Genomic DNA, 72089 nt, shown 5'->3' with positions numbered 1-72089 from the left:
TGTTTATTTTAACATTCTGTGTGTGAAGCAGCTGAAACGGCTTCGAATGCAGTCTTTTGTGTTGGTTATAATATTTGTTAAAATATTGTATTATACATAATTAGTTAACAATTAAAATTAAATGAGAAATTATAGACAGATTTAAAGAAGAACTCAGTTGTATGAATATATTTGTTTGTTGTAGTAAATCTACACACACTGACGCACCATGATCAACTTTTCCTACATCTGCACCGTGTGGATCAGCGTCTGTGTGTGTAAGTCACATTTTTATTTTTCATAAAACAGATGAAACATAATGTTATTAAAGTAACTGCTCTGTCCAGATTAATCTATATTATAATTTCCCGTCTCAGACCTCCTCTCTGCAGAACCTGAGATCAGTGTATCTGGCCCAGTGGGTTCTACAGCTGTCCTGCCGTGTCAACTGACGAGTGTAGACACTGACAGACCGTATATTATATGGAACACTGAATCTGAGATTGTGTTTGAGCGAGTGGGTGTGGACTCGTATCACGGTGATGGATATGAGGGTCGTGTGGACGTTCCTGTGGAGGAGCTGCGTAAGGGGAACTGTTCACTGGTGTTACACAATCTGACATTTACTGATACAGGAGTCTACACCAGCTACCAGACAGTGAGACACACCAAGAGATCTGTCCGTGTTAGGAGAGGAACAGTCCTGATCAACAGTGTTAATCTCTCAGTCTATGGTGAGTGAGTTAGTGTCAGTAGAACACACACTGAGCGTTACACACACCAGAGAACAAAGTTGGAAATAACTAATAATTATAAAAGTGTAAATCTTACTGTGTTATGATGCAGTAATGTGTGTTTTCTTTCCCTTTAGTTCCCCCTCTTAAAGAAACAGACGTTGGTATTTCAGCAGCTCCCACAGGTGAGTCAGTATCTACCTTCCCCTTATTTTCATCACTAATCAATAATTAACAGTCTGTTCCAGAACGTTAGAGGTGGAAGTAGGACTGATTTATAAAATCCCACTTTAGGAATTACAGCCATTTTTACCCAGTTCCTCATTTTCACAGGCTCAAAAGTAATGGGACACCTGAGTGATGCGCAGTGTAAAGGCCAGTTGTGGCTGTTCCTCAGTTATCTCATGACAGATTAAGGAGATAAAAGGTGTGGAGTTGATTGAGAGTGTTGAATGTGTATTTGGTAGATGTTGATGAGACTCTCAGTACACAGTGTAAAGAGGTGCTGATGCAGGTGAAGGAGCTCATCATTAAAATGCATGCTCCAGACTCTTGGAGTTTACTTCTATTAAAGATGTGTGTTGTTCAGTCATTCAGCCCCAGAAAAAGATCAGTTCAAAGAAATCACTAAAAGACCAGAATTGTCCTGATGTTCATGTTCATGTGTGTGTAAACCTCCAACCACAACTGTAACTAAAACTCATTTCTGTCTCTCTGCAGTAATGAAGAGTCCTCACCCACTGGTCCTGGTCCTGTCCCTCGTCTCATGTTTACTCGTCCAGCTCTTCTGTGGAGAAACATGAGTGTGACCTACAGCTGTGTACAGGACTGTGTGTTTCAATCACACACAGTAAACTATTATCATTACTGATCACATTATACGAGACGATCTCAAGGACATTTGATCAGAATTTTATGAGACCGTATGAGAATCACTGATCTACTAAAGTGATGGGGAGCCATCTAGTGGTGGGAAAGAGAACTAAAGTGAAGTGAAGATTATCATTAGATAGAATTAACATTTTATGGACTTGTTTAAAAAAAAGGCGTTGAGTTTAAAATGATTTTTCTTTTTTGAATATTTTTATATACTTGAGATTTTCTCATTACAGTAAAATTATTGTATTCTTTTACTTTATTTCTAACAAAAAAACTGGACTTACAATTTTTTATTTAAGTATCAAATGACATAAATTACCATAAAGGGTTATTATTTAATAAAGAATAATTTACTGATGATGATATTTATATTGATTGGCACTCAGGCTGAAAATCAGAATAAATACTAACTATCAGATCTCAGAGCTGGACTTTACTGTAATGGACTTTATTAAAGCAGATTGTACTGTAGTGCAGGGGGGCTTTACTGTAAAATATCACCATCTCATACTGTAACGTCTAAAAAAAAGTAGGACCCTGCATGTGTGATTCATTTTAAAGGGTTTATTTCTATTTGTCCAACTGCTGTGTGTGTGAGAGAGAGGTTTTGAGGTTTTAAACACACTTTATTGTGAATCAATAAAGAAAAACCTGTTGTACATTTTTTCATATACATTTACACATATATATATATATATATATATACACACACATATATATATATATATATATACATACATACACATACACACATATATACACACATACATCCACGTACATATACCTCCACACATGAACACCTGTACCCATGCACTGTACACACTACACACACAGACAAAGTCAACATGCATACATTACATGGTGTGTGAGAGAGAGAGATTGTGTGTGTACTGTACATGCAGGACTGAAAAGCCCTGAGTGAATTAAGACGATTTTGGATTTTTAGCACCACTGAATGAAAATTTTCAATTGTTACGGCCTTAATGTAGGTCTAGGGTAGACAGCAACAGAAATAAAATGTTTGGTGGTGAGACGGTGTGTGGTGGCTAAAAACAACTCCAAAGTTCAACCCGAAACGTAACACAATTAAGAAAACGTTTAAGGCTTTTAGATTCTGTGTTAATTTTAGAAAAAAAAAAAAACCTGAATTAAATTTAATCTTGTGCACCAACCTATTGCGGTTTTCTCCTGTTAAAGATGTGTGTTGTACAAATATTCTGCTCCAGATGAAGAGCAGTTATTAAAAACCTGATTTTAAACTTCTAAAACTCCTGGGAAAGAATACAAGTTCCTGGAGTATTACTGTACACTGTGTGTGTACAGTAATATGTGGCCAAAAGTTTTGAAAATTACATAAATATTGGAAAAGTTGCTGCTTAAGTTTTTATAATAGCAATTTGCATATACTCCAGAATGTTATGAAGAGTGATCAGATGAATTGCATAGTCCTTCTTTGCCATGAAAATTAACTTAATCCCAAAAAAACCTTTCCACTGCATTTCATTGCTGTCATTAAAGGACCTGCTGAGATCATTTCAGTAATCGTCTTGTTAACTCAGGTGAGAATGTTGATGAGCACAAGGCTGGAGATCATTATGTCATACTGATTGGGTTAGAATGGCAGACTTGACATGTTAAAAAGAGGGTGATGCTTAAAATCATTGTTCTTCCATTGTTAACCATGGTGACCTGCAAAGAAACGCGTGCAGCCATTATTGCAATTTACACAATTTATTATTATTATTATTATTATTATTATTATATATTTTATTAATTTCTTGCATTTTTGTGAAGCTGCTTTGAGACAATGACCATTGTTAAAAGCGCTATATAAATAAAATTGAATTGAATTGCGGTGAATAAAAATAGCTTCACAGGGAAGGATATTGTGGCTACTAAGATTGCACCTAAATCAACAATTTATATGATCATCTAGAACTTCAAGGAAAGAGGTTCAATTCTTGTTATGAAGGCTTCAGGGCGTCCAAGAAAGTCCATCAAGCGCCAGGATCGTCTCCTAAAGAGGATTCAGCTGCAGGATCGGAGTGCCACCAGTGCAGAGCTCGCTCAGGAATGGCAGCAGGCAGATGTGAGCGCGTCTACACCCACAGTGAGGCAAAGACTTTTGGAGGATGGCCTGGTGTCAAGAAGGGCAGCAAAGAAACCATTTCTCTCCAAAAAAAACATCAGGGACAGATCGATCTTCTGCAGAAAGTAGAAAAAAAAAGTGATCACTAAGTGGCTTGGGGACCAAAACGTTGAAATTTTGGGTCCATGGCCTGGAAACTCCCCAGATCCTAATCCCATTGAGCACTTGTGATCAATCCTTAAGAGCTGAGTGGACAAACAAAAACCCACTAATTCTGACAAACTCCAAGAAGTGATTATGAAAGAATGGGTTGCTATCAGTCAGGATTTGGCCCAGAAGTTGATTGAGAGCATGCCCAGTCGAATTGCAGAGGTCCTGAAAAAGAAGGGCCAACACTGCAAATACTGACTGTTTGCAAGAGTCACTTAAATGTCTGAATTAAATTTGTCTTTAGATTTTATATAATGACTATTTCTAAAACAAAAACAAAGCACCACCTGTACAAACACTGTAACAGTAACTAAACACATACAGATAGAAAACTCAGTGATTTGTAGTTAATGAGGTAATTAATTAATAAATACAGTAACTACAGGACAAGTCAGTGTTTTCTCCAGTTCAGTGCTGCTGTGGATCCAGAGACGATCCAAACAACACTGGGTGAAAGACAGGAGAGCTCAGTGCAGACGGGGCAGATGCAGATCTCTTGGTGTGTGTCACTGGTGGCTTGTGTAGATACCTGTGTCATTAAGGGTCAGATTGTGTATCACCAAGGAACAGTCTCCCCTATGCAGTGTGTCCTCAGGAACATCCACACGACCCTCATATCCCTCACCCTGATATTTGGCTCGATTTCTTATCTCAAACACAATCTCAGATTTAGTGTTCCATCTAATATACAGTATGTCAGTGTCTGAGCTTGATTGGCAGGTTTGGGAGGAGCCTGTTTACATTTACAGCATTTGGTCCTTATTCTGAGTGGCTGACATTTTTATCTCATTACACATCTGAGCAGGTGAGGTTAATGGTGGGTCTTAAATCTGGAACCTTCTGATCAGTAATCCAATCCCTGATCCCCTGAGATACCCCTGCCCTGTTTACTGCCTGCTGCTGGATCAAATACTTGGAAGCCCTGAACTGATATGACTCCTTCTCTCCAAAGTGATCCTTCTTGCTGTTCTGTGTGTTTTAGACTGCAGTGAACCAAAGCATGTGAAATTCATGCAATTAAAAAAATATATACAGTATATACTGAAAGAACCCTTTGTTGAGAGGAGCAGAGTCAGATAATGCTCATGTACAGTTTTTGCCCCTAAACAAAAAATACACAGCAGAGCTCGCGGAACATGAGGATCACTTTAACGTATCTGCTGATGCTATATGGTAGAGTGGCCAGAAGGAAGCCACTCCTTAGTAAAAGGCACATGAAAGCCCATCTGGAGTTTGCCAAAAGGCACCTGAAGGACTCTCAAACTATGAGAAACAAAATTCTCAGGTCTGATGAGACTCTCTGGCCACTCTACCATATAGGCCTGATTGGTGGATTGCTGCATAGAGGGTTTTCCTTCTGGAAGGTTATACTCTCTTCACAGAGGACCTCTGGAGCTGTGACAGAGTAACCATCAGGTTCTTGGTCACCTCCCTGACTAAGGCCCTTCTCCCCCGATCGCTCAGTTTAGATGGCCGGACAGCTCTAAGAAGAGTCCTGGTGGTTTAGAACTTCTCCCACTTACAGATGATGGAGGCCACTGTGCTTATTGGGACCTTCAAAGCAGCAGAAATCTTTCTGTAAACTTCCACAGATTTGTGCCTCGAGACAATTCTGTCTCGGAGGTCTACAGACAATTCCTTTGACTTCATGCTTGGTTTGTGCTCAGACATGAACTGTCACCTGTGGGGCCTTATATAGACAGGTGTGTGTCTTTTCAAATCATGTCCAATCAACTGAAATTACCACAGGTGGACTCCAAATTAAGCAGAATGATGCAGAAACATCTCAAGGATGATCAGGGGAAACAGGATGATCAGGGGAAACAGGATGGGCCTAAGCTCAATTTTGCAAAGGCTGTGAATACTTATGTACATGTGCTTTCTCAATTTTTTTATTTTTAATAAATTTGCAAAAATCTTAAGTAAACTTTTTTCATGTTGTCATTATGGGGTGTTGGAAAAAGTGATGCGTTGTGTGTACTTTCCGGATGCACTGTACTTTAAGTTTTAATTTGTGGTGTGTGTGTGTGTGTGTGTGTGTGTTTGGATGTGTTTTTGGGAACAAGTGTTTTAGGGAAGAAGTTACTGTTCCTTTTTTTTTTCTTGAATTGTGTAAATGCTCTTTTTTCTTTGGGTTACTGGGGGCAAGTAGTTACTGTTTCTTATTTTTTCCTTGTTCTTGTTTTTCCCACATATCAAACACACATAAGACACACACATAAGACTTATTTGTTGCTTGCACAACAAAAGCCTGTAACTTCCTTAGAATAGTTTTTCTCTCAATTGTCAGTGAACATCAGTGGTCCTTCAGTCATTGTTTATGAACAAGATCGCTTCATCTCGTCAGTGTTGTACAGTAATTTACTGACAGATTATGTCATTGTGATATGGTAAAGAGAGAGAGTTTTATACCACTGTACAGCACAAGGAAGACTATTAGAGAAATATTAACGTAGACAGAGCTGCTTTTTCTTTATCTCTTGGCTTTTTGTCCTGTCAGTCCACAAATTCACTTTTAATTACAAAATAGAACTTAATGTATCTACCTGGATGTTGTAAAAATCATCATCACATACCACAATCATGGGACACACTTAGATTTTAGAGACAAGCATTTTAGAGAAATTATTAAATGCTTTAAACATTCCTCTCTAATTGATTTACAATTACAACCTGGATTGTATATTTAGTGCTGTTTTCGTCTGACCACAGAACAGTTTTCCCACTTTGTCCCAGTCCATTTTAAATGAGCCTTGGCCCAGAGAAAACGCCTGCGCTTCTGAATCATGTTTAGATATAGCTTCTTTTAGCTACTTCTGTAGAGTTTTAGCCGGCAACAGCGAATGGTACGGTGGATTGTGTTCACCGACAATGTTTTCCATTACAGTAGCATTCCTGTATGTGATGCAGTGCGGCCTCCCGGACTTGACCCAGATTGTTCCAGATTCTCTGAATCTTTGGACGATATTATGCACTGTATATGATATTACCTTCAAACTCTTTGCAATTTTTCTCTGAGAAACTCCTTTCTGATATTGCGCCAATATTTTTCGCCGCAGCATTGGTGATCCTCTGCTCATCTTGACTTCTGACAGACACTGCCACTCTTATACCCAATCACGTTGCTAATTGACCTAATGTACATTTAACTTTTCTGGCCTATTATTATTCCAACTTTTTTGGGATGTGTAGTACTCATGAAATCCCAAATGAGCCAATATTTGGCATGACATTTCAAAATGTCTCACTTTCAACATTCGATATGTTATTTATATTCTATTCTGAATAAAATATTAATTAATTATTGAAACTTCCACTTCATCACATTCTGTTTTTATTCACAATTTGTACAGTGTTCTGACTTTTTTGGAATCGGGTTTGTGTAATACTACAGTTATTACTTTTTCTTTTGTATGTCTAACTGACAGTAATATTCTTTGCGAATGTGGCGCGTCGCTACAGCATGGAAATATTTACTAAGCGTTATTATACCGATTACGCCACCCTGGGACTCACCCCAGCGACAAAAAGATTTAGCCCACTCAATTTAGAGGTCAAGCACACAAGTTCGACTACTTCCCAGCAGGCAGGAGGCGTGGATAAGATATTTAGAAAAATAGAAATTTATTGACAATTATTTAAAACACACTAAAAACAGTAGACAAGAAACCCCAGGTCAAACAGGTAAACACAAAAAATATAAAGAAAGAAAACTAATTGGAAAGACCGGACTGAAATGTATATATTGTTAGACAAACTCAAATCAAAATATTTAGAGCTGAGGTTCACCAGAGTCAGACAGAGTAGCGTGGTCTTTTTACCAGAACACACTTCCACACACACCACGGTGCACAATGATCGCGCGCTCAAACACTCCAGGTGTAACACTGCACACAATCGGGAAAAACCACCACCACAGCGAAGGAAACCAATCGGTCACCGAACCTCAGCTCCTACAATAAACAAAAGAAAAGAAGACAAACAAAAAACTCCAACAATATTACAAACACTTCTTAAAACATCCGACAACAATAAGGGTCAGAAGCTAACAAGTACAAAAGAGAATCATAAAACATTAAATGTACTGAATTGTCCCTAGCAGGTCAGCCATCAAGAAATGCGTCCATTCCAATTAAAAAAGACACCAAAATAACAATAAACCAAATACACTTAAATAGGCCAAGAAAACTTAAGTACTTAGCCAAAAGGAAACAAAAAGAAAAAGAAAGAACGGATAACCCATACGTTCGACACAGGGCGACAAAGCAACACGACACCAGACGGATAAACAGTCCCCTCTCTACATTATTCACGGCAACACTGGCGCGAGATTAAAGGCAGCGTCTTCGCTATCAGCAATTAGCAACTTTAGCTTCTCACACGGTTAGCAGCTGTATCTTCACAGCCCTAAAAACGAACAGCGCTAGCAGCACCACTCAATGAGCAATAGCCAACACGACAATAGCAACGAGAGGGAGTTTCCTATGACAAACACAAGAGAGGAAACATTAACAACATATACGCTTCTAACTCTCAGTAAAAGGTAAGTTAAACCACTTACCATTCAGGTCTTTGTAGCGAAAACACACACAGGCACCGGTTTAGTCAGAGCTGTATCCCAGCATAACAATAGGGCACAAGGAAGCCTAATCAATATGCAAGAATTATTATTAATTCCTTCGGCAGTTAATAAACCACCCGGGTTGAACAAACATACCTCCAAGGCAAATGTTTGCCACTACGTCCACTGCAGCGCCGGAAAACACGCTATAAAAAGTAACAATGAACATTTTAAGTCACACACACATGAAACCAGTTTCTAACAGCCATGTTTAAACGACGCGCTTACCTGCCGCCTCTACAAACACGGAAACAAAGGGGAAACCGGGCGTGACGCAACCCAGGTAACATCCAATCCGGCTTTAAATAGGGAGGTGCCCTACTCTGATAGGCTGATACTGCTGTCACTTACCTGAACCCACTACACTAAGGAGAGGCTTGTGCAGGTTCATGGAACATCCCATCCTAAAGCCTATTACAGAAAAGAACACTTTTGTGAATAACACCTTCCTCTTTCAAATTTATCCATTGAGAGCCAGTGTAGGAGCTGCGATAGTTTCATTACAAACAGATATAAAACCTCTGACAGAATATGAATATAATTATATAAAGTTCCTAGGAATGGATCCAAGTTTTAATGATGCAACTATTGAATTATCAAAAGAGAAGAGGATCTAAAATGATTGAATTTTCAGGAAATATAGGAAAAGTCAACCTTGAGCACAGTAATGGGTCTCCATAATCGATTCTTTGTTTTTATTTTGTATTGCTTGCACACTTATCACTTAATGCCAACACTGTCTATTCCAGTATAGTAACTAGCAACAACACATGGTCTTTTTTCTGTAATGTACACAGGATCAAAGAAGAGCCTTAAATGACCACAAATACACATACTGTATAATGTACAAGTTGTACAAAAGACAATCTTTATTAATTAATCTACTAATCTACAGTACACTTTACAGTACACACCTGAGTTTTACATCATTTTCACTCCCTTTCAAAGTCATGACAGAGTAAAAATGAGAGAAGTGACAAGACGAGGACCAGCAGATGAAGAGAGCTCACTCCAGCGCCACCTAGAGGAAGACAAATTCATGGCTGTAGTTTAAAAACACAAAGTTCCAGATAATCATTTCACTCACTGTACAGTATATACACTCGGTCTCGAAAGTACACACTGATTATTTCTCTTTTTAATAAACTTAAAACTTTAAAGAACTGCCCAAGTTTTTTTTTTTTTTATGTTTGTACCTTACTGAGAAAAAGCCCCCCTCATTTTTTCATATTTCGCTTTGAAAGCTCCAGACTTTCTTGTATTTTTAAAGTAGTCTTGAGAAATAGTTCTCCAGGCTTTACAGGCTTATTGAGCTACACAGTGACTTATGAACCATTCAAGCATAAAAACATCTAATTTAAGACCCTGTGAGACAGATGATCAGGATAGTGATTAATATACTGCTGAATGCTGGGTGGTTGGAACAGATGAGAGGGGAAATGAGGTCGCTGCTGAGGTTTCCACATAAATAATAATAATAATAATAATAATAATAATTTGTGTCTGTTCTTGTTCTAGTTTCTTTCAATTAATCGAAATTATTCAATTTCATATAAGAAATTAAGTATATACAGTCCTGGTTTGACTTAAACGGCCTTAGAACATATAGTTCACATTACACTGAGACTAACGTAAATGTTACTTAAATCTGTTTTTGTAAAATACTAGTAACAGACAATTTCTAGGGGCAAGTACTTTCGAGAGGTACTTATACTGTATACTATACATCCAGTATGATGTTCTACCATTTCTACTACGAATATTATCTATTCAAATGGAGTCTATAATGAAATCAATGAACATAAAACCTCAATACAAATCAATACAATACATTAATTAATAAATAGCAAATAAATAAATAAATAAATAAAAACTTAAAATAAATAGAGAAATAAAAAGCTGCATTTGATTTAAAATTGAGCTCGAGTGATTAATACAAAGTTCTGCTGAGTTCATTAAAAGTTTCGGTTCTCAGTGTTTAAGTTTGAGGTAAAATATCTGCTCACCTGAGCCACTCTGGAGTTTAGTGGAGTTTAGTGGAGTTTCTTTATGCACAGAGATCAGGGAAGGAAAAAACAAACAGAAGTGAGGATTTATAGAGAAAGTGTTCAGGCCAAAGTAACACACTGAGTGATGTGTGAGGAGGTTATTAATCTAATATATAACTCCTTACGCCACAGCGCTGCTCACACAACAGCTGCAAAGTTTATTTTAATGAACGTCTTCTAACACAGCAATATATGGTTTCTATAGCAACAGGAATCTGTAGAGCGAACGCTACACAGGAACAGATTGAGGAATGTGTAACTAATGTTATGGTACAGTATTCCTGTAGAACTGTATAACAGGAGATTCTATTAAAGTAAATACTGATGGAAGGAGTCTCCAGTACAAGTAATTAGGAAAAGTCAGAGGGAAAGATGTAGCTTCTGGTTTAGTGTGAGAGAGAGATGGGGGGGGGGGGGGGGGGGGGGGGGGGACGGACACAAGATGGAGGTGAGGGATGAGTGTTTATTGCTGTAATGCTATGCAAGTGATGAAGTTGTTTTTTTATGTACAAATTGTTATATTATGCTGATTGTTGTGATATAAGAGGAACTGGGGAGTGATGCTATAGTAAATTAATAATATTATTATAATTTTCTTAATGTTGGCGTACTAATGGTTCAGTTGGTTAAAAACATGTTGGGGAAGTGATATTAGTGATTCAGCTTTTCAGTATAAAACAATACTAATGTAGTTTCTATTAAACGTCTTATAGAAAAAATCACACACAGCTCACATGGAATTTGTGAAGGAGTGTGTAAGGGCACATGTAAAAATAAGGTAAAAAAACACAATAAATTAAATAAATCACGGAAAATAAGTATGCATGAGAACAATATGAACCCTATCTTGCAGTTATCTTTCTAAACCTTCTTCCTCTCTATAAACATGTTGTGATGTGTGTTATCGAGACTTACCATCGATGGAGAGTTTAACACTCTGAAATATAAACCTCTTCACACGGCTGTGTCATGGCTTAAGCTGGCTATGGGCTTTGGGTAGGGCACAGTCGCGGAGGTGAGCATGTAAAAGTCTTTTTAATAAGAAAACAAAACATGAACTAAGGAAATTGGCTTCAATGTGTTCACCCTGTTGGGGAAGGGTGTTTGGGGTGGTGGCTTCGGCCAGGTTTGAGTGTTAGTGTGTGACATGTTGAATGTGCACTGGTTCATGCTTAGGCTGTGGTTCTCATGTAAATGTGCTGCTTATGCTATACAGTGCTGTGTAAAATAAAGTACTCCTAGCCATTGCCTTCCCAAGTCTTTGATTTTACTTTATGACTGGTATTTAAACACAGCCTTCATTAACGAAACACTAGATAAACTAAACTACACAAGATTCTCTCTGATCTTTAAAATAGTAATACTGTACATTTCAATAGACTATCGGGAGTGACTTCTGCTTAGCTGGTATGAAAGTCTGCTCCAATCCTGATACTTTTTCGGATAAGATACACCCTGGACAGGATGCCAATCCATCGCAGGGCACACACACACACTCACTCACACACTCTGTCACACACTACGGGCAGTTTTGGAATGTCTAATGCAGCGGTCATTCTTTGTCTATATTATAAAACCCTACATTATACAGTACAGGCCAAAAGTTTGGACACACCTTCTCATCTATCTGTCAATGTGTTTTCTTTATTTTCATGACCATTTACATTGGTAGATTCTCACTGAAGGCATCAGAACTATGAATGAACACATGTGGAGTTATGTACTTAACAAAAAAAGGTCTCCACAGTCACCGGACCTGAACCCAATCGAGATGGTTTGGGGTGAGCTGGACCGCAGAGTGAAGGCAAAGGGGCCAACAAGTGCTAAACACCTCTGGGAACTCCTTCAAGACTGTTGGAAAACCATTTTCTATCCCTTGAAGCTCATCGAGAGAATGCCAAGAGTGTGCAAAGCAGTAATCAGAGCAAAGGGTGGCTATTTTGAAGAAACTAGAATATAAAACATGTTTTCAGTTATTTCACCTTTTTTTGTTAAGTACATAACTCGTTAATTATCATTATAATGTTGCTTTTTCTTTGTGATTCGTCAGCCGCGGTTTTCAAACTGGCACAGAAGCACTTATTACTAGACTTTTATAAAAATGGAAAGGACTTATCCATCTGGCAGCCAAAAGCAGGAAAAAAAACAAGAAGAGGAGGAAAAGAGGAAACATGACAGCTGTAAGTTAAGTGATGGAGATAATGATCATTGATGACTTAATGATAATTATATGACAGACCAGTGTTTTTGTTGTTCCACTTTATTTTCGTTTAATAATTTTCTAGATTGTGTAATTTCTAATAGGGTAACTATCTGGGGTTACACGTACTGTAGCAGCAGCATGTATTTTATGCAGGTATTAATAGGCTGCAATAGGTGATAATGTTAATCAGGTGAACATCACCACTTGGAAAGTTTTGGTACTGTGTTTTTCTGCCAGTGGAGAGCTCACAAAACTATTTAAATAAATACTATTAAATTTACTTAGTTGACATTTTTATTTAGCTCTTTTACATTAAAATAGTTGAGTTAACATAATTAGTTGTCAACTAACAATGAACTAATAGTTAATAAACTGTAAATTAAATTAAAACGATTAAATTTAAATGCTAATCATATATTTCTGCATTTTAGAGCATTGCTTAAGTTCCTGTCACCACCACCACCACCTCAGGGAAATACCCCAGTCCATCCTTCTGACAGTGAAAATGGTATCAATACATACATCACTGTTGCCTCTGGTGAGAGAAGCTTTTCCGCTTTAAAGCTGATAAAAACATACCTCGGGTCAACAATAAACCAAGAGAGGTTGCCAGCACTGGCACTAATTACAATTAAACGGAACATATGAAGGTCTTTGAATGCATTTGCTGTAGCTAAGCCTCGTAAGCACCATTTTTAAATAAGAAGATTGTTCTGTATCTTTAAGATTTTAGATTAATATTTTGTCAAAGAATATGCACTTTGTTTAAAAAAAACTATTTATGTGTTTTGACTACTTTTTTATGTTGTATAAATGTATATTTAGGTAACAAAGATATATTAACGAAATAATCTTTTAGAAGGACCTCATCTTTTCATTTTGCCTGGAGCCCCCACTTCACCTCGGTTCGCCTCTGCTTGTTAGTAAGCAACGTCAGCCATCTTAACCCTGGTAACCCCTGGAGCAGCGGGGTCTCGACCTGCCGACCTTCTGATCCGTAACTCAAAGCCTTAACACACTGAGCCACCACCACTGCCCCAAGCACTGATAAGCACTGATAGATTAAAATGGCAGAAAATATACACTGTGTTCTAATCATTATTTTATGCACCAGACATTGATTTTTTTGAAGAGGTTACGTCACCTGGGATCATCTTTAAATAACTCATTAAGCCAAATCATTTCAGTAACCAGTGATATTTAGAGTTTCTTTACTCTGTACAGAATTCGGACAGGTTAAACACTGACATGCATTTTCCTTTCCATTTTCTATTTGAACCACTGAGGAGGTAATGTAATGTGATATTGTTATTAAATCAATTAGAGAATTTATTTTAATATAGATATCTTAGTTATTACTGCAGAAACTGCTTAAGGATCAGGAATAAAAGCATGTGTTTATGAAAATTATATAACTTCTGATAGCTTAAAGGGTCTTTTGGATTTGTTACTGGATATCGTACTGTGTATGACTGTGTAAGTGACAAATAAAATTTGAATTTGAATTTGAAAGCCTTTGCATTGTGTTATTGTTATTGGGAATTCCTCATATCTCACATGTAGTGTTGTGGATAAGCGAGAACACTCAAACTTCTCAATTATAATCTTTATTACAAATGAAAACCAAAATAAAGAAGAAGGTTGGTGTTGAGAATGAACACTGAAGATCTCACCTTTGTCCATAATCTTTAAAGGCCAGTTCTATTTGTTCTCCTTTCCACCACTAGATGGCACCACATCCCTTTAGATGAGCAGGTCTTAACCCTGGTCCTGGAGTCCACTGGCCTGTATATTTTAGTCTCACTGCTCTACCACACACACTTCAAGAGACTGGATTTACACTCTACAATTTCCAGCTCAGTTTTGTGTTACACTGTGTATAATGAAGAAGAATCATTGATCAGGAGAAGAGAGCAGTGCTGTAAGAATGTTTAATGTGACACGCTCACTGGGGATGTGATGATGTAAAAGGAAAGAAAAGTAATTCAAATTAAAAATTCAAATTTTATTTGTCACATACACAGTCATACACAGTACAATATACAGTGAAATGCTTATAAAAAAAAAAAAGAATATTAATTGGAAATGAATATGAAAAAGAAAATAGAAAGTAAATTTAACTAAGAAAGAATAAAATATCTGTACAATACAAAATATATGAAAAATATAAGAAAAATAAGAAAAAGCTAGCGGTACGATATAGAAAATATAGAATTTATGGAATTTCTGTATGGGAATGAAGTTATATATAAATAGAAATGTCCAGGTGGTGTGCCTGAAAGTGTCATATTTAAAGTGACTTATGTGCATCAGGGAAATAAAATAGAATAAGTAAGTAATGTCCATGAATGTGCAGGTCTGCCGTGACCACTAGTGTCAATGAATGTCCAGAAGTAAGACCAATAATGTGTTTGCTTTGTGTTTATTTACAACATGTTCTAAAAGTTCCTAAAAGTGATTATGAGCTTCAGGAAAATCAACATAATTCCCTCTGACAAATGAGTAACCTGATAGGGCAGGAGTAGCTCAGTGGTCATGGCATTGGACTACTGATCTACTAGGCTCAAACCCCACTACTGCCAAGTTGCTACTGTAGGGCCCTTGAAGAAGTCCCCTTAACAATGCTCAGATATATAAAGAGATAGTGTATGTGAGTCACTTTGGATAAGGGGGTCAGTCAAATGTCATAAATGTAAATGTAGCCAAAAGAAATGGAACAAAAATATACTCTCTTCCCTTAATGCCAATCTAACCGAAAACTGAGAGAAAAAGGAGATGAAACAAACAGCAGTGACGTCCTGATAACCTGTATTTACAGGTCATACACTATATACACTATCTGTACATTTAGGCATTTGACAGACACCCTTATCCACCAGAGTGACTTACATAATCTTTATCTCATTATACACTATCTGTAATTATTATTCATCATTATATGTCAAATTCAAATTCAAATTCAAATCAAATTCAAATTCAAATTTTATTTGTCACATACACAGTCATACACAGTACGAAATGTAGTGAAATGCTTACACGACCGCCAGTGACCTTAAAAAGAGAATTAAAACTTAAGTAATAAGTAATAAATATCAATAGATGTCTGAGCAGTTGAAGCTTAAAGGGGTCACACAGCACTACATGCACTATTTTAAGCTGTTTGGACTGAACTGTGTGTTAGGAGAGTGCGTACACAACCACTCTACGATGATAAAGAGCCGCCCAGTGATTTTCTTTTCATTTATTACAATAACATGCCCCTTCTAAAATCAGGCCAATCACAAATGCCTGTCGATGTGACGCCACACCACAAGAGGCCGCTCCTACACTAGTTGATTGACACTGGTGTTTTAGCAAAGACCCGCCCCGAGTGAGAAGAAGCTGTCGGCCATTGTTTTTTCGCCACTGGAGCAAAATGGCGCCTAAGCGAGTGTGATGTACAGTTGTTGGGTGTAATAGCGAACACAGCAGTCGTCATTCACTACCGACATCTGAGCCACTGAGGACGCAGTGGCTGAATTTTGTTTTTGAAGCTAACGTCCCCGCCGATTTACCTAAATGCGTTCATGTTTGCGATAATCATTTTTTAACAGACTGCTTTATAAACGCGGGTCAATATAAAGCAGGTTTTACTAGGAAGCTGCTCCTAAAAATGGATCTGTACTAACGCTTTGTGTTCCTGCTTTATCTTCACCAGGCTCAGTGAGTAATTTCTTTTTCTATGACTCTTTGCAGATCGCCTTTTCTAATAATCACGATGAATGCGGAGTGTAAGTTAACTTACACTCTCATACAACATGGTTATGGCTTCTTCTCTATGTACAGCCGTCTCTATATAATCCCTAATCGCACGTTTATAATAAACAATGCATTAAGGTGATTGTCTAGTTGCAAACTGTGTACGTAGTCGGAAAACTATATTATGCTTACCTTTGTTACGTTAGATGGTTTATAACGATGTCTGTCGAAGATTAAGAAGTCATGTAAACACATCAGTAAACACATCGCGTCCGTATCTCTCTCAGTAAGCTTCTCCGCTTTTGTTGTTGTTGCTCGCGGCAGCGTAACAGCCCGTTAATTCATGCCCATGCAGTGATGAGAAAGACAAATCGAGTCGATGCATGTCCATTCTTTTAATTTCTGCGTTGTCAGGCGATATTACAAACTTTCGCGTAGGTTCCGTACTTAAATCTAACCAAAAACGACTGAAGAAAACAGACTCAGGCTCTATATTACAGCGTTTTTTAGTTTGGACTGCATTACCCACAAAGCACTGCGTTGTGGGTAATGCAGTCCAAAGCATTGCCCGCACTGGACTACACTCCCGTGGCTATACCCCACGTGTGTTGTGAAGACACGCCCCACAGAACTGCAGGGGGGTGGGCTCAGCAGAGATCATAAGCATTTAAAGGAACATGCACTGAAACAGGTTGCTGAGAACAGAGCTAGTTTTTACGAGTTAAAAGTAGTGGTTTTTTTACACAACCATTGAGGATTTTTTATTAAATATATTACAAACTTTTCATTAGGACCCTAAAGATCATATTAACATTTAATGAAAATTGTTTCTGTATGATCCCTTTAAGGGCCCAACAGGGACAATTTGGTTGTCATGGGATTTGAACTTAGGACCTTCAGACCCATAGTCCAATGCCTTAATCACTTAGCTATACCTGACCCCTATATGCTACATACACTATCTATACACTATTTACCCTACCTAATTACAAGAACTTCTTTGTCTATCGGCTGTTCCCTTTCAGGGGTCGCCACAGCGAATCATCTGCCTCCATCTAACCCTATCCTCTGCATCCTCTTCTCTCACACCAACTAACTTCATGTCCTCTCTCACTGCATCCATAAATATCCTCTTTGGTCTTCCTCTAGACCTCCTGCCTGGCAGTTCCAACCTCAGCATCCTTCTACCAATATATTCACAATCTCTCCTCTGAACATGTCCAAACCACCTCAATCTGGCCTCTCTGACTTTATCTCCAAAACATCTAACATAGGTTGTCCCTCTGATAAACTCATTCTTGATCCTATCCATCCTTGTCACTCCCAAAGAGAACCTCAACATCTTCAGCTCTGCTACCTCCAACTCTGCCTCCTGTCTTTTCTTCAGTGGCACTGTCTCTAAGCCGAAGAAACAAGCAAAATGTCACATACAGAATAATAATGAGTTAATGATAATAAAGTTCTGCTGTAACTGTGCAGTGTAACACCAGCTTAACTCAGAGTAAAGTGCAGATGTTTGGATCATTTGATACACCACGCTGTGAGAAGAACAAACTGGTTCCTCCAGAACAAAATCCTGTTCAAGTTCAGTTCTGGAAGAAAGTCCAGTCTCACTAATGCTGAGTTCTGACAGGAAAGTGTGTAAAAGCTGCAGTGTGTAGTTTACTGTGTGTGATTGAAACACACAGTCCTGTACACAGCTGTAGGTCACACTCATGTTTCTCCACAGAAGAGCTGGACGAGTAAACATGAGACGAGGGACAGGACCAGGACCAGTGGGTGAGGACTCTTCATTACTGCAGAGAGACAGAAATGAGTTTTAGTGTGTTTAAATAGAACTGCGCAATTTTTCCGAAATTAACACAGAATTCAAAAGCCCTAAACCTTTTATTAATTTAAAATATTTATTCAGTGGTGCTAAAAGTCCTAAATTGTCTTAATTCGCACAGGGTTTTTCAGTCCTCATGTGAAGTGACAGGAACACAAACACACCCAAGGAGAAAATGGAACAAAAACACACCACACACACACCCAACAACACACCTGCTTAATCTGTCATGAGATAACTGAGGAATTTAAACTGTGCATCACTCAGTTCTACTTCCACCTCCAACGTTCTGGAACAGACTGTTAATTATTGATTAGTGATGAAAATAAGGGGAAGGTAGATACTGACTCACCTGTGGGAGCTGCTGAAATACCAACGTCTGTTTCTTTAAGAGGGGGAACTAAAGGGAAAGAAAACACACATTACTGCATCATAACACAGTAAGATTTACACTTTTATAATCATTAGTTATTTCCAGCTTTGTTCTCTGGTGTGTGTAACGCTCAGTGTGTGTTCTACTGACACTAACTCACTCACCATAGACTGAGAGATTAACACTGTTGATCAGGACTGTTCCTCTCCTAACACGGACAGATCTCTTGGTGTGTCTCACTGTCTGGTAGCTGGTGTAGACTCCTGTATCAGTAAATGTCAGATTGTGTAACACCAGTGAACAGTTCCCCTTACGCAGCTCCTCCACAGGAACGTCCACACGACCCTCATATCCCCCAGCTGGATACGAGTCCACACCCTCTCGCTCAAACACAGTCTGAGATTCGATTCTCCATCTAATATACGGTATGTCAGTGTCTACACTCAACAGTTCACAGGGCAGGACAGCTGTAGAACCCACTGGGCCAGATACACTGATCTGAAGTAGAGCAGAGACGATGTCTGAAATATGAAATATTAAATCTAGATAAATCATGTATTTTAAGGACTTTATGTTTCATTTATTATTTAGTTACCGACCCATACCGATGCTCATCCACACCATGCAGATAACAGAAAAGAAGGTCATGGCTCCAACTATGCTCTTCTGGTATGCAGATGTTCTACGAAATAAATAAATAAATAAATAAATAAATAAAAAGCATTATATAAACCGCTTCTTGATATCACTTCACCGTTTTTTGAAGTATTATTCAATCACATGGTATAATATAATATATAACATCATATTAAACAACACAGAGGTTTGTATTCAAGCCAAGCTAGCGAAAGTCATGTGAGTGTGAATTAGCAGCAGTTTGTGCTCATGTGTGTGTATTGTGTATTGTGTAGATGATAACTGGATTCTGATGCCTAGTACCGAACACGTGCAGTGACAATAAAGTTCTATCTAATCTAATCTAATCTAATGCCATAATTCAGAGTGTTTCTGTAGATGATTGACAGTTTGCTTGACTTTGATGTTCCTTTACAGCATTTCTGTAGTTAAACACAATATTGTGGAAGCAGCTAGAATGTGTTTACTGTTTCTATTTATGATTAATGTTGAATATACTGTATGTAACTGCTGAATGAATATCTAAACTCTATGAGTGTTGTGTAATTAGTGCACTAAGTGAAGTTCTGAGTTGTGTAAGAGCTGTGATATAGAGTTTATAGAGTTATATAAAGTTCACACTCACCCTCTCTTCATGTCTCAGACACTGTGTTTACACTTTAAATCACATCATCACATTAAAGTTACACAAATCCTTCAACAAAACATCAAGCAGATCCGAGTTTCCTCTCCTTCACAACTTCACACACACTTACAGCAGCAGCTCTCCGGGTGGAGGAAGAAAAAGAACTCTCCACACCCTGACTGTGGCCTTTTATACTGCACTAACTGTAAGCCGCACACCGGTGCTCCTACAATGAGGTTGCCAGATCTCGGTGTTCCGCTCTAAATCGAACAATTTGAAACCAGGTTTATTTTCAGAGATGTAAAGTATACACTAATATTTCTGTCCTGACATTTTATCATGTGTTTATTTTCTTGTCTTATTGAACTGTACAAATACATTAACTTCCCCTAAACATGACATTTATCACATGTTTTCTTGTTAAACACTACATATGTATTATAAATGTGTTTCTAAAGTATAACACACTCAGGTTGAAGTTCTTCTGACTCTGATTTCACTCCATAGGTAATGGCAGTGTGATGACCAAAGTCACACAATCACTCAGATTAAGATGAAAATCACATTTTACACCCACTGTAGTACTGGATCAGTTCTTTATTAATATAGGTTTAGAGATGTGGCAGGTTTACTGAAATTATCTGGCAACCCTAGGTTTTTTATCTGTTATTCCACAGAACCTCACTAAATACTTTACATTTCCGAGCGCAAATGCACCACCCATTCCACCACCACCACACCCTATGGCTTTTGTCTGGAAAGGATTATAAGAGTAGAATAAAAATCTACAGAAATATTAGTAATTAATTATTTTTTATTTAATAGTACTGTAGTTCTGTATCATTAAACACCAGTCTCTCTCTCTCTCTCTCTCTCTCTTACCACACACACACACACACACACACACACATACTGTAGGGAATATTTGATGTGTGTTTGATAAGATGTGTGAATGATAAATGTGTTTTATGATATTTTGTGTTTGTGAGAACAGAGTGTTTTTCTTTCTTTTACCACGACACAAGCTGCACTTTCAATAAACACATTTTATAGTAGTTTATGTTAAAGGTCGTAAAACTGTTAAACACTCGTAAATGCAAAGCTACTCCTAAGTTTATGTTCTTTTTTACCTTATCTTTTATAAACATTCCAGATGAGATGTAAACACTCCTGCAGCCGCCTTTTATTTGGTTTTGTGTGTGTGCGTATATATACTCCTGTCTCCCACAATAAACTTTGAACGTCTCACTGAGCACTGACTTGTGTGTTTCACTAAGGGGTTCCCTGGTACCAGGCGGGATAAGCAAAATACAGGCTGAGCACTGAGTAGACAAAAGGAGGTCTACCAAAATTCAGGAAATCCTTACAATTTGAGGGCTCGTCCGAGATACCTCTAATCAGGTTAATTGCTGCTTTTTTATTTTTCTCTATAAGGATAGAGCAAGCACGCTCCCTGGTTTTTGGTATCTGGACCGTATATGGGGGAGGATTGTCTTGGAGCTTTTACACCTGTTTAGCGCGCACTCGCTTCTGAACAGTTCCTTGAACTGAAGCATAGTGTGGAAGCTGTATTCTGTTGCCCGCTCTTTGTTATTGTCTTTGTTGAGCTCTTTGTTGTCTTTTTTTGTTGTATTGTGTGTTGTTTGTTGAAGATATTGGTTCTTTCTGTCACCGGTTAATTCACATTTATTAAATGGGTAATAAGAACACAACTACTTATCCAAAGCCGGACCCAGAAGAGGTTCCACGTGACTGGATGAATAGGTGTGGACTTACTTACTTTACCACACCTTGGCTTGATAATTTATCAGGGTCGACTGAACCACAATCTCAATTTTTAACCTATCCACGTGGAGGTGATTTTAAGCCTGAATATCTGGCCTTTGCTTCCTCTCAGATATATGAGGGTATGGGTGATCCAGGTTGGAATTATCCTTACATGGGTTCATGTTATCAAAAATGGGTAGAAATGAAAGCTCTTTGAGATAAATATTAAGACATAAAAGAAATTAAAATACAGAAGAAAAAGATTCCAAAGGTCACATTCGAAACTAAATTCAAGCCGCCCGTTCACTCAACCTTTCCGATCCCTCGTCCATATCATGCTGACATAGTAACATTAGCATCTAACCAACGAATTATTAAGAAAATCCATCCGAATTTGAACCTTTGCATTCTGTTGATATGCTGATAAAGGCTTCCAGGCACTGTCAGCTCGTGGGTGCGGATTATCGCTTTATTTTGCAATCGGTTTCAGGAGATGGGTACGATGAGGCTTATTTGAAAAAAAAAGGTAAAATGCTTAGAGTTTAAAACTGAAAAATTGGCTGTAGCGAAAAAAATTCTGACATAGATAAAGGAGGATGACGAAAAAGAAGGAATATGACATTTTTGGGGGTAATTCTCATGAGGCTATGAAACTTTTAAAAAATGAACTAACTGCCTATGTTCTCTCTCATCCTTTAATTTTGTATTCTCTATATCAGGTTAAAGAATTGCTACAGAACCTTTAAACACAACATATGATGGCTCAGATGTGTAGATGTGTCTGGGTATGAGATAATTCTTTGTTTTACAAGCAACTTAGAGATAAAATCCACCTCTTCTTTTGGCACCCTTGGCGAGCTCTGGCATGCTTGATCAATGCACAGGACGACAGGCTAGTAGATACAGATCATGTTCAGAGATTATTCACTTCACTAGTATACGTCCTGATCTGTCTTCTACCCCACTAACAATTGGTGACACTCTGTTTGTAGATGGTTTCTGTTCAAAACCGTATGATGGGAAATTTCTCTGTGCATATGCTGTGTGTGTGCTGCTAGATATAACCATTGAAGCTTACTCTCTCCCTTTCTCATCTGCTCAGGCAGCTGAACTTTTTGCTCTAACTCTTGCATGTGTTCTTTCTGAAGGTAAAGATGTCACTATATACACTGATTCTCGTTATGTTTTTGGTATAGCCCACTAAATTTTTTGGCAAGCTCAGGGTGCCTACGTTGCTTCCGATGGTTTATGGTATTGTGCTGTCATTGTCTTCTGTTCCTCGTGCACGAGTTCCACGGTGTTACACATCAGTGTTACACTACTGCTCCGTTTGCAGAGTGGAAATTGATTTTACACATATGTGTAAACCCAGGCAGAAGGAGGACAAACACGTAACACGTAGATTGGGCGTGCCCGCACCCTGAGCAATGTAGCATCAAGAAAGGCAATAGTTTACTACTAGTGGTTATGTGTTCGACACTGTGAACAAGATTTTTCACACAGACGAGTTTGCACTCAACCTGTTATATTTCTGTGTATTTCTTTTGGTCACACTCCATCCTGTAGAGTTTGTAGAACAGCACTAGGAGTAGAGTGGAAACCTCTCCTGCCTTAGAATGAAGTTTCTTTTTGTCCTCCTAATCTTGAATGAGGGATTGTTGTACATAGTGCAACCTCATCCACAGGATAATGTCTTTTAGGGATTCGCTAATTGACCCACTAAGCGATATACCAATGAGTCTTGTTATGTGTGCCAACATTTTCCTTCCGCTGTAGGACAGACGTCACTGAGACCCCTACCTGGTAATGAATCAGCTCTCTCTCTCTGTAGCTGCACGAGTTTGTCTTAGTTCCTTCTGTCGAAATTGTACTCAGTATATTAACTCTAACCTGACACATAGCTTATTTTGGAATCAAACAGGGTCTGACTGGCGGTGCAGACTGATGCACTACGATCATAATTTCTCAAACCCTTGTGACTATTCACTTACCGCTTTAGCTATTAGCCTCCTCTGCTTCAGCACGAGTAAAAGAGCTCTCATCATTGCTTTCCAGGTCTTCACCTTGCCCAATTTTAAATATTGTAGCGTTATACCGCCGAGAAGGATGTTGGAGAGACGAGTGAGCTTACTTGCTGCCCAATGCAATGGCTGGGAGTACTTTATTTCACGTACACAGTCAAACAAACACATGAGCAGCACATTCACACGAAGCCTACCTCCAATACAGCCTAAGCATGAAACTGACCACGGTACAGAATAGAGTGGCCCTCTATCTAATCCTCTCAGAGAAGGGGGGTGTTTGTGCTATGGTAGGTGATAGTTGTTGTACATACATCCCAGCTAATAATGATAAACATGGAAAAATTTATATTGCTTCGGAAAAAGGTTACTTCTCAGTTAAAGGACGATAAAAAGGGTCAAGTAGGCTGGGGAGTTTGGTATACTTTGTTTGGACAATGGGCCCCCCAATCTCTCCCTTGTCGTACCGGTTTTGTTTATTCTATTGTTGTTGTGTCTTTTAGGTCCATGCATTTTTTGCTTTGTGCAAAATCTTTTGTATAAGTATATTTCAGGTTATGTTCCTGCGCCGCTTCCGATGACCTATTACAGTGGCTTGCAAAAGTATTCGGTCCCCTTGACCTTTTTCACATTTTGTCACATTACAGCCACAAACATAAATTGTCCAAACAACAATTTTATTGGAATTCCACGTGAAAGACCAATACAAAGTGGTGTACACGTGAGAAGTGGAACGAAAATCATACATGATTCCAAACTTTTTTTTACAAATAAATAACTAAAAAATGGGGTGTGTGTAATTATTCAGCCCCCTGAGTCAATACTTTGTAGAATCACATTTTGCTGCAGTTACAGCTGCCAGTCTTTTAGGGTATGTCTCTACCAGCTTTGCACATCTAGAGACTGAAATCCTTGCCCATTCTTCTTTGCAAAACAGCTCCAGCTCAGTCAGATTAGATGGACAGCGTTTGTGAACAGCAGTTTTCAGATCTTGCCACAGATTCTCGATTGGATTTAGATCTGGACTTTGACTGGGCCATTCTAACACATGGATATGTTTTGTTTTAAACCATTCCATTGTTGCCCTGGCTTTATGTTTAGGGTCGTTGTCCTGCTGGAAGATAACCCTCCGCCCCAGTCTCGAGTCTTTTGCAGACTCCAAGAAGTTTTTTTCCAAGATTGCCTTGTATTTGGCTCCATCCATCTTCCCATCAACTCTGACCAGCTTCCCTGTCCCTGCTGAAGAGAAGCACCCCCAGAGCATGATGCTGCCACCACCATATTTGACAGTTATTTCCATTATTTCTTCTTGCCACTCTTCCATAGAGGCCAACTTTGTGCAGTGCACGACTAATAGTTGTCCTATGGACAGATTCCCCCACCTGAGCTGTAGATCTATCTTTTTGTAGCCTAAGCCTGCTTTAAATTTCTCAATAACTTAATCCCTGACCTGTCTGTTGTGTTCTTTGGACTTCATGGTGTTGTTGCTAACAATATTCTCTTAGACAACCTCTGAGGCCGTCACAGAGCAGCTGTATTTGTACTGACATTAGATTACACACAGATGCACTCTATTTAGTCATTAGCACTCATCAGGCAATGTCTATGGGCAACTGACTGCACTCAGACCAAAGGGGGCTGAATAATTACACACACGACCACTTTGCAGTTATTTATTTGTAAAAAAAAATGTTTGAAATCATGTATGATTTTCGTTCCACTACTCAAGTGTACACCACTTTGTATTGGTATTTTACGTGGAATTCCAATAAAATTGATTCATGTTTGTGGCTGTAATGTGACAAAATGTGGAAAAGTTCAAGAGGGCCGAATACTTTTGCAAGCCACTCTACATACATATAATATAATACTGAGTTACATGTTTGAATGGTAAACATGTATTGCATTGTGTAATGCCATACCTTTTCTCTAAGCAAAACAAAGATGTAATCGCAACCAAAAAACATCAAAAGAATGTAATGAATGACCACAATGTGAATTAGTAACTGTTAGGGTTAAAATGACATAAAAAGAATTGTGTCCAAGATAAGTTTTAAGCTAAACGAAGAAGAGTTATTTCTTGCTGTATCCGCCGCACACACACACATGCAGGAATGATGTCTGAAGATCTCTGTTTATTTTCAGCAAGTGAGCACATTTAATCTTCTTATTAGATAACAATGTCTTACAATACGTACACTACCGTTTAAAAGTTTTGGGTCACTTGCAAATTTCTTTGTTTTTGTTTAGTGATTTATTTTCTACATTCTACAACAATACTGGGGATTTCAAAATTATAAAATAACACATATGGAATTAGGTAATTACATAACAACAACAAAAACAACAGTTAGTAGTTATTTTAAGACACAGAGGTCAGCCTTTCTGTAATAGTTCTTGCAAGAACAGTATTGTCAAGTGCATTTGCAAAATTTTATTAACATTGCGCAAGCCACCACAATGGCAAACCTTTGTGGGGCTGTAAAATATTGTGCCACCAGACGTATCCAAGCACCTCCAGCATCCTTTTAGCAGACCAATAGTGCGTTCGACTACTGAACGCGTCCGGCAATGCTTCTCGTTATAAACACCTAGCTTTGGAGTGCCGCCCAGCTTTTAAGTGCCGCCTTGCTTAGCCTTAGAGTGCCGCCTCGCCTAGCTTGGGAGTGCTGCCTCGCCTAGCTTGGGAGTGCCGCCTCGCCTAGCCTTAGAGAGCCACCTTTCCTAGCTTTGGATTGCCGCCTAGCTTTTTAGTGCCGCCTCGCCTATCCTTAGAGTGCCGCCTCGCCTAGCCACTGGGTATCCTCCGTCTCTGTGTTTCTGTGCCTCCAATTCCCTAATGTGTGGTGAGCTATTAGGTAAGTGTAGCTTAGTGCATGTCGGGCTAAAGACATGCTTAGCTAGGTGAATGTGTAGCTGACTGCCATGGTTAAGAGTATTCTTAACCATGTTTAGCTAAAAGCCATGCCTAGCTGATTGCCATGTCTTTAGCCCTAGTCCCGTCTCTCTCCTGTCTCTAGTTTTTTTTTATGTCTCTCCTAGTCTCTCTCTACGTGTCTCCCCTAGTCTCTACGTGTCTCCCCTGGTCTCTAGTGTCTCTCTTTAGTGTCTCCCTTTAGTGTCCAGTTTCAGCTCCACGCATAGTTTGTGTGTTCCGTTACATTTACATTTAGGCATTTGGCAGACGCTCTTATCCAGAGCGACTTACAAAAAGTGCTTTAAAGTTTACATCATTGGATACATACTTACACTGGGTTAACTAGGTTAATAACTAAGTGCCATTAGTCCAACACAACTGGGAAGAGTTTTTTTTTTTTTTTTCTTTTTGGGGGGAGTGTTAATTCAAGTAGTGGAGAAACAGATGCGTCTTGAGTCGTCGTTTAAAGATAGTCAAAGTCTGAGCTGTATGGACATCTAGAGGAAGTTTATTCCACCACCTAGGTGCCAAAACAGAAAAGAGTCTGGATGAATGCCGCCCTTGATCCCTGAGAGATGGTGGAATGAGGCGAGCAGTGCTGGAGGATCGGAGGGAACGTGGTGCAGTGCGTGGTGTGATTAGAGCACGTGTTACGTGTTTGTCCTCCTTCTGCCTGTGTCTTGCCACAGGGTGTGTTATTCGTCCCTCTGCCTGTGTTACGTTACAGGATGTGTGTTCGTCCTTCTGCCTGTGTTACGCCACAGGATGTGTGTTCGTCCTTCTGCCTGTGTTACGCCACAGGATGTGTGTTGTTTGTCCTTCAGCCTGTGTCCTGCCAGAGAGTCCTTGTTAGCATGAAGTTAAGTATTGTTTAAGTTTGGTTGTTCCTTTGTTTTTGTGTCTTTATTTATACTTTTGTGTTCACCATCATTAAAAGACTCTTTTTTAGTTACACAACCCCTCTGCCTCTATGCCTGCTCCTTCCGCCCACGGGGATCAACACAAGCCATTACACCCAGTTCGTGACAGATCGTGACACCTAAAAGAAAAAACATTTTAAAAGGTATGCTTTAAACACATTTGCATCATTACTCAATTACAATTACATGCGCATTCCTGCCGACTTACCAAGAAGCCATCCATCACGCACAGCTCCTGTTTGCAGTCTGTTCCCTACACTGCTGTTGGACAAAATGTAGGAATCATGAGTTGACCCAGGCCATCTTGCAACTACATTTCTCAGAGACATATGCGCATCACATATGATCTGCACGTTCAAAGAATGAAAATCTTTTCGGTTAACAAAAGCAAATTCTTTCTCAGATGGTGCCTTTATTGCAACATGAGTGCAGTCAATAGCACCGATTACATTGGGAAAATCGGCGATTGCTGCAAATTGCATTTTAATGTTGTCCTGTTCAGCTTGCGTGTAAGGAAAACGGATGTATCGGGGTGCCATCCCCACTATGGCATCCCATACATATGGCATGACACGGCTCAGGGATGACTGCGACATACTCGATCGGTCTGCCAACTCTCGCTGGAAAGTACCAGTGGCCAAGTGGCCTAATGTGGTCAATACTTGTACTTGAACACACAGCGCGTGGTTTCCCCGCGAGGGTCTTTCCAATTGTTAGAATTATTTTATATATAAAGGAGTTATTTCTACTCTCTTGCTCTCTTCCTCATAGATCTGATATTAACATGTTAAATCTTTCCTGTTGCTATCTTCCTGTCTCCTCTTGCATCTGCTCCTTAAGGTGTGAATGCTCCCACGCTCACCTTCCCATTCTCTCTTCATGTCTCTCTCCCCCTCTCTCTCTCTACCCCTCTGTCTCCTTCCCCCTCTCCCCCTAACTCGAGCCATCATCTTGTGATCTGTCCCTGGATGGACACATTCTTCAGGATCTCACCAGGACATTTACAATGGTTCATGTTCTTTGTAGTAACATATGTCTATGGCACAGGCGTTTGGTCAAACATATATAAACCCCATCTTTTGCTGTTAATAAACAGAGACCTTTCTGACAGACAACGTGTGTGTGTGTGTTTGACTGAGTCTCTCCTGGCGCCAGAAAAGCTTACCGAAGCACAGTGGACAGACCGAGCAACTCGCCTCTCCTACTACGTAACTTTAGAAAAACTTTACAATCTGGGGGCTCGTCTAAACTTTTCTCTCCAGGAAGGTAAGTTAAGCATTATTTTTGCTATTGTACTTCCTTCCTTGGTCAGAAAAGTTTTTGAACCAATAGTTCATTTTACGTAGTAAATTGGAGTATATTTGGAGTATATTTTGGAAAAAAGATACTTTATGCGTGTTAATTTGTTTTTGTCTCGCATTGTTTTTGGCATTACTCGCGTTGATTTATTGATTTAAATTACAGCGGCTGTAGCGATTGTGGTTAATTGAAAGATATATATAAAACCAGGTGTTTAACTGAAACTGAACCGGTGTTGTTAGCAATAAGCTAAAAACATACACAGTGCTGTCGTCGTGAGTACCTACGTCATCAAACCGCGTCCCGTTAAAGAAGACGCGCCACTTCGGGTGTGTTTTAAAAAGTTCTACGTTCACTAACTAATTTATGCATTACAATATTAGTAATTTAGTGAGGCATTTGTAGCGTGCACTTTTGTGTATAAGCTGGCCCTGGCGTAGAGGCGCGTGGTTAGAAAATAAATAAATAAATTAATTGGTTATAGCCATATTCCTTAGAGTGTTCTTTGGAACAGGGAACGGCCTGCAGTTGCAGTTATACACGTGAGATGTGCATGAGTTTTATTGTCTCCCTGACGTAGAGGCGTGTGGACTCAGCCCGGCGCACCTGAGGTTCATTTTTCTGAGAGTGTTCTCAGAAAACAGGGTAGATTGGCCGAATGCCTTATTAATTCACTATATTGGTATTTGATAAATGTGTGAATAATCTCCAAAGGTGTAGAGGCACGTGAGATTTGAAATAGAATCCATATTCCTGGTAGTGTTATCAGGAACGCAGAGATATTGCACATTTTGATAATACACTTATAAATTACAGTATTCTTCAGTTTTAAATAGATTCTGATACACTCTGTTCGAACGTCACACCACCCGTAATTAAAAAAAAAAAAAAAAAAAGCTTAAAGTGTCCGCTTAACTTCGATAAGCTTGGTTTGTTTACTAACTGTAACTTACTAACAAAATGGGTAATGGTCGTTCCAAACAGTCTCTTAATCCTAATGATTGGATGTATAATCAAGGATTTGGAATTTTTGTTCAATCTTTTATTAACAATTTGGCTGGATGGACGGAGGGTTCTTCTCAGTGGAGAAATTATCCAGGAGAAGGTTCATTTCACAATGCTGACATTATCACATGCTAATCTTGTCTCTCATCTTTTACAGACTAGTTTGCTTCCCTCACAATTGGCTATAGTGAAGGTCAAAGGTCATGCATCTGGTGACTCTGAAGAGGTTTTAGGTAATTGTTTAGCTGATGAAGTTGCCAAATGGGCCGCTTAAGAAGCACCTTTGTCCCTACGGGTTTGTAGGGATACAGTATTCTCTCTGACGTCCCATGTCTCCGTCCCAGGTTTGTCATCTGACATTGACATAGCCTTCTTGCAAACCCATTCATCACCTGAAGATCTACATGTTTGGTCCTCCCGTAAGTGTTTACCTGGCAGCGATATGCTAATTCGGGATGAGACTGGCCGTATAGCTCTTCCAGCATCTGTCCTCCCGTTATTAGTGCGACATTTTCATGGTATTTCACATGTCGCAAAACGGGGGGTAATCCGTATGATCGAGGACAAATTCTGCATTCGCAATATCAAACAGGCTACACTTGTTCTATTAGATTCCTGTTTGATCTGTGCTCGCGCAAATACACAAGGACAACAGGTTAAACATGATGCCTTGCCGATGCCTATTGCACCATTTCAATGTTTACAAATTGACTTCACACACATGCCACCTGTCAGAAATCTTAAATACATGCTTGTAATTGTGGACAGATTTTCTAAATGGGTAGAAGCATTTCCATGCTCAAAAGAAAATGCAACAATAGTAGTTAAAATTCTGGCTAAAGAAATCATTCCTAGATATGGTATTCCAACATTACATTTACGCATTTGGCAGACGCTCTTATCCAGAGCGACTTACATTTTTATCTCATTACACATCTGAGCAGTTGAGGGTTAAGGGCCTTGCTCAAGGGCCCAACAGTGGCTACTTGGTGGTTGTGGGGTTTGAACCTGGGATCTTCCAAACCGTAGTCCAATGCCCTAACCTTTAAGCTACCCCCAACATCTATTGACAGTGATAATGGCACGCCCTTCGTCTCCAAAGTGACACAAAAAATGTGTAAATTTTTAAGCATTGATTGGAAATTTCACATCCCCTACCATCCCCAAAGTTCTGGTGTGGTAAAAAGGATGAACAGAACAATTAAAGATAGGTTGACCAAAGCCATGATGGATACAGGTAAGAACTGGGTTGACCTGTTACCTTCTTTGCTTTGTGAAATTAGAATGACACCCAATTCTACAACCAAACTTTCACCATTTGAGATTATAATGGGACGACCATTCCCCACCCCCTGGGTAAAAGGTAACCCTGGTGTTTCCCTTACAGGTAATCTGGACGTGATTGTCGGCGATTACACGCAAGCACTCATTGAAAAACTGCACAGCGTTCATGGTAATGTCTCTGCTTCTCTCCCTCTGCCTACAGACAAGCCTACTCATTCTTTCATCCCAGGTGATACAGTGCTGGTGAAAAGTTTGAATCCCAGGAAGGTGGGGGACGCTGCCTACAGTACACCTACAACTGTAATTGCAGTGACTCGCACAGCTGTTCTCACAAATTCACAGCCACAGTGGATTCACGCCAGCCGTGTGAAGAAGGCACCGCAGACGACTCTGACTGCTTGAGATAATCGACCACTACTTCACAAGATCTCCTAGCCCGCACCGAGGGGCTAGTGGAGCGACACACGTCCTGAAGACACCTCAAAAGGGGGCTCTCGTCGCTTCTCACCTTTTTCACATACACATATAGGTTCAACTTTGTATTAGCTCTTTTTCCACATTTTATTTTATTTTGTGCCAACGCCTGATGACCTATGTACTGTTAATTTCATTTCTAATTGTGATTCTAGAAGTGATTTAATCCTGATCTTCTCTATAACTGTTCTATCTATTCTATCTATTTTCTTTATCATCCTTCTTATCATCTTTGCTGACTTTACTAATTATGAATTTCTGCTTCTTCACGTTAATATCTCTTGCTATGTTAACTAATTGACATTCACAAATTCTTTTAGAATTTAAGGGGGCAATTGTTAGAATTATTTTATATATAAAGGAGTTATTTCTACTCTCTTGCTCTCTTCCTCATAGATCTGATATTAACATGTTAAATCTTTCCTGTTGCTATCTTCCTGTCTCCTCTTGCATCTGCTCCTTAAGGTGTGAACGCTCCCACGCTCACCTTCCCATTCTCTCTTCATGTCTCTCTCTCCCCCTCTGTCTCCTTCCCCCTCTCCCCCTAACTTGAGCCAACATCTTGTGATCTGTCCCTGGACGGACACCTCTCTATCTATACCGAAGCACAGCGGACAGACCGAGCAACTCGCCTCTCCTACTACGTAACCTTAGAAAAACTTTACACCAATACTGGCCGTAATTTAGAACACAATTCCAAGAGGATGGCTCTTGGGAATCGAAATCGGCTCATGAGCCAATCATCATCATGAGCAAGGAAATCTTCACGGTCTCTGAAAACACGCTCCCTCCGTAGAGCATCATTAGCAAGGTCTTCTAACAGCGCTAGAGCATCCATTATGATGATATGTTATATACGCCCATAACTTTTTATAGCCCATTCATAAAAAAAAATAGTAAATTCAAAGTATTTGCACCTGGTTAAGAATACTGATAATGATAATTCAGGTTGATGCAATTTGATTAATTGTGTGATGACTATTTTAAATAGTTATTGCTATTTTGGCCAGTTGGTTTCGCCAAAACACATACTCTTTAAAAAGACGCACAGTCAAGAGCATCCTTACGGTGCGCACTTATTTACGGCAAGTTTATTTTTTATAAATCCTGATATGTGCGTGGAAAAATGCGTACACATATTTCTGTGCCCATTTTGGGCGTACGCAACGTTTATACATCAGGCCCCTGGCCTTTAAAAACGCATGTTTTAAGAAAAGGGAGCCCTTCATTACCTGTAGGGGCAGTCGTGTTTCAGTCTAAAGTATTGTGTGTCTACTGAAGCCGAAAATGTGTTGTGTCTCTTAGGCACCCATTGACAGCAAGCGACAGGGCTCATAAACGTTTCAAGCTCAAACTGATATGTATTTATTCTTCATTCTCTTCTCTCCTTCAATGATGGTACTTCTTTGACTGCGTTTTCTCCAAATCAAATTCAAATTTTATTTGTCACGTACACAGTCATACACAGTACGATATGCAGTGAAATGCTTTTTCAACTACCAGTGACCTTAAAATAAGAACTTAAACATAAGAATAAATATAAATAAAAGGTAATACGGTAGAAAATAAAGTTAACTAGTAAAATATACTGTACAAGTAAAAATAAAGACATAATGCAGTAAAAGAAATATTGCAGAAAAATGAAATTAACTAGTAAAAGTAAAAATATACTGTGCTACCTAAAATAAAATAAGAATAAAAATATACTGTACAAATAAGAACAAAACATATATAATATAGAAATATGAAAGAAGAAAATAGAAATTTGTCCATAAGTAATGTAAAAAATGGCTGATGTGTGCAAATATGCATAAAGTGACTGTCTTCTTAAAGTGTCTTATTATTAAAGTGATTTGTGCAGTGGTCCATAATGAACGTACTGTATAAGTATATAGTGCAAAAATTGTGCATGAATGTGTCCATACTGTCCATGAATGCCCACTGTTGGATGTAAAAGAGATGATATTAGTCCTGTATTAAGTGGTTGAGAGACCTTATGGCCTGCGGGAAGAAGCTCCTCCTTAATCTCTCTGTATTGGTCTCTAGGGAGCGGAATCGCTTCCCAGACCGCAACAGAGAGAACAGTCCATTGTTGGGATGGCTGAGGTCCTTCACCATCTTCCTGGCCTTAGTCCAGCACCGTTTTCTGTAAATCGAGCTCGGTGCGGATGATTTGTTCAGCTGAAAGCACCACCCTCTGTAGAGCTCGTCTGTCCTGCATGGTGCTGTTCCCGAACCAGGTTGTGATGTTTCCCGTCAGGACGCTCTCTATGGTGCAGGAGTAGAAATTCCTTAGCACCTTGGAGGGCAGTCTAAAGTCTCTCAAGCGTCTGAGGTGGTAGAGACGCTGCCGGGCCTTTTTTACCATGGTGTTGATGTGACAGGACCATGATAGGACCATGACAGGTCCTGCGTGATGTGAACACAGAGGTATCGAAAGCTGTCCACTCTCTCCACTGGGCTGCTGTTGATGACTGGGGTCTGGTAGTTCCTCTCCTGCTTTGTACAAAAGTCCACAATCAGCTCCTTTGTCTTGCTGACGTTCAGGAGAAGATTGTTCCTCTGGCACCATTTCTCCAGATTTCCTATCTCCTCTAGGTAGGCCGACTCATCGTTGTTGGCGGTCAGGCCCACCACGACAGTGTCGTGAGCAAACTTGATGACGGCGGTGGAGTTGGTAGTCGCCACGCAGTCGTGGGTGTACAAAGAGTACAGCAGGGGGCTCAGAACACAGCCCTGGGGTGTTCCAGTGCGTGAGTGAGGGAGGCTGGGACATGACCGCCCATCCTTACTGCCTGTGGTCTGCCAGTTAGGAAGTTGGAGATCCACTGTCACATAGATGAGCTGAGTCCCAGGTGCTCCAGCTTGGTGATGAGTGTGGAGGGAATTATGGTATTAAATGCAGAGCTGTAGTCGATGAAGAGCATTTTCACATAATTCCCTTTCCTAGCGTCCAGGTGTGAATTATTATTATTATTATTAGTAGTAGTAGTAGTTCTCCGAATTTATTATTATTATTGTACCGCACCCACGCGTGTGTGCAAAAAGACTACAAAGATGTATGATATGTTAGCCTATAACATTATTGTTTTATTGTTTTTATGCACTCCGAAATACAAGGGCACAAGTAAGACCCGGGTTCGATTTCCAGCCAGTGCTCGAAGTTCCGGTGTTATGCGCTAAAATGCCCCCCCTGCCACGATATAGCCATTGCATTATCAAGTTATGCTTCAGTACTAAATGCATGTTTGCAATTGAGAATTTTTTTTTCTTAAACTATGAAACACATTAGCACTCACATCACAGTTGCTATAATTTATTAATAATCATAAGCAAAAAGTGTAAAACATAGGATTCACATTTATTAAATTTTCACCCAGAGCGGGATTCAAACCAGGGTCTGGATGATTTTATACTATTATTTAAGCAACGCCACACCACGTGGAAAGCCGCAAAAATGTCTTTCACTGTTTTGTCCCTGTTAAAACATTACAAAAAATATATAAGAAACTTATTAGGAATTTTAAAGCACGGATTTGGGCATCTAATTTTATCATTATGAAAATAATATGAAGCACATATACACACATTTATCATGAAAGATCTGTTGTAAAACAAAATAAAATTCATGTTTGCTTCAGCATTGGAAACAATATTGTTACAGTTCTTCGTTGTACAGTACTTGGTCCGGCTTTTAGATAAAGTCCTTCCATGCACCATCTGGCGGATATCAGTGAGGCACAACACATTTATTTAAATTCCCGAATGTTGCTTACGGCAAGTCGCAACACTTTGCGCGCTAAATTGCGGCATCTTGCGGGAAAACACATGCAGTCTTAATGGCCACATCTGTAATCTCCTGCTACACTAATTTACTTATCCCAGTGTTTCACTTGTGCTTGGACACCATCATACCATCGTCCAGTTTGACTTGAACACTCCTCATATTCACTTAATGTTCTTTAAATATTTTATCATTGTTTATTAACAAAAAAGAAAATTCAGAGTGTGTGGTGTGTACATGCTGTATATTCTAGTTAAATATGATAAATAAAACTTATTTCTGTCTCTCTGCAGTAATGAAGAGTCCTCACCCACTGGTCCTGGTCCTGTCCCTCGTCTCATGTTTACTCGTCCAGCTCTTCTGTGGAGAAACATGAGTGTGACCTACAGCTGTGTACAGGACTGTGTGTTTCAATCCCACACAGTAAACTACACACTGCAGCTGTGTGATGCTGAACAATCAGAACTCTAGAGACACGTCACTGCTGTCCAATCAGAACTGTCCCCCTGACTTAAAGACAACACTGAGTTTACGTTCCTAACACTGTAAGACAGTAAGTTGGACCTGATGAAGAATTCCGGAGAAGAAGTGAAGCATCTTCAAGAACTTTATACAAGTCGAGTCGTCACTGTATTATCATTACTGATCACATTATATGAGACGATCTCAAGGACATCTGATCAGAATTCTGTAAGAGAGTGTGTAAGTGTGTGTGTGTGTGTGAGAGAGAGAGAGTGAGAGAGTGTGTGTTTTACATTTTTAAGATGAGGAGAAGTAAAAGCACTGACAGATTAACAGACAGAACTCACACTACACATGCAGGACGTGTGTGAGACAAATGTCCATAAGGAGGTGTGATCTAAAGCAGCGGTTCTCGTCCCTGATCCTGGACGACGCCCTGTCCTGCACATCTTAGTCTTTTCTTTATTAAAGTGGGTGTGATAGAGCAGAGAAAACACTAGAATGTGCAGGACAGGGGTTCCTTCATCACCAGGGTGGAGAATCACTGATCTACTAAAGTGATGGGGAGCCACCTAGTGGTGGGAAAAAGAACTAAAGTGACTTAAAGAGAAATTAGAATTAACAGTTTAACCCGTTCGGTTCACACTGACTTTATGGACATTTTGTTTGTTTAAAAGAAAAAAAAGCATTGAGTTCAAAATTAATCTTTTTTTCTCTCTCTGAATATTTCATATTTTTATGTACTTGAAATTTTATCTCTATAGTAAAATTATTGTATTTTTCTACTTTTTTCTAACAATAAAATTCAATTCAATTTCAATTCAATTTTATTTGTATAGCGCTTTTAGCAATTTTCATTGCCGCAAAGCAGCTTTACACAGTCAAAAGAAGTATTTAAGTTTGTATGAAATGTGAATTTGTATGAATCAAAATGGTCAGTTTGTCTCTGGTGAGCAAGCCGAGGGCGACAGTGGCAAGGAAAAACTCCCTGAGATGGTAATAGGAAGAAACCTTGAGAGGAACCAGACTCAACAGGGAACCCATCCTCATTTGGGTGAAACAGAGAGCAGTAAATGATCTGCATTTATACAGTGTGTAGGGTGGGAGGCAGTTCAGCTATAATAGCTGATGTTAATTGATGTTAATATGGAGTCCAGGTAGTTATTGGAGACCCGTCAGCAAACTAAAAATTACTAAAAGAAGGCTTCATGTTATGAATGAATAGTACACAAAATCATTTCCAAAACTATAACAGGTTTTTATAAATAAAGCATTTATTAATTATTTTATTAAAAAATAATAATAGTAACATGCTGATTATCACAAATTATCACAAGATTTTAATGCAAATCATTCTTATTAGATCACAGTATTCCACCTCAAAGCTGCTACAATTGATATCTAGAGAATCAGTGTAAGCATTCTGTTAAGAGAGTTTGATGTATTACACTTAATAATCCACAATAAAACAATATGTAATAAGATTCATTAACACGTAGCAGGGAGCTTCCTGTTCTTCTAAAAGGAGTCTGTGTACAAACCTGTGGGAACAGATTGCAAAAGTGTATGCACAGAATTATGAATTTGTGGGTATGGATTACAAAATCTGAGCGCACGGATAATTAAACTGAGGGAACAGCTTAAGAAGTTGTGGGAATGGATTAATAAACTGAGGGCACGAATTACAAAACTGTTGCCACAGATTGTTTTTTTTACCTTCTCCTCTAGGTGACTTCCGGGGCTCCGTACATTTAGGCATTTGGCAGACGCTCTTATCCAGAGTGACTTCCAAAAAGTGCTTTAAAGTTTACATAACTTTAAACTTTACATACTTACACATTTTTTTTTTATGGGTTAGTCCAAGTAGAAACTGCGTCTTGAGTTGTCGTTTAAAGATAGTCAAAGTCTCAGCTGTACGGACATCTAGAGGAAGTTCATTCCACCACCTAGGTGCCAGAACAGAAGAGAGCCTGGATGAATGCCGCCCTCGATCCCTGAGAGATGGTGGGATGAGGCGAGCAGTGCTGGAGGATCGGAGGGAACGTGGTGCAGTGCGTGGTGTGATTAGAGCAGAGAGGTAAGTGGGTGTTGGGCCATTTTTAGCTTTGTAGGCAAGCATCAGTGTTTTGAATTTGATGCGGGCAGCTACAGGAAGCCAGTGCAGGGAGCGGAGGAGTGGGGTGGTGTGGGAGAACTTGGGAAGGTTAAAACGAACAGCTCTGCTAATGAGTCCCCGAGTCGTTCTTTTGTCATGTGACTCCCATAGACGCTATGCAGTGAAATAGAACAGGTTTTGTCATTTTAATATTGATATTATTGTTTGATGTGATCTAATAAAAAAGCATGCCAAAAAAATTTACAATAAGTGTATCAAGTGTATGTTCTTGTCAATGATGTCAATGATGTATACTTTTGCATTTAATAAAAAATATTATACGGATATTATGTACTCAGAAATTATTTTTGTATTTATTATTTATTTATTTATATATTTATTTTGGAAAATGTGTAAACATGTGCTGGGTTTTAATATTAGGTGGAAACAGTAATTAGTTGCAAATAATAATACTATTAATAACTAAACATTTGCTTTATAACGTCTGCTTCATATTTTGTAAAAAAAAAAAATAGTAAGGGACACAGTCATATAAAATTAAATAACATAGATTTGAATACTTACCTACAAATGATTGGGTCAAACAAATGTCACCTAAATACTAATATAAATTGTTGGGTTCAAACAAAGTTCAAGGTGTATCCAGTAAGTTTAACTGTCGCTCAAAGCCATCTCCAAGGGAACCGCCACCCCTCCCCATCCATCCCCACACTTTTACACTAAATGAGGCGCAGTGAAGGGAATCCTCAAAACCTGATTTGCCAAGCTCAAGAGAATGGCCACAAGAAAAAGGAGTGACATTTGGACACATTTTCTGGCAACTTCAGCCACAGAGAGTAAGTGTAATTTATGCAAGAAGACTTTTCCACCAAAGGAGGAAGTACTTCCAATTTGAGGAGACACCTGAAATCTATTCACCCAACTGTGCTGTTAGCACAAGTAAGAACAGAAAGTGGCCCTTTTGCAGCTGGAACGGTTTCCAGCAGCATTACTTCAGCCAGACCCTCAACTGACTCATCGACCACATCCACACCTGCCAATTTACCCGCAGCACCCACCACCATCCAATAATCAGTTCAGGCACGGAGAACACATCTTCAAACCTCAATGGGCAGTTTCATAACAAGACCGATGGACCCATTAAGACAGAGCAAACTTGATGAGGCCTTGGTCAAAATGATTGCTCATGACTTTCAACCATTTTCAGTTGTTGAGGATAAGGGCTTTAGAGAATTTTCAAATCTCCTGGACCCATCAAACATTCTACCAAGTAGAAAAACATTGTCAAAAACCATACTGCCTAGGTTGTATGACAAGCTAAGGTCAGAAATAATGGATAAAATCAAGAGTGCCTCTGCTGTATGTCTCACAACAGACTGCTGGACTTCTGTGAATGACACAAGTTATATGGCTGTGACTTGTTATTTTATAGAGGATTTTCAGATGACATCCTATCTTTTAGACTGCTTTGTTTTGACAGAAAGACACACTGCCTCTCACCTGGCAAGAGAGCTGTCCAGAGTTACTAATGAATGGGATGTGGATAACAAAATTGTAGCTTGTGTAACTGACAATGCCAGCAATATTGTTTCAGCTCTGAGAGAACACCTCCACTGGGACCACATACCATGCTTTGCTCATATGTTAAACCTCATTGTCAAAGCTGCACTGAAGGAGGTCCAAAATGTACTGCAAAAGGTGAAATCTATTATTGAATACTTCCACAGAAGCACAGTTGCTTCAGACAGACTCAAGGCCACACAGAAACAGATGGGACAGGAGCCGGTGCGTCTAAAACAGGAAGTGTCCACAAGGTGGAATTCAACTTATTACATGTTGAAAAGGTTCACTGATTGGACCCTGGCACTCACCACTCTTCTTTGCCAACATTAACACCAGAGGAATGGGAAATTGCCAAAGAAATTACCGATATCATTAAGCCATTTGAGGTGGTCACCACTGAAGTGAGCGGAGAAAAGTAAGTAGTTTAACTTTTTTTGCTTTCTGTCAGAAAGGTCTATGTTTATTAATAGCAAAACATGGGGTTTTTATATGTTTGACCATCTCTGCCATCGACATATGTTCCTACAAAGAACATGAACCATTGTAAATGTTCTGGTGAGATCCTGAAGAATCAAAGGAGAGGAAGATAAAGAGGTGTCCATCCAGAGACGAATCACAAGATCACAAGACAGAGAGAGATAGAGAGAGAGAGACATGAACAGAGAATGAGAAGGTGAGCGTGGGAGCGTTCGCACCTTTAAGAACAGATGAAAGAGGAGACAGGAAGATAGCCGCAGGAGAGATTTAACACGTTAATATCAGATCTATGAGCAGGAGAGTAGAAATAACTCATTTTTATATAAAATAATTATTACAAGTTATAAGAAATGATATGAAATTTAATTGTTTATCTTTATAGGTTTGTGACTGCCTCCGAAGTCATTTGAAGAGGTCTTCAGAAGATTGTTGTCAGGTTTCAGAGAAATCCATTCTGTCTAGGATCTGTTAACAAATTAGTGGACACCCTCATGGCTGAAATGAACAGAAGGTTTGGCAAAGTTGAATTTATTGAGAAGCTTGCTGATGCTACTTGCTTGAACCCAAGGTTAAAAAAGTAAGCCTTTGTCAACCAACAGGCTGCAGATGAGACAGTAAAGAGGATCACTACAGCTGCAGCACATGTTAACCCAACTCAGGGTGAAGAGGAGACTGCTCCAGATTGTGCTGCAATCGTCACTGCAACAGCCATGTTTTGGGAGGACTTTGATAAAAGGGTAGCAAGCATGAGGCCAATTTCTGCCACCACTTCCCATACTTCAGATACAATGACATCTGTGCCATCTGAGAGAGATTTTTTCTAAGACAGGGCAGATGATCTCTGACAGAAGAAACAGACTGAGCCTATCCAAAGTCCAGGAACTTGTTTTTCTCAATGCGAACCAGGTCACAGCGTGTCTGTGTGTCTTGTGTGTTTATTTTTTTTTAAACAATATTGTTGTTAGGCTTTATATTGTAATATATTGATAACTATGTTATTGTTGTGGCTCATACTGTAGTGTATAGTGTGAAAACGTTTAAATTTATTTTTAAATTATTTAATTTTACAAAGAAATAAATAAAAGCAACAGTATAATACTTTGTTTGATGTTTATTTTATATACGTAAATATAACTGCATAGAGTCTATGGAGTCTCTTGACAAAAGAATGAACGAAAAATGAAAAATTCAGTTTCCTGTATATAACATACGAACGTTTTGCGATGTTTTGCGCATGCGTGCCCAGTAGAAAATGAACGAATCACTCTCCGAGATCGAATCACCAACCAATCAGACGTTCCTAGCCTAGCATAAAAAACAGGAAGTTTTGAATTTTAAATTGTGGCGGTTATTGTCGTTAACTCACGCGTGTGCTGTGCTCTGATCTCTGCGTGTTGTTTCTGTCCCAGTTGTTGGATTTAATCTCCATTTCACGGAGTCGAGTCGAGGTTAGTACAGTATACCTGAGGATGTACATAACCAACCCGTAGAGTGAGGATGTGATTAGAAACACGAGTTCGGAGTGAGAGCTGATAGTTGTACTTGTGTTTAGTCAGTCGGTGTAGTTGGCGGGTTCTTTGCCATGTAAAAGTTAAAAGGTGTTTATTTATTTATTTGCTTTAAACTACGCTCGCGGCTCACTCGTTGACTTTGCTTATTTGAATGTTTTGTATTTTTGTCTTTATCTGAACTTTTTGTTTTCACTGAAAATATGGAGCAATTGGGTGTATTGTTGTACATTTTTGTTACAAATAGTTACTAAAATTTGCTGAAACTCATCGCAAGTCCCGAGTTTGTCTCATTCTTGTACACAGTTCTTTCTCCTGGTAGTAATCAGTGACGGTGCTGTGTCGAAGTTGGTTCCCCCATCAGGATGCGTTTTTTTTTTTTTTTTTTATCCCCACCCCCGTGAAAAGGGCACAGGGAACGCGCATTTAGGAGAAGGCTTGCCCGCGAAAGGTTATGCGCCCGACCACTGAGATTCTACGGAGCGCAGTAAAGGCCAAAAAGGAAATTGTTAGCGTTTTTTAATCCCCTGACGAACTCTCGCCATCAGGATGTATTTCCCTTGTTATCTTGGACATATTTAGAATGATGAACCTCGGCTGAGTCACTTGTAGGCTGTAAACATGTCAGTACATGCGTTGTATTGTTTATATTTAATCACTGGTATACACTACCCATGATTTATTTATTTATGCTATTTTATCAAGGGATTTTTTTTTTAAATACAGTATATATTTAATATAAAGAAATGGACCACTCCGAGTGCTGATTTTTCATATGCAGTTTGGGTTTATTTAAATAGATGTGACCCAGTGAATTGACATATAATGCTAATTATCTCGCATAATAATAATAATAATAATAATTATTAATTTATATATAATTGTTATTATTGTAGCGTTTTTACGCCGGAAGGAATGCTGGAGAGACGAGTGAGCTTATTTGCTACCCAACGCAATGGCTGGGAGTACTTTATTAAGCACACAGCATGTAAGGCATGAGCAGCACCTTCACTCAGGAGCCTACATCCAACTCAGCACTAGCATGAACTGGAGCACATTTCACACGTCACACACCCCTCACACAAACAGGGCCGAAGCCACCAACCCAAACACCTTTCCCCAAGATGGTGAACACACCGACATCCCCGCAAGGCATGCTGGTCGTCAGCCGCCGCCCCGCCCACGCCACACTGCCCCCACCCGAGCTGTGACCGTCCCTGGTCACCATGACGAACTCCGTTTCGGAGGCGTGGAGGCGGTCGGCGCTGGCGCTGGGAACGCCGGCGTCCTTTGGCAGGCGAGGGGTGAACGCGAATGTAGTCCTGAGGCGGTCCGGCCTCCAGAGTTCGATGGTTACCCGGCGTGCGGCTGTGGAGGCGCAAGACGGTCCCGGTGGGGCAAAACTTGTGCCCGCCCTGCCAACTGCACCCGGTAGATGACATCGGAGAGCCGAGCTGGCTGTGAGTGTCCACGCCCATTCGCCCCTTCTGCCTGGCGATGAGCGGTTCACAGTTCCACAACCCGTGGGAAACAGTGGAGCCGGTGTCCACGAGCGCCCGCAGTAAGACGCCGTCCGGCACACAGTCGATGTAAACCCCCGCGGGGCTGGAACTGGAGCACATTTCACACGTCACACACAACAGGGCCTAAGCCACTAACCAGAACACTTTTCCCCAACATGGTGAACACACACCGACATCCCCGCAAGGCATGCTGGTCGTCAGCCGCCGCCCCGCCCACGCCACACTATTATTAATGTCTTGAGACTGTATCTGACGGGTCTCTATTTTGGTTTTGCTGAAAAGGCATATTTGATATGAAATATCAGACAAAATACTGACATGTTTACAGCCTACAAGTGACTCAGCCGAGGTTCATCATTCTAACTATGTCCAAGATAACAAGGGAAACACATCCTGATGGCTAGAGTTCGTCAGGGGATTAAAAAACGCTAACTGTGCTGTTTGGCCTTTATCGCGCTCCGTAGAATCTCAGTGGTCCGCCTTCTCTTAAATGCGCGTTCCCTGTGCCCTTTTCAGGGGGGTGGGGCTAAAAAAAAAAGTATCCTGATGGGGGAACCAACTTCGACACAGCACCGGCCCTTATATTAACTTTCATTCTTTATTATTTTTCTTATGTCAGCTTCCTATCTAGACATCAAGAGCGAGAGTAACAACTGAATAGGAAACTGTAACACACATGATGTAAATCACTAATAATTAATAGTCTTACTATTAGAATCTGTGTAAAATAAATTATATAATAATTATTAATAACTATAGAAGGTCGTAGTATTTGATAAGATAAAGGTTGTGCTCTCAGCTGGACAGGTGACCACACATTTCAGAGTAGATTTTGAGCCAAGGGGTCACATGATCTGAAATAAAATGATTAATAATTATGCAAAGTCAGAACATTTGATATACAAAGTTGTTCCCTAAAATTTCCCAAAGCCATTTTTACATTTACATTTTGGCATTTTGAGGCAATACATCACGTAACCAGGAAAATATTGAATAAAGTTTAGAATTTTCTCCTTATTGATAAATAGACCAGTGTTAGTACCCATCATAGATGTGTAAAAATAGTTAAAATGTTAAAGCTATAAATAAGCTAATCAGAATCTGACACATAACTGCTAATAATTTTCCTACTACTCAACCATTTGATCTGATTTATGGTGTAAGTGTAACCCTACCCAAAATTGGAGATAAGCTAATATAGCTTTCTTTTTTGAATGTTCAGTTGCTGATATCACACAGTAAACACTAATGTCTAAGTATGATCATAATCATTATTAATAATGTATTAATAATGTATAATTTCTATTAGCTATTAACGAGCAGGGTTAAACAGCCATCCCAGTTGAAGTTTATTGCTTCTAATTTCATTTAATTCAGCATCTGGCTGTGACCGTTGGTAACCACTAGGGGCAGCTTTAAGTGTTCTGGTGCTCTCATGTGCACGTGTTCAGCCATTACAGACTGGGATTTCTACATGTTTTCAAGTTGCTTTCACAGTTCACAAGTAAGACCTTCCCAGTATTGTGAGGAAGCACACTTTGAGGAGACTTTTTTTTTTTTTTTTTTACTAAATATTTTAACTGAATGAAAGAAAATACACACATTTTCATTTTAATCCAACATTTATTTGCCAAATTTGACAAGACATGAAGTCTAAACTCAACCTGGTTTACTTTGCAAATGACATGTAACAAGATCATAAACAAAGAGCTGAATTTATGTTATTAGTAAACAGTTTTAGAAACAATACTCCTGCCACAAGTAATATACAGTTAACACATGGAAAGTAGACTTTTGTATTAGAATCTAATGAGTCACATTTTACATCTGAAAGATTGCACACCTTCACTTCAGTTTCCTGCAAACTGTGGGATCCATACAAATGTGTGTGCAGACCTTCTCAGGTCTTAAAGAAGCAATGACAGTCTAAATGAACACAGAACACTAAATATCCATGACCAACAGTACCATGCTTCACTCCATTATGATCGAAATTCCTTTTGATGATGCGACAAATGTGCAGAGCTTACACCGCCATCCCATAAACTGGCACCTGAAAAAGGAACAATAGTATACAAGTAAGTACAAGTGTGACTGTTACTGTAAAGTCTACCAGACTGGTAAAATAGTACTTCCGTTCAAATAAATACTTTTTGGACTAATAGTCTATTTCAATCTTTGATTCAATGGTTACACATTTAATACTTCTGTAACATTTAAAAAAGTTGACATTTACCTCCTGTTTTATCTCTATTCAACTTCTCTTCATTAGTGGTGTTGGTGCTGTGAAAGAGATATAGAAAATATATAACATGTTTCACACAAACAGACACACACACAAAATCAATCAGTTTTAGGTTCTTTTACTTACATATCAGAACATACAGTACATAAAGTTGTGTGTGCAGGCAGACAGAGTCATTATTACAGTAAATTGTGTTAGCTGTTTACTCACCAGGATTTGTAAGGAGTGTTCCAGAATGTTCCAGATGCTTCATGTCCATTCTCACATCCTCAAAGCCTTCTTGTCTCTGATGTTACACCAGACTTCCCATGAGTACTTGCACAGGGCAATTTACTCAATTATTTAAGTTTTTGTTGTTAAAAATAAAGAATATTGAGTTGGAATAATTTATAATTGTAGTTCTTGAAACTAATCAGTACAATCAACAGATTTTGATTGAAATGTATCAAAAAATATTAAGTGCATGTTAAAAATATAATTCAGTTAGTCAAATGCTGATTTTTACTAGTGAAGTAAACTTAAATTATAGTGTAAATTTAAGACAAAATGAATAATTGTTTTTTTTAGGCATTTATTTTGATTTGTCTCATGTATGTGACTTTTAAAGATTTTATTAAGGTAACATAACTTTTTTATAACTGTGAAATTTACAAGGCCACAGAATCATTTTTTAGAGTGTAGTCAAACGCACTGTGCCTAGTTTGGTGCCCATAACTACCACCTCTGAACATTTAATGAAAAACGTTAATGGAAACGTGTGTCATATGTAACATTACTACCCCATACCTACCCATCACCTCCTCATCATCTGTTTCCTTCTCCATCATGCATGTTGAAGTCAGCTCCAATCACCAGTCTTTCTTCTTTGGGGACACTCACTACCACTTTGTCTAATTCACTGTAGAAATCTTTTTCTCTCCTTCATATCACCACTTGTGGAGCACACACACTGATGACTTTATCATTACCCCTTTAACATTTAGTTCCACACTTATCACTCTACAGCTCTCCTTACTTCTACTGTAAACATGGCATACTCTTCCCTCAGTATTTGACCTACATTATTTTTAAAATATATTATATAATTTTTTATTTTAGTTAGACATTAATTTAAATTAGTAGGTGAGTTGATGCACCAAAGGTGTAGTGGTTAGCACTGTCGCCTCGCAACTCCATGGTCCGGGTTCGATATTTCCGGCCAGGCTCGATTCCCATCTCTGTGTGCATAGAGTTTGCACGTTCTCCCTGTACTTGGTGGGTTTCCTCCGGGTACTTCGTTTTTTTTCTTCCACAGTCCAAAGACCTACAGATTAGACTAGTGCGCCAGATTTTAATGGTGAATAACAAGATTTGCAAATATAAGATGTGAGTCTGGATGAAGAAGCGCTTCAAACCAACTGAAGTAACGCTGTGTGTGAGGTTGTTGAACCTGCTGCTGATTTTACACTTTAATGACTTTTACCTGCTTCCCTTGAAAGCAAACCTTTGTGTTTAACATGCATGTTGTGTTACACTGTGTAACTATATAATATTTAACAGTTTCTAAACTATAGATACATTTAAGGAAGTACTCTATTATCTGTAGACATTTTATTACACTTTTATCTTTCTTATACTCACCTCTGTTATAGTAAATCTACACACACTGACGTACTATGACCAACTTTTCCTACATCTGCACCGTGTGGATCAGCATCTGTGTGTGTAAGTCACATTTTTATCTTTTATTAAACAGATGAAACATAATGTTATTAAAATAACTGTCCAGATTAATCTATATTATAATTTCCCGTCTCAGACCTCCTCTCTGCAGAACCTGAGATCAGTGTATCTGGCCCAGTGGGTTCTACAGCTGTCCTGCCGTGTCAACTGACGAGTGTAGACACTGACAGACTGTATATTAGATGGAACACTGAATCTGAGATTGTGTTTGAGCGACTGGGTGAGCGGTCGTATCAGGGTGAGGGATATGAGGGTCGTGTGGACGTTCCTGTGGAGGAGCTGCGTAAGGGGAACTGTTCACTGGTGTTACACAATCTGACATTTACTGATACAGGAGTCTACACCAGCTACCAGACAGTGAGACACACCAAGAGATCTGTCCGTGTTAGGAGAGGAACAGTCCTGATCAACAGTGTTAATCTCTCAGTCTATGGTGAGTGAGTTAGTGTCAGTAGAACACACACTGAGCGTTACACACACCAGAGAACAAAACTGGAAAAACTAATGATTATAAAAGTGTAAATCTTACTGTGTTATGATGCAGGGGTAGCTCAGTGGTTAAGGCATCGGACTATGGTTCGGAAGATCCCAGGTTCAAACCCCACAACCACCAAGTTGCCACTGTTGGGTCCTTGAGCAAGGCCCTTAACCCTCAGCTGCTCAGATGTGTAATGAGATAAAAATGTAAGTCGCTCTGGATAAGAGCGTCTGCCAAATGCCTAAATGTAAATGCAGTAATGTGTGTTTTCTTTCCCTTTAGTTCCCCCTCTTAAAGAAACAGACGTTGGTATTTGAGTAGGTGAGTCAGTATCTACCTTCCCCTTATTTTCATCACTAATCAATAATTAACAGTCTGTTCCAGAACGTTAGAGGTGTAACTGATTTATAAAATCCCACTTTAGGAATTACAGCCATTTTTACCACCCACTCCGTCATTTTCACAGGCTCAAAAGTAATGGGACACCTGAGTGATGCGCAGTGTAAAGGCCAGTTGTGGCTGTTCCTCAGTTATCTCATGACAGATTAAGAAGATAAAAGGTGTGGAGTTGATTGAGAGTGTTAAATGTGTATTTGGTAGATGTTGATGAGACTCTCAGTACACAGTGTAAAGAGGTGCTGATGCAGGTGAAGGAGCTCATCATTAAAATGCATGCTCCAGACTCTTGGAGTTTACTTCTATTAAAGATGTGTGTTGTTCAGTCATTCAGGCCCAGAAAAAGATCAGTTCAAAGAAATCACTGAAAGACCACAATTGTCCTGATGTTCATGAGTGTGTGTGAACCTCCAACCACAACTGTAACTAAAACTCATTTCTGTCTCTCTGCAGTAATGAAGAGTCCTCACCCACTGGTCCTGGTCCTGTCCCTCGTCTCATGTTTAATCGTCCAGCTCTTCTGTGGAGAAACATGAGTGTGACCTACAGCTGTGTACAGGACTGTGTGTTTCAATCACACACAGTAAACTACACACTGCAGCTGTGTGATGCTGAACAATCAGAACTCTAGAGACACGTCACTGCTGTCCAATCAGAACTGTTCAGTTAATGGACTTAAGTTTACAGTTTATACTCAACACTCCAAGCCAGTTAGTTAGAATTTATTAAAATTTAATTGATGAACTGAATGTGTGTGCGGCTGCCACAGAGCTGTGATAAGTGAGACCTGGAGGACTGAGAGTCTCCACAGATGATGATAATTACTGTACAGGGGTTTCTGTATTAAATCAGAGGTTATAGCAGTGTTTATTAGGAATGTGAAAGTCTGTCAGAAGGTCACAGCCAGTTACTTACTGAACTTAAAGTATTAATAATAAAGCGCTGAAGCACACTCTGCACTGCAGATAATAAAGTGTTAATCAGCAATATCAGAGAGTGAATAAGAGGAGATAACTTTTATACACTTAAGATCCAGACACTTGTGAAGAACACACTGTATAAACACTAGGAGCAGTGATGAACTTCTGATTGGTAAAAATATATTAAAATAAAATGAAATGATAAATAAACTAATAAAAGCTGCTCTACAGAGAACAGAGGTGTGTAACAGACTCTCATGTGACATCCAAAGATAAAAGACCTTAGGAGCTTATAACCTGACTTTCATATTTGACTTCTGATCTACAATCCTGCTCTGTATGTTCATTTACACAGTGATATATTACTATAATAATTAATAAACCAAACTGATATCTCCAAACTGTAATATATAAACTACATCAATTTATTCATATATGAAATAGAATTTGTGCTGCTTTATAATAAAATAAATAAAAAGGCTGAGGAATTTAGTTTATCCTCTTTGCCCAAACATACTTATGGATCCTTTATATTCAGTCTACAACATGTATTAAATATCATTACTGTTTTACTGAGCTTTTAATACGATTTATCAGTTTGGTTTACATTTATAAATCAGAAATAAAGTCTTATTGTTAATTTATTCTTCATTTATTCTACAAGTGCACAGTAAATGAGAAAGTTAAGGTTAAGTGACTTTATTGTTCATACAATACATTTTCATAACTTTATCATCTTAATGACAGGAACACTCGCTGTAGATCATGTATAATGTAGTTCAGCAATAAAATGGACAGTCCCTGGTTTCCTGTGGGAATGTAGAGTGTGGGAGAATAGTATTTGGGAGAGACAATATATGGGAAGGGTGGAGGAATGTTTAGAAGGAAAAGTGGATTTCGGACAGGGGCGGACTGGCCATCGGGAGCACCGGGACATTTCCCGGTGGCCTGACGGTCGTTCTGGCCTGCCGGCTGCCGCTGTGCAGACGATCAGCCTGGCATGTGATAGACTGGTGTATAACTACGAATTAATTGACGGATCTCTCAATCTACGAATCAGGCAATGGAAAGGGAGGGGAAGATTAGAAGATCAGGAGGGAAAATTACACTCCCACATCACATGACCCAACGTCAGCGACGCACTGCCTAATATCTGGCTGTATCCAGAGACAGGGTATATCTGACTAAATCGTTCAAAAAATGGAGCGTAAACGCAAAAGAGGAGCAGAGAGTCAGCGTATATAAAAAAGGAAAAAAGCCCTGGCCGCAGACGCAGCAAGCTGCTGCAAAATCCCAGCCATGTTCGCCAGTAAGGGAACAGGTCGGTCAAGATTACATCTACATTATATTTATAATAATTTGGCAGACGAACACTTTCATCCAAATCACTTAGATCATCACAATCGATAAAACTAAACCAACAAACGAGCAACAATATGTAAGTGCTGCTGTGCTGTGTCAAGTCTCGTTTCGTCTGAAAAGGTGACGAAGGAAGCAGCAGTAGCACTAGTGCTGTAAATGCTCCTGCTGTTGAGCTAGAGGTGGTGGACAGTTCAGCGTTTGAGTCAGAGCAGGGACCTTCAGGTAAAGTTAAAGATAAGCAAAACTAAACATGCAGGCACCAGGCTATACTTTTTAAACATGTGCTTTTTTATGGTTTATAAGATCAGTAGTAGGACTGTGATTTTGGGGACATACAACTGATGGCTGCACAATTATAAATACAGATTATTGAACACGCTTATTTCATATTGCAGAGCAACTACATGTGCAGAGTGAGAGAGAGAAGGATTCAGGGAAAGATTAAGGAGACAGTGAAAGCCTTTATATCTCTTTTGATTATTTTGTCCACAGTCCAAGGATTAAGATTTTTTTTTTTTAAGTATCACCCAATTCAAATGCCTACTGGTGTACTAGTAGTGCTAATTACTTACTGTTTACTCTTACTGGTCTGTTCCACATAATGCCATAATTGAGTAAACATTGTTATCTGTTACTTACGCTGTTATAGGTTTTGTTAAGTTTATTTGTGTTTGTGTTTCTGATGCATTTGATATACTAGAGTTGAGCACTGAAAATACATAAAATGTAAATATTTCAACATGTGAATGTGTCTCTTATTATCTCTTTTAAAAAGCCAATTTTCTATTTGTCATTGGTTTGGTAGTATAAATGGTGTATTCCTAGTGAGTTGTTATGGGCTATTTTTTTTATTCATTTATATTGCATCTGGTAGTCTACCTGTTACAATAATAGGGTTAGCCTACAAGTTTATCAGTCCAGTAGATTACATGAATAGGGTGGTGGTGACTGCAGCAGCAGAGGTGGCCTGGGAGTGGAGTCAAATTCCCGGCCTGAATTATTGTCCCAGTCCGCCACTGATTTCGGACACAGACTGCAGTGGACTTTATTAAAGCAGATAGAGGTAGGACCCTGGCTTTAAGAGGTTTTTATTTCAATAGGTCTGACTGCTGTGTGTTAAAGTGTGTGTGTGTGTGTGTGTGTGTGTACCCCTGGTGCTATCACATATTAACTCCCAGATTCCATCGATTTATTTCAGTTCATCTCCCGCCCCAATAGTTAGCCATGTAGCCATGTCCCTTCAGCATACACTCAAACACCGGACTACACCTGATTTGGGTTTGAACCAACATTAATATATTAGACAGGACTACTTTCTCAGCTGGGGAGAAACCAGTATGTGCTTATTATTTACACTGACTCCGTTTTGGACAATTTTGATCGCCTTTTCAACACTATTAACAAACACAACAACAGCACTGTTCATTCGTGAAGCAGAGACGATGTTCTCATGTCCCACCACATCACCAACCGCTAACACACCACGCGCACACCGTGTCGGTGAGGTAAACTCTCATACCGCTGTGTGTCCTGAGCCGCCATGCTCCAGCAACACACACACACACACAGGCACTCACACAACAAAGTATATATAAAGGCAAAAGATGTAATAATTGGCGAAAGAAAAAATGCACAAAAAGAAAACTGGCAAAACACGCCACACTCGCTTCCTTGCCACACCGCGCATGCGCAGAGAGAGAAAGCGAGAGTAAGGAGGGAGGAAGGGTTGCAAAAAGAGCAGCTGGGGAAAGGAAGGGAGAGAGAGAGAGACAAAGAGAGAGGGAGTAAAAAGGAAGAGAGGTTTGTAAGAAGAGCAGCAGGGAGGGGGAGAGAAGGAGAAAGAGAGAGAGGAATGAGGAGGAGGAGAAGCTTGCCCACAGGCGCGTGTAGAGGCGGGACCTCGCTTTCCTTCTCTTTTGATTTGCGCTTACAAGCAGGAGGGGGCGGGTCCTGTCACCAAAACGGAGCCAATGCACCAAATAAAAGGTGGACGCAGCGCGCGAGGTGCCGCGAGCCGTGCGCGCTTCATCTGAAGGAGAAAGTTTCAGCTCGATTTAAAGACTCGCCCGTGTCACCATTACAGATCAGGAGTATTTACACTTATCACATTTAACTGGTTATCGGATTTGGAAATCTTTCATCACTCAGGGGTAAATGTTTGTTATTATATCTATGAAGTAATTGATAAATTATATTATATTTAATAAAGTTATTGTAGTTATATAGTCCGGTCCTGTAGTTTATATGTCTCTTAATAATCAGCGTTTACATGTCGTTCCTCTGGAAGAAAAAAAAAAAACGATTAATAGAGCAACGCATTCTACTTGCATACTTTAACTCATGGTGTTTAAATATAAGCTGTTTATTTAGTAACCTGGGTATTTATTTAACCTTTTATTAAACACCATATCACATCCCTCTGAAGTGTGTAAAGTGAAATCTGAATGGATGAGCTGTGGGGATTGTGTTTAGATTAGAGTTTATATTGTATTTCTGGAGACCTGTGTAAGCAGAGGATCATCAGATCTGTTCTGAAGAGTTTACAGTAGAACTGAGAGATGTGTCTGTTACAGAGGCATTAAACATAAAGAGGGGGCTGGTGTGAGGTAAGTGCAGGGTGGAGGCAGTTTATCTGTCCTGATAACTAAACTACTGAACCTGACTTAGTCCTGCATAAGAACTCATTAATACACCTGTGTTATTCCGCTCAGACATAAACCATCTATTAGTTTATTTTAATCAAAGATGTGTTGTGATTTTATCCTGTATGTGTTAGGGAAGTTCTCTATACACATGTATATAGCGCATGCAACCTCGATTAGTAAAATTCTATTAAGTGTAGTTTTTTGGGGGGTCAAGACGAACCTGTTAGAACCCACACTTAGATCAGAACCTGAAAAGGAGCAGATACCAGACCTGGGAGAACTGGAAGTGTGTACTGAATCTGTTGAAGACTGGGATTAATGCAGACCTTGATGACGTCACTTTAGGATTCACCTGTTTAATGTAAATCCAAATTGAGGCTCACATGTCAGATTAGTGTGGAGTTATTTACCCTGATATTATTCATAAATTATTTTACTGAAAGTGATGTCTTTGGATATATTGACTTGAGGCCATGCTGTTTAACATTTAACTGTATAAATGTATTTATTAGTTTAATTGTTTCTTTATATATTGACCCCTGTCTCTGTTGTAGTTAATCTACACACACTGACGCACCATGACCAACTTTTCCTACATCTGCATTGTGAGGATCAGCGTCTGTGTGTGTAAGTCACATTTTTATCTTTTATAAAACAGATGAAACATAATGTTATTAAAATAACTGCTCTGTCCAGATTAATCTATATTATAATTTCCCGTCTCAGACCTCCTCTCTGCAGAACCTGAGATCAGTGTATCTGGCCCAGTGGGTTCTACAGCTGTCCTGCCGTGTCAACTGACGAGTGGAGACACTGACAGACTGTATATTGGATGGAACACTGAATCTGAGATTGTGTTTGAGCGACTGGGTGAGAGGTCGTATCAGGGTGAGGGATATGAGGGTCGTGTGGACGTTCCTGTGGAGGAGCTGCGTAAGGGGAACTGTTCACTGGTGTTACACAATCTGACATTTACTGATACAGGAGTCTACACCAGCTACCAGACAGTGAGACGCACCAAGAGATCTGTGAACTTCAAAGTGGTCTTGATCAGCCGTGTTAAACTCTCAGTCCATGGTGAGTGAGTTGGTCTCAGTAGAACACACACTGTTTCTGCACTACATGTGAGTGTTAGATGGAGACAGAACATTGTGTGTTTTTGTTCTTGGAAGCATTTGCATTACAGAAGTGCACTAGTTTTTTATGCTATTATCTGTTAATTAAGGAAAATAAGATTGGTGTTTAAGTCAAAGCGGGACTTTTGGTAACAGTGCAGAATAACAGAACACAGTCCTGAGAGTAAAAACTCCCTTTATTTCTCTATATAATCCCCTGATACACTAATGCACTTATCCCAGTGTTTCACTAGAGCTTGGACACCATCAAGGTAGAAAGTTTTCTCACTACGCTGGAGCCATTATCGGACTGCTTCACGGCACGCCGGCCTCCCAGCAACTGACTTGTAGTGAGGTCAGGACTGTACAGGGGGCGTGGCAATAACTCCCAGCCCAGTTCCTGTAATGTGCAAGTGGTGTTGGTGTATGAGTGTGTGTACAGTTTACACACTCTGAGCCACCTCAGCCCGGAATCGTCAATTACAGACGTACGGCATCCTGTTAAAATGATTTACTACAGCCAAGAGTCTCATCACCGTACTGTGATTGAAGTTTTCTGTAAATGTCAATCACTTTTACGCCTTCATTCCCGGTTTGACTTGAACGCTCCTTGTATTTTATCTTCATGGAGAAGTGCACTTACAGAGGATTTATGATTGTTAACGATGATGCAGTGTCTTTTTGTGTTTTTTACTTTTAGTTTCCCGTGGTGAAGACACACCCAGAGGTCTCTCATCAGCTCCAACAGGTGAGTCAGTATCTACTGAACCTTCTCTGGAAAACAACCTGATTTTATTAATTAATCATCTATTCAGTCTCTTTTTAGAAAGGAGTTTGAATAACACATTTTTAAGGGCTTTGATTTACACAGGCTCAAAAGTAACTGGACAGTTGACTGATAAGCATTTTAAAGGCCTGTGTGTATTTGGTAGATGTTGATGAGACTCTCAGTACACAGTGTAAAGAGGTGCTGATGCAGGTGAAGGAGCTCATCATTAGTCTGTACATTAGAATAGAACTGAGTTAAACAGGACTGAGCTGTTACTGGTGTAGGGGGCGGGTCTGTCTTTTCTTATTCTGCTGTTAGCTTAGCCGTGCTGTCTGGGTCGCACCGAATATTGCTGTGATGCTCATGTAAATGAATTCGGAATATAGGTATACCAATCAATATCATATCAGTCAATCAATCAATCAATCAATCAATCCATAAATAAATAAACCATCAAAAAGAGATGTCCCAGAACATCTTTAACGCTCCTGCCATAGAATTTTCTGCACAATCTGATCATTTTAATTCATATACAGTATATTTCCTCATGCATTTCCCTTTTTTCTTATTTTTTATTTTTTTTATTTTGTGATTTGCATTAAATTGAATCTCTGTCTCCAGAATTTTACTGAATGCGTGTGTACATTGTTACATATAATAACTAAAACTCATTTCTGTCTCTCTGCAGTAATGAAGAGTCCTCACCCACTGGTCCTGGTCCTGTCCCTCGTCTCATGTTTACTCGTCCAGCTCTTCTGTGGAGAAACATGAGTGTGACCTACAGCTGTGTACAGGACTGTGTGTTTCAATCACACACAGTAAACTACACACTGCAGCTTTTACACACTTTCCTGTCAGAACTCAGCATTAGTGAGACTGGACTTTCTTCCAGAACTGAACTTGAACAGGATTTTGTTCTGGAGGAACCAGTTTGTTCTTCTCACAGCGTAGTGTATCAAATGATCCAAACATCTGCACTTTACTCTGAGTTAAGCTGGTCTTACACTGCACAGTTACAGCAGCTCTTTATTATCATTACTGATCACATTATACGAGACGATCTCAAGGACTTTTGATTGTCTGTTTGATTAAACAACCTCACCTCCTCCAGTCTCACCCTCAGCACTGGAGTTCCTCAGGGGTGTGTGTTGTCCCCTCTCTTATACTCCCTTTTCACCTATGACTGCGTACCTGCCTCTACCTCAAACAGCATTATCCAGTTCACAGATGACACCACGGTGGTGGACCTGATCAGAGGTAACGATAAGACGCTTACAGGGAGGAGATCCAGCACCTAGTAACATGGTGTGAGGACAATAACCTGGAGCTCAACACCAAGACGATGAAGGAGGTCATTGTGGATTTCAGACGAGCTGTCAATCACATTCACATTAACAGAGCTGTTGTTGAGTGTGTACCCAGATTTATCTCTGAGGGCCTCATCTGGTGTTAACTAATACACCACTGCACTCTCACTGTCTGTCTGTATTACACTGCTTCATCCACTCTGAATCTTTATACAATCAGTAACTTATGTTTATTATTGCACTGTATATTCCACTCATATTTATTCTGTATATATTGTATCATACACATGTACATATATGGATGTCTGTATCATGTTTATTTGAGCATGTTATCTTCCTGACATGTTATACTGTATATTACTATATACACCATATACTTATTACTTACTGCACTTGTACATTAATCACTCTCACCCCTGTACATATGAACCCACACCCTCATTTACCTCATTATTATTTATTGTAAATTGGACACTTATGCACTTCTCATGTACTTTTCACAATGACAATAAAGTTTAATCTATTTTATTTAAATTTTAAGTCATTTTAAAATCATCAGAAATAGCTGTTTAATTCTATTTGTAATAAATCAGCTTTGCATAATTATATAAATTGTAAAAATCAGTGTTTAACTTGTAAATGTCTCCCTAATGATAAGTGAACATTAGCATTAACACTGGACTAATCAGATCAGAAGGAGATTAGGGGGCGTGGTCTCTCATAAAAACAATTAGACCAGATTAAATATCAGTAAGAAGAACATTTCTGTAAAAAGATATAAGAGAAATAATAATAATAATAATAATAATAATAATTTCTGAACTTTATCAGCTCAGTATCAGACAGTAAATATTCCTTCATACTCAGTAATTAGTCTGAGAAACATTCTGCTTTTCCAATGTAAATTATTTGTCTGTTTTAAGATTTTACTCTCTCCCACCACTAGATGGCGCTCCATCCCTATAGATCACACCTCCTTATTGACATGTGACTCACACACCTCCTGCACGTGTAGTGTGAGTTCTGTCTGTTAATCTGTCAGTGCTTTTACTTCTCCTCATCTTAAACAGTCCTCTGTAGAGCCTGGGACAAACTCAACTTATTACACACACTGACTGGAGTGTGTGTGTGTTTAATTATAATGAAGTTGTGATTCTTGTTTTGATTTGTCCTTCACACACAGTCCTCAGTTCAGTCTTCATTCTGGAGTCACATTAGGACAGACATTATACAGTGGATTATATACAGTATAAAAGAGATAATATGAATGTAGCAGTAAAATTTCACTACAGTGTAGGGGTAAGACTATGTACTGTGATATATCTTGGACGACTAGGTGAATGACAAGATCTAGGTCTCCAACCCCTAGTACATTTAATTCCTGTACTTATGTTACTTAAGTATGTTTTTATCCGCCTTGCTGCGTGTGCTTTACCTTTTGTGAACACGACTGATGAGGATTGAACCTCTGGACCCAACATACACGGTAGCCCACAGAGTAAGAAGTCAAACCTTCCTACCTCTATCAGCCCACAAGACAGGAGGAATGCCCCTACTCCAAGATAACAGACTTTACAATTTATTATATGAAATGAAACAGTAATTTTAAAGGTGCAAAAGAAAACTCTAAAATGTCACTGAGCATAAAAATGAAAATGTTCAGTTTCAAACATTGAACTGTAATTAATGAATAAAACAAATTTCACTTAAATAACCTGACAGTTCCAGTCTCTTTGTAATTCCCACAACAGTTCAAAGCAAGGAACCAATTCTCTCAAAAACTCAAATGATATAAGGTTAACCCAACAGTTCGAAGCCAATGTTTACATCTCACTTTGTGTGGAGGTATTCAAGTACTTTTATGTTGAAGGGTTAAAAAAAAAAAAAAGAAAGAAAAAAAGCTGAGTCCGGAAGCAACGTGAGGAGTGCGGAAGAGAGCCGAGGCGGAGCGACAGTTTTTTTGGTGTTTTTTGAGCGGCGCGAAAAACGGGAGCAACAAAGAGCACCATAGTGGCGAGAGACGTAAGACAGTGATTTTCATGACTCATTTTTGTACGGGAATTGCAGCTAGAGACTTTCGAGGTGAGCTGCCGAGGAGCTGGACCGAGCTTGAGCTGCTGCGGCTCGATGGAAGGAGTGAAAATTGCTGTGTGACCGAGCTGAACACCAACGTGATACGAAAGGGGCGTCGCTCACCGCGGTTGCTGAAAGTGTGCTACGTGAGTGTTTGTCTTTTTCTGAAGAGTGAGTTTGCGCTCTATTACAGTGACACTAGTGAAACTACTCAGTCAGTATCTCCGCGCTACTAAAAAAAAAAGGGAGAAGTGGACTCCAGAGCGGCTGATTGTTTTTTTCGGCTGTTGCTTCGAGTGAGTTCTCCGCGTGCTATTCTGGCGCGTTGCTGCCGCCGTGTGGATACGAACGGCATTGTGGGTTCTTTGCCGACTGTTCTGTTTTTTTGGGTTTTATGCTCTTGCTGAGGGACTTATTTTTCTCCTTTTGCTCCTGCTATTTTGGGATGGACCTTTTGGACATAACAGAGTTTCTTGTTGCAGGACTAAATATTTTTCTTATTTTTGTCGTCTCCAAAGGGGGGACTCTGGGACAGACTTTCTGAACTGGGACTTAAGCTTGCTTTGGACTGCAACTGTCCTTGTCCGTGTGTGGAATTATTTGCTTGGACAGCGATTTCTCTTTTTGCTGGATTTTTTTGTTGGGACTGTTCTTTCTTGTCTTTGAGGGACGTTTCCTATTAGTTACCCTGCCATATGTGGACATTTCAGTACCAGCCCAGTTCCACGGTCAGGTAAAATGCTATCTTGAGTCATGACTCTTGCCCAGGTATGTTGATTATTATATAAAAATCTGCAAAGTGAAACTGTTAACTGTTGGGTTAACTTTATATGAATGTGTATATTGGTTCCTTGTTTTGAACTGTTGTGGGAATTACATAGAGACTGGAACTGCCAGTGTATTCAAGTGACATTTATTTTATTTATTCAATTACAGTTTAATGTTTGAGCTGAACAATTCCATTTTATTGCTCAGTGACATTTTTGAATTTTCTTTTACACTTTTAAAATTTCTGTTCCATTTCATATAATAAATTGTAAAGTCTGTTATCTTGGAGTAGGGGCATTCCTCCTGTCTTGTGGGCTGATAGAGGTAGGAAGGTTTGACTTCTTACTCTGTGGGCTACCGTGTATGTTGGGTCCAGAGGTTCAATCCTCATCAGTCGTGTTTACAAAAGGTAAAGCACACGCAGCAAGGCAGATAAAAACATACTTAAGTAACATAAGTACAGGAATTAAATGTACTAGGGGTCGGAGACCTAGATCTTGTCATTCACCTAGTCGTCCAAGATATATCACAGGGCATAGTCTTACCCCTACACTGTAGCGAAATTTTACCGCTACATTTGCAGATTTTTATATAATAACCAACATATTGTGGCGTGGGCGGGGCGGCGGCTGACGACCAGCATGCTTTGCGGGAATGTCGGTGTGTTCACCATGATGGGGAAAGGTGTTTGGGTTTGTGACTTCGGCCCTGTTGTGTGTGTGTTGAGGTGTGTGACGTGTGAAATGTGCTCCAGTTCAAGCTAGTGCTGAATTGGATGTAGGCTCCTGAGTGAAGGTGCTGCTCATGCCTTACATGCTGTGTGCTTAATAAAGTACTCCCAGCCATTGCATCGGGTAGCAAATAAGCTCACTCGTCTCTCCAGCATTCTTCCTGGCGTAAAAACGCTACAATATAATAACCAACGGAACTGGGCTGGTGCTGAAATGTCCATATATGGCAGGGTAACTAATAGAAAACGTCTAAGAACAAGAAAGAACAGTCCCCACAAAAAATCCAGCAAAAAGAGAAATCGCTGTCCAAGCGAATAATTCCACACAAGGACAAGGACAGTTGCAGTCCAAAGCAAGTCCTCAAGTCCCAGTTCAGACAGTCTGTCCCAGAGTCCTCCCTTTGGAGACGACAAAAACAACAAAAAATATTTAGTCTTGAGACAAAAAAAACTCTGTTACATGTCCAAAAGGTCCACCATAAAATCAATGGAGCAAAAGGAGAAAAATAAGTCCCTCAGCAAGGGCGTAAGACCCCCAAAAAAACAGATCCGTCGGGAAAGAATCTACAATACCGTTCGCATCCACACGGCGGCAGCAACGAGTCAAAACAGCACGTGGAGAACTTTCTCGAAGCAACAGCTGCAAAAACAATCAGCCGTTCTGGAGTCCACTTCTCTTATGGCGCTTTTCCACTGCGTGGTACGACTCGGCACGGCTCGGCACGACACCGCATGGCTCAGTTCGACTCAGTTTGCGTTTCCACTGCAGTTTAGTACCGCTTTAGAGTGGCCGTGATTATTCACGTGTTGTCATAGTTGCGCCGCCTTTACTGCCGTGACATCATCTAAACGCGCCACAACAAACACACAACAATGGAGCATATGGACGGAATGGTGTTCTTCATTCTCGGCATGTGGATGTTTTTAACAGCAAGACGAAGGAGTTTGTTTTAAAAGAGGCTGATGGCAGCCAAAGAAAACACAGATAAAAAAGACAAGAGAGTTTGGGAACTTTTACAACAACACGAAGACACCGACAACTGTACACAAGTGTAAGCATCTAAAAAAAGCACATCACTAGCTAACTTTTATCACTGTTGCTAAGCATATAATAAACTTAACTGCCAGTGTAACATTAAAATGCAGACTCTGTATATTACAGATCGTGCTTCAGAGTGGTGGGATGTGATTGTTCCCGGTTTTACAAACACTCAGTGGCTGGAGATCTTTAGAATGTCTGAAGAAACATTCATCCACTTATGCAACAAACTGCGTCCAGCGATGGAGAGACGGGACACAAACCTCCGTGTGTGTGTACCTTTAAAGAAAGCTGTAAGCATAACAACTGTGTGTCGGTGTGTTCAGGAGTTCTGTGCAGCAGCAGAAACCATGTTGGTCCCAGAGCTAATTCGTTAACCAGCACGCGTTGTGGTTAATGCCTTCGGTCGATTAAAAGGAAGATGGCGATGCATTATGAAAAATGACTGTGCTGTCAACCTTGTGTAGTCCATGGTGCTGACATGTTGTGCTCTACATAACCTTTGTGAGAGTCATGGTGAGATCAAACCCCAGCAGCAGAGACTGTGGTGGCAGTGCCACAGGCTGTAGAGGAGGAGGGCAGGGATGTCCGTGCAGGTCTGATGCGTTACTTGAGTAGCTAACTATTCACGTAGCATGTTCTGTAAAGTGTATTATCAATAAATTTTAAACACCAGTTCAAACTTTACAGTGTATTCCTTTTTTTTTTGGTTTGTATTGTGTCGGCATTAACCATTTGTCTTTATCAGGAGGTACCTTACCTGCTCATACAATAATAAATCTTTAATATAGTCTTGGGCTACACGTATTTGATCAGATTGTTTTTATTAAAGCACAACACAATTTTACAGGTAAAAATATGACCAGAAAACACTAAAAATTTACAAGGTGCAAAAAATAAAAATATAAGTAGTGAAACTATAAACTGTAAACTTTAAACAGTGTGCACATGCACGTAGTGCACAACGGACATACAACAGACAAGTAGAACAAAATAAATTTTTACGTTAACAGAAGAAACTGTTAACAGTGTGCAGACATGTAGTGCAAACATTATCAAAAAAAAAACAAAAAAAACACAAAAACACCTATGGCATTAGTCAGCAAGAGAGTTCTATTCCCGTCGGCCACTCATTGCCTGGACAAGCATCCCCATAACATTGAGGAATGCTTGATTGAAAGCAGCCGCCTGAGAGTGTTCCTCTGCCCTCAAGGCCGCTTCCTGCTCCCTCGCTTGTTTGGCCTCTTCCAGTGCCATCTGCAAGTGGCGCTCCCTCTGGGCACGGTTCAGCTCCTGCTGCTCAATGTCTGCCACCTGCATCTCTCTTAATGCAGCAAGATGTTCCTGATGGTGCAGGCTCCGTTTCCTCTTGCCTGGAACAGAGCGTAGAAAATTGGAGTGAGAATGAGAGAAATTATTTTTGAAATTAATGTGATTTTACTCAATTACATTTACAGTATCTATGGTATTGTATAATATTTATGGTATTACACTATTTATGGTAAGCAACAGTAGTTCATGAGACACGGTTTATAAGGATATATATCCTATATTGTGATATCCTATTTGTACATATTATGATATATGAAGTATCAAATGAGTATTGTACCCGTTAACACACGCTGCGGTGTCGCCGTGCAGCTGGAGGGTGATGGTGTTGGCGGGCGTGGTGGAGACGCTGCTAGCACCGCTTGGGAAGAGGAGTCGTCGTCCTTGCATGTAGAAAGTACAAGTGAATCGATCGTGGACAATGAGTCTGAAACGCAAAGTTTGTCTAATTAGTTGGGAATGCACAAATTACTGCAACACAACAACAACAAAAAAAACCATGAACATCATGAACAATATCACTACCACTGATACATGTTAGCTACTAGGACTTCGTGCTTTATTAGGCCTTGATTTTACAGTCAAATTGCGATATAAAATAAGAATCGACGGTCAATAAAATCAGTAAAGTTAGGATTTCAAGCGTTATAAAAAAAAAAACACAACGTACCATCCTCGATCGTGTTCTCCGAGTTCAGGGCACCGTCCCTTCCATTGCTCGTTGGTCTGCCTCCGTAGATTGCGTCCATTTGGCCGAACCACTTCCACGACCGCCTGTTTAAACTACTCCGGCTGTTGTGGTCTTTTATACTTCTGTAGTCGCTCTTCTTTTTTTTTTAACTTGTCCCTACACTGTTTGTAAGTCCGATGGTAGCCGTGTGCGGCCAAGAGCTTAGCGACCTCCTGAAAAACTTTTTCATTTCGCGTCGCCCCATCAAGCTCTCGCTGGATCGGCTACCAACGAGAGGAACGTCTGTACTTCCTCAATAGACCATGAAACAGCCATTTTTTTAGTTAATACAGTACAAAAAGGTGCGTCCGATCCTTCGCTGGCTCTGCTAATAATACTAGTGGTTCTGTTGTGTCTCGTGTCGCAAGTTCAGTGACGCAGTAATGACGATTTTTTCCGCCCAATCAGTGACCAGCAGAGTTTACACGTCACGTTTTGGTAACGGTTCGGCGCGCTTGGAACCTCGGCTGAGGTGGTACTAAAAAAAGGACCAGGTACCAGGTACTGTTCCCAGTGGAAAACCCCCCAAAAGTGAGCTGAACTGAACCGTGCCGTGCCGTACTATGCAGTGGAAAAGCGCCATTATTTAGTGTCAACTGTAATAAAGCGCAAACTCACTCTTCAGAAAGAGACAAACACTCACTCAAACACTTTCAGCCGACGCCCCTTTCGTATCACGTTGGTGTTCAGCTCGGTCACACAGCAACTTTCACCCCTTCAATAAAGCCGCAGTCCAGCTCCTCGGCAGCTCACCTCGATACTCTCTTACTCAGGGGCGTTTCTGGGATTTTCAGTTAAAGGGGGGGCTCAGCCCCCATGATGTTTAACACATTTGGCTTGTTCATGTTTGGTGTTTTTGATCACACACACTGTTTACTGTATAAACCTTTTTCTATGTACAGATACATGTAACCAGAAAACAGCATATACTGTAACTTTAAACTTACATTGTTTTGAGGCTGGACAATGGAATAAACTGTGTAGGTGCCAATAATATCAAACATTTATCTGTTCATTCTTTGACTATACTGCTGCTTTTTGTTGGAAACTAGCAAGAACTGTGGAAACTCACTCCACTCCTTGTAAAGTTCAGTTTCACTTTTGATTGACATTGTGTTCTTTCTTCATAATAAAAAAATAATATAAGAATAAATAACAAAATACAGTGGAACCTACAGCATATGAATTTAATCCGAGTTCTTAAGGTGAAAGTTCGTATAGTGAAATGCATTTTCCCAGAGGAAATAATGTACATACAGATAATCTGTTCCAGCCACTGTAAGCAAGTACCAATATTACCAATTTCCAACATTATAATCATATTTTCCATGTAAAAATATTCAAAATATTTAGAAAAGACATGTAAACAATGTAAAATACAAAAATAAATACATTTCTTACAAAATTTTAGTTCTTATGGTGAAACTTCCTTAAGGCGGGGCATTTGTATGCCAACGTACAGTAACACAGTATAAAATGTAAATAACACTTTTATGTAAATAACGGCTATTAAATAAATCTGTATTTAGATTTTTACAAAACTGAACTACAAAAGGACGTCACTGTGAGCATTAAACAGATTTATGTACATATATTACACTGATTTATGTACATTTATTATTTACAGTAGAGAATAAAACCCTGAGTTTATAAATAAAGTGTGTAGCTGGTTTGAGACAGTCTTTGCTTTAACCAGAAAAGAGAACTAGATGTTTAGGTTTGTGAATTATTCATCACTGAATATTAGAAATGTTTTTCTTAATCAGAGACACAATTACACCACAGAGTAAGAAGACGAGAAAAATGAGGCTCAGTGAGTGAAGACGGTTCCTTCCACCGTTATCTACAGAGACAGAAATTCATTGTTGTAAATAGTTCACTCTCAGTGAGATGAAATTATAAATGTTATTATAGCTTTTAAACATAGTCTTATAACTTTTTAATGCAGAGTTTAGAGATATCTAGATTTATAAGATTACAGTAACTATATAATAGATTATAGATAATATACACACACAAATTTATATACGTTTATATTTACATGTGAATTTTATTTTCTTATGGTTTATTTTAATATCACTCACATCATCACATAACAGTGTGTGACGTTTCCATCAGCGAGCTGTACAACACAACACACACTTCACTAAGGTTTAATATTCACTCACCTGAGGAACCTGAGCTGTTATCTGATCTCTCTTCTGTTTTTTCTTTAGAGGAAAATATAATTAGATTAGCCTAGATTAGCATAAATTAGATTAGATTAGATTAGATTAGATTATTTGTCACATGCACCTTAGAGTGAAATTATTTTGCGCATATATCAGTTAGAAAGCTGGGGTCAGAGCGTAGGGTCAGTCAGGATACAGCGCCCCCTGGAGCGGATGAGGTTAAGGGCCGTGCTCAAAGGCTCGACAGTGTCAACTTAACCCAGAGCCTTAACCATTTGAGCCACCAGGATACTGGCCACCACTGATCTGTAGAACATTTAATCAGACACTAAAATAAAGAACATCTGACTCTGAGTCTTTGTATAAATGTTCTGTATTTGCTGACCAGTCCAGTGTGTCCTCCAGCAGTAGGCCTACGCATTCATACAGCATGTCCTCCCCACCGTAACGTTAACTCCCTCAGTGGTGACCAGTAGTAGTGAGGACCTGGTCCTATAAAGGTCTATCATCATCTCCTTGGTCTTAGAGGTGTTCAGCTGGAGATGATTAGACCTGAACCAGTTCACTAAACTCTCCACAACACTCCTATGTTCCCCTTCTGTCCATCCCTTATGTCTTATCTTAGCATGCTGCATATTAGCCTTATGTAACTTACACTTAAACCTTATAGTAGATGATGATATTTAAGAGTAATGTTAACTGAATGTTCTAATACAATAGTTTAATTACAATATTTTTACATGTAAATGAACTGTTAAAAAATATATATTTCAGCTTTAATAGTGAGTGTGTGTTCTACTGACACTAACTCACTCACCATAGACTGAGAGATTAACACTGTTGATCAGGACTGTTCCTCTCCTAACACGGACAGATCTCTTGGTGTGTCTCACTGTCTGGTAGCTGGTGTAGACTCCTGTATCAGTAAATGTCAGATGGTGTAACACCAGTGAACAGTTCCCCTTACGCAGCTCCTCCACAGGAACGTCCACACGACCCTCAAATTCAAATTCAAATTCAAATTTTATTTGTCACATACACAAACATACACAGTACGAAATGTAGTGAAATGTATTATACGACTGCCATTGACTCTAAAAGAGAGATAAATTTTACAAATAAGAAATAAATATGAATAAAAGAAATACGATAGAAATTAAATTACAAAATTAAATTAAACTAGGAAAAATAGAACTAAAAATAAAAATAGAAATGTGCTATGAAAAAATAGAACTAAAAATAAAAATAGAAATAGGATGTACAAAATAGAAATATACTGTGCAAATTGAAATATACTTTACGGTGTGTGCAAATATGCATGGAACAAAGTGTCTTAGTGCAGAGGTTATTAAAGTGACTTTGTGCACTGGTCCAGGATGTAAATGTAAAACTGTAAAATGTAGTGTAGTTGTGAAGGTAGGTGTGCAAAGTTATTGAAGTGTCTTTGTGCAATGGTCCAGGATGTAACGTACGACATGTAGTGTATATATGAAGGAAGGTGAGCGTGTAATTGTCCATAGTGTTCATGGATGTAAGAAGATTGATGGATTTGACCAATTATGATACGAGGCCACACCCACTCGCTCAAACACAGTCTCAGACATGATTGATCTCAGTAATGTACAGTCTGTCAGTGTCTACACTCGTCAGTTGACACGGCAGGACAGCTGTAGAACCCACTGGGCCAGATACACTGATCTCAGGTTCTGCAGAGAGGAGGTCTGAGACGGGAAATTATAATATAGATTAATCTGGACAGAGCAGTTACTTTCATTTATTTTATAAAAGATAAAAAGGTGACTCACCCACCCAGGCACTGATCCACACGGTGCAGATGCAGGAAAAGTTAGTCATGGTGCGTCAGTGTGTAGATTCACTACAACAAACAGAAGCAGATGTGGAAAATAAAGATATATTAAAATACACTCACTCACTTATCATCTATACTGTTTTATCCTGTATTCAGGGTCACAGAGGGCCTGGAGCCCATCCCATGAGGCTTAAGGCACGAGGCGGGGTACACCCTGGACAGAGTGCCAATCTATCTAATTAGTCTAATCCTCAGATCTTTGGATTGTGGGAGAAAACCGGAGTACCCGGAGGGGGCCAAGCACACAGAGACAGGAATTGAACCTGGACCCTGGAGGTGCACGGCAAAAGTGCTAACCACTACACCACCGTGACGACCAAAATATATATGCTCACATTTTTTAAACATTCTACCACATACAGTCTATAGACACACACTCATGTTCTGAAACACACCACTGTAGCTCAGAAATGATAAAAATGTAAAGAAAAGGAAATCTTAAAAAATGTAAACCAGCTGCCCCCCTCACACACACACACACACACACACACACACACACACACACAAATACCTCATGAAATAACATATTTAGAGCTGTAAGTATGTAGGCATCACTTTTAATATTGGTGTCCCGCTCATTCTCACTAAAACATGAACAATAACCTGATAGGGCGGAGACTGTAAGCCACGCCTTCTCGTCCAACATCAGTGTCTAAACCTCACAAATGTGCTTCTGAAAAAACGGTTAAAAATTCCCATGAACACACTCCTAAACCTTGTGGAAAGCCTTCAGAGAAGAGGTGAAGCTGTTATATCTACAAAGGGGGCGGAGCCAACATCATATTAAACCCTATGGATTAAGAATTGGATTAAACTGACTGAATTAACCCATAAAATCATCCACACTGTTGGTCATATTCATCGTACAGGACAGCAGAAATGGCCACGCCCCCATGTTAATGTGAGGGGTTTACACACCATGCAGCGACTGCAGACAGTTTAAGTCTCAGGACTTTTCCTGGGTAATTTAAAAGGAGAATAAATACATTTTAAAACTAAGGTTAAACTCCTGATCATGTTACTGTATTATTTGGAATGTAAGACCATAAGGAGTTACCCTGTGTAGGATCTTTTAATCCAGTTAACTTTAACAGTATTAATGGTGTCTGCAAAGGACAAAATAAATCAAGGCCTCTCTGAGTTTTACAGCCGGAAAGCACATCTTTATTTTACAGTTTATCTGTTTTTTTTCCCCAAACAAAATCCAGTGAACACTTATTGATTTCTTAATTTAATGATTCATTAATAAATAAACAGAGGGAGGGATAAAGAAAATGGGAAAGTCCCCTTTGGATATGAGGACTCTACCAGCCATGTTCAAGTCACTGCTGTGTTTACAGAGAGAGATTCCTTATAGACAGATCAAACAGACATTCAAACTATTATTATATAAATATTATTTCAGAACCCTGTGATGATACAGTACCGTTTTCATGGCTCTAGTACCGCAGTAGAGGTTTAGTCCCGTTATACAGTATTACACCAGTGCAGTATGAAACCCAGTGTACCGCGATAAAGGAGACATGATGTCACACCCTATAGTCATATCTAATACTTTCTGTAAACACGCACACACACACACACACACACTCATTCACATAGCAGTTAGACCAACAGAAATAAACCCTCTAAAACTAAACACACATGCAGGGTCCTACCTTTTTAGACGTTACAGTATGAGATGGTGATATTTTACAGTAAAGCCCCCCTGCACTACAGTACAATCTGCTTTAATAAAGTCCATTACAGTAAAGTCCAGCTCTGAGCTCTGATTTATTCTGATTTTCAGCCTGGAGTCTGTCATGGTGTTTCATTTCCACTCTGTGTGCAAAATCAGCTTTTACTTCTCCTCATTCCTCCACCCTTTCCCAAATATTAACACCCCCCCCCCCCCGCCCCCCCGGCAGTGTGACGTGATGCCTGTAACAGGAAACCTGGTTAGTGTTAGAACTCAATAACTGCCTCGAGTAGGAAACAATAGTAAAGTTATGAGGATTTAATTATAGAACGTTTTACTTCATTAAACAGTAAAAAAAATATATAAAAAATTGGATCTTGTGACCTAAAACAAAAGTTGGTCTCGTTTAAAGTTAGATAGCATAAGTTTTTTTTTGTGCATTACTATAAATAAATGTAATTAAATAATTAATCAATAAATATAAGACTTTATTTCTAGTTTATAATAAATGTAAATTAATTATAAATAAAATGACAGTAAAAACAGTAATATTATATTAACGCTATAAGCTGAATATAAAAGATAAAGCGAGCAGCTGCACAAAGTATCCATAAGAATGTTTGTGTAATGAGTGTATACTAGATTTTTTATTCTTTCTTTTTGTTTTAAAGGTATTTTCATAAAATAAAATAAAATAAATACAATAATTCATGTAAATCATCACGGCTGCCCAAGAAGTGTCAGGAACATAAAACTTTGTGAAGTGTAATAAAACACTAAACCCAGAATGATTTAAAGATCTCTTATTGTGTAGATGAAGTAAGTGACGTCACAACACTGAAGGTGAGATCTTACAGACAGAAATCTGCTCAATACATGGTGCACTGATCACTGATATTTAAGAGCGTGATGAAAGAAGAAGTGAACTATAACATTATTATCTGTGTGTTGTTGTAAAGTGCTTGAGATCATTAACTGGAACAATGAGGAGTTGTGATTTGGAGAAGTTTCTCTGAGCAGCTGAGTCAGGCCCTGGTGAAGCCTCAGATAGAGAGGAGAAAGTCACTTCCTACTTCTAACCAGAAAACACCAGTACAGGGAGATCTAAAGGCAGACGGAACCCCCGCTCATCTCACCAGGAGGAAATAATACATACTGTCTCTGTGTGTGTGCGTGTGTGTGTGTGTGTTACTCACACATGTGAAGTGCTTAGTATACTTTTTAGAATTATTCTTTTCTCACTCTAACACATCTGTACTCTATTGAAAAACTGACACATAATATAATATTAGCAAATTATTTATTAAATAAAATAAATATGCATATATTTGCATACATGATGATTATTAAAAATTTTAATCTAAAGATTTTTTTTTTAAAAAATTTTTTTTAATAATAACTGAATTTTTCATCAATTGTCACTTGTATAAAAATTGCAGGTCCAGTTTGTTGTTAAAAAAAGACGTAGAAAAATACAAACATTTTACTATAATGAGATAAAATATAAAGTATATAAAAATAACTAAATACAAAAAAATAAAACTCAATGCCTTTTTTTTTTTTTTTAAACAAAATGTCCATAAAGTCAGTGTGAACAGAACAGGGGTTAAACTGTTCATTCTAATTTCTCTTTAACTCACTTTAGTTCTCTTTCCCACCACTAGGTGGCTCCCCATCACTTTAGTAGATCAGTGATTCTCCACCCTGGTGATGAAGGAACCCCTGTCCTGCACATTCAGAAACAATCAGAATCAGAAAGAGTTTTATTGCCAAGTACGCTTGCACGTACAAGGAATTTGTTTTAGTGACAGAGCTTCCAGAACAGAAATAAATGACAGGACAAAACGACACAAAAAAAATAAAATAATAATAATTGACATTAAATGGAGTAGGGTGTGATACTTTTTTAAATAAGTTATATAAATATCTGAAATCTGTGGTATTATACAGTATATTGCACTGTGGTACTGTACACAATATTGCACATATATTTATTGACAGTTGATGTTTAACTGTTCATGAGGGAGATTGGGGAAAAAAACTGTTTTTGTGCCTGACTGTCCTAGTGTTAGGGGTTCTAGTGTTTTCTCTGCTCTATCACACCCACTTTAACGAAGAAAAGACTAAGATGTGCAGGACAGGGCGTCGTCCAGGATCAGGGACGGGAACCGCTGCTTTAGATCACACCTCCTTATGGACATTTGTCTCACACACGTCCTGCATGTGTAGTGTGAGTTCTGTCTGTTAATCTGTCAGTGCTTTTACTTCTCCTCATCTTAAACATGTAAAACACACACTCTCACACACTCTCACACACTCTCACACACTCTCACACAGAATTCTGATCAGATGTCCTTGAGATCGTCTCATATAATGTGATCAGTAATGATAATACTGTGACGACTCGACTTGTATAAAGTTCTTAAAGATGCTTCACTTGTCTGAAATTCTTCATTAGGTCAAACAAACTGTCTCAAAGTGTCAGGGACATGAACTCAGTGTTGTCTTAAAGTCAGGTGGACTTTTCTGATTGTACAGCCGTGACGTGTCACAAAAGTTCTGATTGTTCAGCATCAGACAGCTGCAGTGTGTAGTTTACTGTGTGTGATTGAAACACACAGTCCTGTACACAGCTGTAGGTCACACTCATGTTTCTCCACAGAAGAGCTGGACGAGTAAACATGAGACGAGGGACAGGACCAAGACCAGTGGGTGAGGACTCTTCATTACTGCAGAGAGACAGAAATGAGTTTTAGTTACAGTTGTGGTTGGAGGTTTACACACACTCATGAACATGAACATCAGGACAATTCTGGTCTTTCAGTGATTTCTTTGAACTGATCTTTTTCTGGGGCTGAATGACTGAACAACACACATCTTTAATAGAAGTAAACTCCAAGAGTCTGGAGCATGCATTTTAATGATGAGCTCCTTCACCTGCATCAGCACCTCTTTACACTGTGTACTGAGAGTCTCATCAACATCTACCAAATACACATTCAACACTCTCAATCAACTCCACACCTTTTATCTCCTTAATCTGTCATGAGATAACTGAGGAACAGCCACAACTGGCCTTTACACTGCGCATCACTCAGGTGTCCCATTACTTTTGAGCCTGTGAAAATGAGGGACTGGGTGAAAATGGCTGTAATTCCTAAAGTGGGATTTTATAAACCAGTCCTACTTCCACCTCTAACGTTCTGGAACAGACTGTTAATTATTGATTAGTGATGAAAATAAGGGGAAGGTAGATACTGACTCACCTGTGGGAGCTGCTGAAATACCAACGTCTGTTTCTTTAAGAGGGGGAACTAAAGGGAAAGAAAACACACACTACTGCATCATAACACAGTAAGATTTACACTTTTATAATCATTAGTTATTTCCAGCTTTGTTCTCTGGTGTGTGTAACGCTCAGTGTGTGTTCTACTGACACTAACTCACTCACCATAGACTGAGAGATTAACACTGTTGATCAGGACTGTTCCTCTCCTAACACGGACAGATCTCTCAGATCTCTTGGTGTGTCTCACTGTCTGGTAGCTGGTGTAGACTCCTGTATCAGTAAATGTCAGATTGTGTAACACCAGTGAACAGTTCCCCTTACGCAGCTCCTCCACAGGAACGTCCACACGACCCTCATATCCCTCACCCTG

At 39.3% G+C, this 72089-nt stretch overlaps 3 protein-coding genes across 4 annotated transcripts; all 3 read left to right on the top strand.

Annotated features, from left to right (window-relative positions):
* The first annotated feature begins 94 nt into the window (after positions 1-94).
* Positions 95-722, top strand: LOC128507561 (CD276 antigen homolog). The gene is made up of 2 exons (XM_053478578.1): positions 95-257; positions 357-722. The coding sequence occupies exons 1-2, from the start codon at positions 209-211 to the stop codon at positions 719-721; spliced, it is 414 nt and encodes a 137-aa protein (XP_053334553.1). The 5' UTR covers positions 95-208; the 3' UTR covers position 722.
* Positions 723-41413: 40691 nt separating this feature from the next.
* Positions 41414-47849, top strand: LOC128507543 (CD276 antigen homolog). 2 transcript variants are annotated; one of them, XM_053478555.1, is made up of 5 exons: positions 41414-41500; positions 46960-47032; positions 47127-47483; positions 47595-47734; positions 47811-47849. In XM_053478555.1, the coding sequence occupies exons 2-4, from the start codon at positions 46984-46986 to the stop codon at positions 47684-47686; spliced, it is 498 nt and encodes a 165-aa protein (XP_053334530.1). In that variant the 5' UTR covers positions 41414-41500; positions 46960-46983; the 3' UTR covers positions 47687-47734; positions 47811-47849. The 2 variants fall into 2 exon arrangements, with proteins under 2 accessions (XP_053334530.1, XP_053334521.1); XM_053478546.1 differs by having other exon boundaries at positions 47595-47843.
* Positions 47850-53429: 5580 nt separating this feature from the next.
* LOC128507582 (CD276 antigen homolog) lies at positions 53430-56430 on the top strand. Its single transcript, XM_053478609.1, has 4 exons — positions 53430-53478; positions 53578-53928; positions 54667-54714; positions 55424-56430. Exons 1-4 carry the CDS (start codon positions 53430-53432, stop codon positions 55504-55506), a joined length of 531 nt encoding a protein of 176 aa, XP_053334584.1. The 3' UTR covers positions 55507-56430.
* Positions 56431-72089: the final 15659 nt, after the last annotated feature.

This window comes from Clarias gariepinus, chromosome 2 (assembly GCF_024256425.1).
Source record: "Clarias gariepinus isolate MV-2021 ecotype Netherlands chromosome 2, CGAR_prim_01v2, whole genome shotgun sequence".
NCBI lineage: Eukaryota > Metazoa > Chordata > Actinopteri > Siluriformes > Clariidae > Clarias > Clarias gariepinus.
This window is presented reverse-complemented; position numbering and strand designations above follow the sequence as displayed.

What these genes read in the sequence shown, in the direction of transcription:
- LOC128507561 (XM_053478578.1), top strand. Translation starts at nt 209, where the DNA reads ATGATCAACTTTTCCTACATCTGCACCGTGTGGATCAGCGTCTGTGTG. An exon ending in GTGGATCAGCGTCTGTGTGT is followed by an intron (nt 258 to 356) that starts GTAAGTCACATT and finishes TTCCCGTCTCAG; the next exon opens with ACCTCCTCTCTGCAGAACCT.
- LOC128507543 (XM_053478555.1), top strand. Translation starts at nt 46,984, where the DNA reads ATGACCAACTTTTCCTACATCTGCACCGTGTGGATCAGCATCTGTGTG. An exon ending in GTGGATCAGCATCTGTGTGT is followed by an intron (nt 47,033 to 47,126) that starts GTAAGTCACATT and finishes TTCCCGTCTCAG; the next exon opens with ACCTCCTCTCTGCAGAACCT. An exon ending in TGTTAATCTCTCAGTCTATG is followed by an intron (nt 47,484 to 47,594) that starts GTGAGTGAGTTA and finishes GTTATGATGCAG; the next exon opens with GGGTAGCTCAGTGGTTAAGG.
- LOC128507582 (XM_053478609.1), top strand. Translation starts at nt 53,430, where the DNA reads ATGACCAACTTTTCCTACATCTGCATTGTGAGGATCAGCGTCTGTGTG. An exon ending in TGTTAAACTCTCAGTCCATG is followed by an intron (nt 53,929 to 54,666) that starts GTGAGTGAGTTG and finishes TTTTACTTTTAG; the next exon opens with TTTCCCGTGGTGAAGACACA. An exon ending in TCTCTCATCAGCTCCAACAG is followed by an intron (nt 54,715 to 55,423) that starts GTGAGTCAGTAT and finishes GTCTCTCTGCAG; the next exon opens with TAATGAAGAGTCCTCACCCA.